At 41.7% G+C, this 72089-nt stretch overlaps 4 long non-coding RNA genes across 6 annotated transcripts; 2 read left to right on the top strand and 2 right to left on the bottom strand.

Annotated features, from left to right (window-relative positions):
* Positions 1-38443: 38443 nt before the first annotated feature.
* LOC144798491 (uncharacterized) lies at positions 38444-39742 on the bottom strand. The gene is made up of 4 exons (XR_013603551.1): positions 39649-39742; positions 39471-39560; positions 39242-39345; positions 38444-38556 (listed from the first exon to the last, which is right to left on the bottom strand). It is a non-coding gene; the product is annotated as an uncharacterized LOC144798491 (long non-coding RNA).
* Positions 39743-44508: 4766 nt separating this feature from the next.
* Positions 44509-46191, bottom strand: LOC144798743 (uncharacterized). Its single transcript, XR_013603636.1, has 3 exons — positions 45914-46191; positions 45275-45802; positions 44509-44589 (listed from the first exon to the last, which is right to left on the bottom strand). It is a non-coding gene; the product is annotated as an uncharacterized LOC144798743 (long non-coding RNA).
* Positions 46192-46722: 531 nt separating this feature from the next.
* Positions 46723-48520, top strand: LOC144798534 (uncharacterized). Its single transcript, XR_013603561.1, has 3 exons — positions 46723-46968; positions 47080-47607; positions 48293-48520. It is a non-coding gene; the product is annotated as an uncharacterized LOC144798534 (long non-coding RNA).
* Positions 48521-52366: 3846 nt separating this feature from the next.
* LOC144798828 (uncharacterized) lies at positions 52367-54528 on the top strand. 3 transcript variants are annotated; one of them, XR_013603669.1, is made up of 3 exons: positions 52367-52755; positions 52865-53639; positions 54325-54528. It is a non-coding gene; the product is annotated as an uncharacterized LOC144798828 (long non-coding RNA). The 3 variants fall into 3 exon arrangements; XR_013603668.1 differs by having other exon boundaries at positions 52367-53000; positions 53112-53639; XR_013603670.1 differs by having other exon boundaries at positions 52367-53411; positions 53536-53639.
* Positions 54529-72089: the final 17561 nt, after the last annotated feature.

Raw genomic sequence — 72089 nt, 5'->3', positions numbered from 1 at the left:
ATGGAGTTGTTTTTTGTTGGCACACTAGAAATGCCATTTTGTGCATGCAGGAGTGACTTGCCGAAGACTCGTGAGTACCCATGAGATTCCCTAGCCCATCAGGAGTGCCACAAGATTTGCTAACCGCCCACAAGCTCCAGTGAAATTTTGCAGTGGCTAACAAGGCATTAGGCCATGCTAGCGACTTCCGGAGAATGTGACGTGCTGTGTGCGATCTCGAACACACATGATCTACTGTGGTTGCAACCTGGGGAAGATTCTCTCCTCTAGAAGAATCTAAATCGTCCTGAAATGACGATTTGGAGTTAAAAACCTCCTCAAATGGACCATTCGCTTTGTTTTTTTGTGCAAGGAGTCCTTTTCATTTTCACTTTTTTTTCCAACAGGAAGAAAGTGCCCCAGAGTACCCAACTTCCTGTTCCTGTCCAGCAGGCTCCACCCTTTGTCTATCTCCTGGTCACTTTATATTTGGATTTGGAGCTGAAAGGATCACTCTTTTTGTCAGCTGCATATACCATTAGATTTAAGTACTTTTTTTATTTGATATTTTAGAAGTAAGCTAAAAAACTGTTGTATAAGGGTTTTGTTGGTGTCATAGAAGGCATGCAGCAGGATTTATTTCTATTTGTATTCATTTTTTTTTACATTTATTGTGGATGGGGTGGACTGCAGTTTCAGTAGGGGCCTAGTTATTTTTTGCATGTAATTTTTCTTATTTTGTCAAGGAAAAAAACGTACCACAGTTTAGTATATTTTCTCCATGTTTTTTAATACATGTGAAATATTCTTTTATTTCACTATGTGGCTTAGTCTGCGAATGGGCCTTCCAGCCAGCAGGCCCAGTACTAGTCATGGGTGCATGAAACAATTGTTTCTGTGGAGGTCTGTTGAATTGAAACATCATTTAGGCCATGAATGAAATTGGATTACATTTCAAAATGTTTTTTTGTGGTATTTCACATTGTTTTTCCCTGCAAATAAATAGTGTATAGGGTGGGGTAATGCCTTTGGAGGATATGCGTTGTTGTAAAAAATATTAGCTCAGTTAATTTTTGATTTTCGCATTGCTGAATTAATGCTGTGTTGTCTGTATTACTACCATGCCTCCTTTGTCTGGCCAGTGTATGAGTGTGTTTGTCGTAAGCCACCATTTGACTTTGTTGCCCATTCCATGTGGCCAGGTGCCATTTTGTATTGTCAGTGTCCCTAGGCCTGCATGTGTTCTTTTTGTCCAGGCATCCTGCTTGTGGTTGTGACCACATGTCTGATGGCCATTGTCTGTAGCCAGCCGGTGTGCTTTTGCCATAGGCCTGCATGTCTTCTCTGTTGTGTCCATGCCTTCTTGCTGGTTGTTTGACCATGTGGTCGGTGGCCATTTTGTGTATGCAGCCATTGTGCTTTTGCCATAGGCTTGCATGTGTTCTTTTTCCCTCATGCCTTCTTGCTTGTTGTGGCCACGTGGAAGGTGGGCATTTTGTATAGCCAGCCAGTGTGCTATTGCCATAGACTTGCATGCGACCTTTGATTGTGGCCATGCCTCCTTGCTGATTGTAGTTTTTTAGTATGTAATTTTTCTTATTTTGTAAAGGAAAAATTTTGCACAATTTAGTACATTTTGTCAGTGTTTTTTAATACATGTGCAATATTCTTTTAATTCAATATGTGGCCTAGTCTTCCAATGAGCCTTCAAGCCAGAAGTCTCAGTACTAGCCATGGGTGCATTAGGCCATGGATGGCACTGGATTAAATTACAAAATGTTTTTTTGTGGCATTTCACATTGTTTTCCCCCTACAAACTGTGTATAGGGTGGGATAATGCCTTTGGAGGATGTGTTTTCTTGTAAAAAATATTATCCCTGTTATTTTTATTTTTGGCATTGCTGAATTTGTGCTATGTTCTCTGTGTTACCACCATGCCTCCTTTGTCTGGCCAGTGTGTGAGTTTGTTTGCCATAGGCCACCTTTTGTCTTTGTTCCCCATGCCAAGGGGCTATGAGCCATTTTGTATAGTCAGTGTCCATAGCTTGCACGTGTCCTTTGTTTTTCAGGCCTCCTGCTTGTTGTTGTGACCTTGTGTCTGGCACCCATTATGCGTTCCCAGCCAGTGTGCTTTTGCCATTGACCAGCATGCCTTCTCTTTCTTCCCAATGCCTTCTTGCTCAGTGTTGTTTTTGTTGACCATGTGGCACTGCCTGGCAGCCATTTTGTGCACTCCAGCCAGAATGCCCCTTTTCCCTAGGCTTGCATGGATGGGTGAGATATCAGTTTAAGGAATGATGTGCTTGAGGATAATTTCACTTATTTTAAAAAAATATATATTTTTATTTTTTTATATTAGGTTTTTAATTGTAATTTTTTTTGTTAAAAATATAAATGTTACTTTTTCAGTGTAATTGTTTTATTTTAATTTTTTTCAAATTTTAATTGTTCATATTTTTTAATTGTTCTTTTTTGTAATTTATTTTTCATTTACATTTTATTAGATAGTTTTGATTTTTTTCAAATTGTCCCCCCCCAATTTTCCTAACATGCGGCATCAACCCCATGTCTGCTATAGGCGTACAATAGCATTCATTGTCTACGGATTATTCCATTATCATCTGCACCTTTCTGAGTGCCACATCCCTTTACCAACTTGATGCACGTAAGGGATACAGATACATCTGTATGTTGTTGTTGTTGTTGCACTTTCTTATCCTTGCACCACAAAAGTTTATGTTGGTGTGGTTTTACGAATGGATACACTGCATTGTTAATTATTTATAATAACTTAAGTAACCAGTGACCACACTAAATGATATTGTTTGCTTGTACTACTAATTGAATTGCAACAATGTGACGTTTCACTGATGTTCTTTTTGCTTGTTTGCTTTTAGGTGCACAAGAGACAACATCACCTACAATACCGCTAGACAGAAGGCCTGTGCACAATGTGACACTTGACCAGTGACCACACAACCTGGACATCTCTTCAGCTTGTGAAGCTAAGTGCCACTGCCAACTGATGGCTCCAAAGAAAGGTGCTGCCAAGAAATTGGCCAGTGGGGCGGGGAAAAAGAAGCTGATTTCCACCACTGGCAAACTTGTGCCTGTCGCACCGGCCTCTGGGGAGCAAGCTGGGAGCAGTACCACTCCTACCTAGACCCAAGCCCATGTGTGTCACGGAGGCTGCCAGTCTAATCACGGCAACGCTGACAAGCTTTGATGTTGAAACTGACTTATCACTTTCCCAAAGTAGTACCCAATCAGGAACTCAGATAAGTGGACAACAATTATGCCCATTTACTAATGAATGGTTTAGTTTTAGCTACAATAACGGTTCAGGTATGATCAGAAAACTTAAATTATCTTCTAGCATCTCTAGTCTGACCTTTTCATTTGCCTTTTCACAGATCAGTCCACTACAAACTGTTCAAGTGATTGTACCTTTGTCCCTGCAAGGTTTGGGAAGTCTATTGGTCTTGGGCCAAGGTTTTTTGATTTTCTTTTAAATTGCTGGTCATACAAGCTGCCAACAAGGGTTGCCAAACAAGAATCCTTTTTTTGCTATGTGCATGTTACTTTTGTTATCACCTCAGGCCTATTTAACCTTTGACACCCTCAGCTACAACCTACATCCTTTTGATAAAATGCGCAGTAGGATGTTGAATTAATATGTCTAGGCAATATTCTTTTCCTATGTTGTCTACAACAGAGGGTTCATGCTCTGCCTACGTGATGCACTTGTTGGACTCGTAGTCTCTGCAGTCTGCAGTTGTGGCAGCTGTAATGGACAATTATCTAATGGCCCTGCTCTTCTCCAAAAGACCTTTCAATTGTACCCTGACTACAAGGCAGATAAATAATATGATTGATACACGTCACATATAAAATAAATCAATCATGCAGACATCCTATCTGCTGCAAATATATGGTTGGAAAAGTGATGTTCTGCAGTACAGTCAGTGACAGGATTAAGGAACGGGATATAGATTTGACATGTTCGTCACAGACTATCCTGTCGGCAAAAGTCAAGCAAATTACATTATCCATTCATCTTTGCATTGTTCTTCTAGCAATCTTAATCTTCACCCTTGGCTTTGATACACACCATTTAAGGTTTACTTTATCTCATCCACTCTTTCACCATAGAAAAGCAGCCATCATTGTCCAATCAATTCATCCATCCAAACATAGCTCGAAACAAACCTTTCACCAATATCCATTTACCCATCCATGCATCCTTGCTTTCACCCATTCTATTTACACATCCTGCTTTGCCTTAACCCACCCAAGCATTCCTTTCACCCACCCAGGCAGGCATCCTTCCAGTTTCACACACACACATATATATATATTCACTGAAAAAACCATAGGTTTCACACCAGTTATAGTTAGCTGGAAATTTAACTCGCATAAAACCATTGAAATTCCCACGTTATAGTTAGTTGGACTCACTATAACTTGCGTGTGCAATGCACTGCTGATGACGTCACATATTACATCACTCATGACATGGTCAGTGACATCACTGATGACATCACTGATGACCCCATCCAGTGAATGTGTCTTTCCGAGAAATAAATATGTGTTATATATGTATATGTAAAAGTTGATGGAAGAATAAATGTTTAAATAAGTGTTTAGATGTTAAAAAAATGTTTAAAAAAAATTGATTGGTTAACTGGTGTGAAACCTATGTTTTTTTCAGTGAATTTAATAGGTTTTTTAAATGCTAATTCCTAACTATAACTGGTGTAAAACCTATGTTTTTTTCAGTGAATTTCAATGTTTTTTTAAGAGCAAATCTCTATAGGTATGAAAAGTAATATTTTTTATAACGAATTTTATATTGTATAATTATGTAATAGTATGTTTTTTATTTATTTATTTGCCCCGGAGCGCTCCCGGGAGCGTACCGATGCGCTCACCGGTAAGCGCAGTGCTTCGGCGCGCCCCGGGGCGCGTACCGGTGAGCGTCCCGTTAGCGATATTCCCGCGAACGAAAACAACATCGTGACTTATCACGTAGCCACGTGATGCGTCATATGACGCACTACGTAAGCGCACCCGGAAGCACCCGAGCGCATACGATTGCGCAACGTAAGCGCCGCCGGGCGCGCCCTGGGGCACGACTACGGGCGCGCCCCCGGGCATGCTACGGGGTGCGTAGCGTAAGCGTGTCGGGTTATGTGACGTGAAAATAACACTTTTGGTTTCCAAATGATGAGAAAGCCCAGGTCATGAGACCTGAAAATAACACTTTTGATTAGTTCCCAACAGTTTTGTTTTCCAAATGATGAAAGACCCCACCTTTTTTCCTCATTTTCACTTTGTTGTTTGAGTGAAGTAGACCTGCATTCATTCTGTGAGAAATAGCTTCACTAGTAGCAGCTGCAGGTGCATCTGCCCACCACCACCTCCACCACCACCACAAGGACCACCACAAGACCACATTGGTGGCCAAGAAGAAGAGGAGGACGAACAGGAGGAGGAGGAGAGGGACTTTCTGCCTGAGGACAATCCCCCATACAGACCCAAGGAACATTTTATTTGGAACTTTTACAAGATGCCAAGGGGTGCAAAAAAGGTGAATGCAGCTAAGGTGCCTTGCCTCATCTGTGGCCAACAACTGTCAAGAGGGTACCCAAAGAAGAAGTATTCTTTTGGGAACCACACTATGATTCAACATATGCAGAGGAAGCACCCGAACAATTATTCGGCAGCAGAGGTCAGGGAACTGACCAAGAACCCTCCCCATCCTTTTTCTTCAAGCGCCTCCAATCAACCCACTCCATCGGGTGCAGAGGCTAGGGAAATGGTCTCTAATGTACAAACCAGGTTTGCAAATTTTAAATTTGTTTGCAAATATTGCATCAAAACAATTTCATATGGTGAGAAAAGCATCACTTTACTCAATTGAGCTGCAGACAACCATCACTGCAGCAAGCAACTTTAATTTTGTTCTATTTTTTTTTTGCTCCAGTTGAGCTGTTTGCAATTCCCTGTGTTTTGTTTGACCCCAGAAAAACTACAAAAAAATATAAAATTGCTCAGAAAAGCCAAAAAAAGTTAAAAAGTTCAAAAAAACAATAAAAAAATATAAAACAACAATAAGAATAAAAAAACAGTTCTTTTCAGAACTACCTCCAATTTATATAAAAATGCTCCATTTTTTAAAAACTCTGTCTTTCTTTTTTCTCCAGGGTACGCGTACCGGTACGTGTACCGATACGTGTACCGGGACGCACACCCCCTCAAAAAAAGAAAAAAAAAATAATGAGTGTGTGTGTGTGTGTGGTGTGTGTGTGTGGGGGGGTGGGTGTGGGGGGTGTGTGTGGGGGGTATGTGTGTGGGGTGTGTGTGTGTAGGATGTGTGGGTGTGTGTGTGGGCTGTGTGTGTGGGTGTGTGTGTGTGGGGGTGTGTGTGGGTGTGTGTGTGGGAGGACTGTGTGTGTGGGTGGGTGTGTGTGTGTGTGAGGTGTGTGTGTGGTGTGTGTGTGTGTGGGGGTGTGTGTGTCAGAGGTGTGTGTGTGTGGGGGGGTGAGGTGTGTGTGGGGGATGTGTGGGATGTGTGAGGTATGTTTGGAGGGGTGTGGGGGGATGGGTGTGGGGTGTGTGTGTGGGGGGTATGTGTGTGGGGTGTGTGTGTGTGTATGAGTAAAATGTTCAGCTAAATATAACTGGTGTCAAACCTATGGTTTTTTCAGTGAATTTAATAGGTTTTTTAAATGCTAATTCCTAACTATAACTGGTGTGAAACCTATGGTTTTTTCAGTGAATTTCATAGGTTTTTTAAATGCTAATTCCTAACTATAACTGGTGTGAAACCTATGGTTTTTTCAGTGAATTTCAAAGGTTTTTTAAATGCTAATTCCTAACTATATAAGGCCTGAAACCTTTGGTTTTTTCAGTGAACTCGCAAGGTTTTTTAAATGCTAATTCTATTAGCGGATAACGTTTATATATGTTAATATCCGTATGGGACCACCTGAACAGCCCTAGGGGGGTCAGGGTGTTTCTACAAGGCCCCCAAATCTTTTTTTCTTCTTTTAAAAAAATGAGGTACGCGTACCGTATGCGTACGGGTACGTGTACCGTGCGCGTACCGTACGCGCACCGTAAGCGAACCCCGCGACTTTCCGTTTTTTTTTTTTTTTTTGGGCCTTGGGGGTCCTTGTGGGACCCCCTGACCAGGCCTAGGAGGTCAGGATGCTTCTACCCTGCCCCCTTTTTGAGTTCTACACGTTTGTTTTTCTGCTTTCCTGTGCCTCAGTCTACCGAGGCACAAGATGGCTGCCAACAGTTTCTGTTTTGGAGTGTTGACAGACATTGGCAGCCAATCAGAATGCAGCTTGCGCACTAGAGGTACGCGTACGTGCGCGTACGGTACGCGTACGGGTGAGCTTACGGGTAAGCTGCCATAGATATATATATTTATTTGAACCTAAATTACTCAAAATCCACTGGAGCACATATCTTGAGACATAGCAAAGGCACATTGGGCTACCAGTCCCTACAATTTTGCCAAGTTTGGTGGAAATCCATTCAGCCATTCGGGCTAAAAGTGAGTCCAACCGCCCTATGGAAATTAACATGGGGAAAACATGTTTTGGGACCCCCTTTTATCTCGGCCCCCGGTTGACGAATCCCCCCCAAACTTTCAGTGAAGGACCGGAGTGCCACGAGGCAAATTTGAGGTAAATGTCAGGCAAATTCCTCAACCGGCGCCAAAGTTATTCCCAATAGAATGTTGCGATTTCCCTATGGAAAACAATCCTAACTATAACTATATATATATATTACCTACTGGCGGTCGCCAGTAGGTATATATAGTTAGGATTTTTTCTCTATGGGATTTTTGAAAATTCTATGTCTAATAACTTTGGCGTTTGTAGACGGAATTGGCTGAAATTTTCAGGAAAATGGAACATTTTGTTTCTGAGCAGCCCCTGAAAATTTGGGGGGGGTCGTCAAGGGGGGGCCGAGAAAAAAGGGGGGTCCCAAAACGTGTTTTTGCCATGCAATATTCCATAGGGCGGTTGGCCTCACTTTTAGCTCGAACGGCTGAATGGATTTCCACGAAACTTGGCAAAATTGTAGATATTGTTTGCCCGATGTGCCTTTGCTAGGTCTCAAGATATGTGGTCCTGTGAATTTTGAGTAAATTAGGTTTAAAAAAAGATATATATCTAGAGCCGCGCCCGGTACGCGTACCGGGGAGCGCTTCGGGCGCGCCACGCGACTTGCGCACGGCAAGCTGATTGGTTCTCGGGTGTCTGTAAACATTCGAAACAGTCCGCAGCGGCCGCCATCTTGTGTCTCGGTAGGATTGAGACACAAGAGGTGGCAAAAATCAAAGGGGGGAAATGAGCAAAAGGGGGCAGGGTACACCCCCCTGACCCCCTCGTTTTGATGTGGGGGCCATAAAAGGCTCCCGCGGGTAAAAAAAATTTTTAAAAAAAATTCGATTTTCGCGGGGGGGAGCGCCCGGTATGCGCACCGGGGAGCTTACGGGGGAGCGTACCAGGAGATAAAAAATGACAGACTTTTAAAAAAAAAAAAAAAAGCTTCTTTTCATAAATTGGAGGTAGTTCTGAAAAGAACTTTTTTTTGATTTTGTTGTTTTATATATATTTTTTTGTTTTTGTTGTTTTATATTTTTTTTAGACTTTTTAAAACAATTTTATATTTTTTTTGGATTTTTGTCAAGGGAAAAACAAAAACAAGGATTCCAAAACTGCTCAACAGGAGCAAAAAAATTAGAAAATTTAGGGACTGGCAGAGCAGCGGTGTTGCTGTTTCTTTAGGGCAATGAGTTCAACACTCTGCTCCCCATAGCAGAGCAGTTTGTCACACTCCGTGCACAGAAATTTGATGCCTGCAAACACCGGCTGAATGTTAGGGACCATTCTTCCACGGGGTGGTCCCGAAGGTGTTGCTCCACCAGTGGAGGTGCTGCCGCCATCTGTGGGTAAATTCCGTGCCAGCTCTCTGACACTCTCCCTGGCAAAGTTGTTAGGGTGTCTTCTTTTCACATGCCTGATTAAATTAGCATTTCCAAAACTATATTTTTTCAGAGGATTGCCTCTGGATAAACTACTCCCACATATTTTGCAGGTTACTTTGGGAGCGTTGACTTTTTTTTGTCCTTCAGGGATGTCATAAAATTTCCAGGTGAAATGGTTTTTTTTCTTCTGCTGAGGAGGGTCCTCATCTAAAAATCCCTCTGAATCACTGCTGGATGACTCTCTTGCAGCCATTGCTGGAGATCAGAAAAGTAGGAGATAAACACAGAACACAGAACAGCTCTTGCTCTCTCCAAGTACAAAGCAATAGTGAGAGAAATGGGTGGGTTTCACACAATTTGGAAAAAATGAAAAGTGTTATTTTAAAGTCACATGGTTTGACGCGCTTACGCTACGCGCCCGGGGCGCGTCCCGGGGCGTGTATCGTAAGCGCATCGGGGCGCTTACGTTGCGCGATCGTATGCGCTTCCGGGTGCGCTTCCGCGGTGCGTCATAAGACGCATCTCGCGGCTACGCGATACGTGTCTTATGACGCAAGGCGTGGCGGCTACGCGATACGTCACGATGTTGTTTTCGTTCGCTGCAATAGCGCTATCGGGACGCTCATCAGTACGCGCCCCGGGGCGCGCCGCAAGATTGCGCTTACCCGTGCGTTCACCTGTCCTCGCCCCTTGGAGCGCACCAAAAAGAATTTAAAAAAAAAATGACAGAATTATAAAATATAAAATTCGATTTAAAATGTATTATTTTTATAAAGATTTGCTATTAAAAAACCTATGAAATTCACTGGAAAAACCATAGGTTATAGACCATATATAGTTAGGAATTAGCATTTACAAAACCTTGAAAATTCACTGAAAAAACCATAGGTTATAGACCATATATAGTTAGGAATTAGCATTTACAAAACCTTATTTTACTCACACAAAACCATTGAAATTCCATATATAGTTAGTTGCACTAACTATATATCGCGCACCCGCAATCCACTGCTGATGATGTCACATATTACATCATTCATGACATGGTCCGTGACATCACTGATGACATCACTGATGACATCTCAAATGACATCACTGATGACATCACTGATGACATCTCATTTGACATTACTGATCACATCACTGATGACATCATTCATGTGATGATACGATGAACCTCTTCAGACTCTAATATAACCTTAGATACACTCAGTGTAAACAGACACTCACAGACTGTCACTCATCCATGGAGTTACTCACACACCTAGTCAGTCTTGCAAAGAATCAATCATACCTCCATTTCCTCAACTATATAGTTATACACACCTTACTTATTGAAACATATAATAACACATATTTACTCTGTTATACAATCCCTGATACAAGTTCACAATAATCCATACAGCCACTCACACATTCACTGGCTCTTATGCACAGTTATTTATATATGTCAACTATCACATGTACTGTGTTTTACATATGTACTTACTTTGACATGTAGCACTGAGATATCCATTCACTCACCAATACACTCATGCACACAGTCAACCGCCCATACAGCTGTTTCCACATGCACTTTTGAACCCATACATCTAGTGAATCAACTGCTCACACATCTATGCACAGAGTCATACACCTCCCAGACATCCACACACACACTCAGTCTCCCATACAAATACTTGGCCAACTAATCAATAACCCATATAGTTAGTCATATAGCTAATAATCAACACATGCATCAGATTACAAAACAACAGACACAATGATGCACAATTTAAAACAGTTTAGTCACTAACCCATGCACTCAGTGAGACACATTTAATCACTCACTTATACAGTCAGTCATGCACCTACTAAATCCTTCATCCAGACACTTATACATCCACTCATTCTTCAATATGTAAGACATATTTTAACTTTACAGAAACATACAGTCACTGGATGTTGTCATCAGTGATGTCATCAGTGATGTCATTTGAGATGTCATCAGTGATGTCATCAGTGATGTCACTGACCATGTCATGAATGATGTAATATGTGACATCATCAGCAGTGGATTGCTGGTGCGCGATATATAGTTAGTGCAACTAACTATATATGGAATTTCAATGGTTTTGTGTGAGTAAAATAAGGTTCTGTAAATGCTAATTCCTAACTATATATGGTCTATAACCTATGGTTTTTTCAGTGAATATATATATATATATATATATATATATATTACTGCAAACAAATACACGTTTGAACACGCTCTCAGCAGCCGTCACCAAACACCAGACAGGAGATAGTCCAAGGGTGTTTATTCAGTTGCTACATGTTTCGGCTTCTCACAAGCCTTGATCACGCAAATGAGTGTGAATGTGCACAACGCATAAGTAGAGTGAATAGTGGTGAACATGAAAAGAGGACTGTAAACAAGGTAAGGCAGACATCTTAGCCTAGTCAAAAGTAAAATACACAAACATGAAAATAGGGTTAGTTGAAAAAGGAGCTAGTTAAGAAAATGCAAAACGTAAACACACAATGTGAGCTAATTCCATAGCATGTAAAACGTAAATAACATAATACCGCTGGTTGCCAATATAATCATAATGCAAATAATAACATAATACCGCTGGTTGCCATCATAATCATAATGCAAATAATGTCCGTACCCCCACAATCAGCCGGCATAATGGGAACAGGTAAATCAGATGCCAAGTGGCCAAATGACAAACATAAATATGTGTATGTACCCCAAATCAAAACTGCCGCGCTGCCACAAAGGGGGGGGGGGTCGGAGGGCCCAGGAAAGTTCCGGACACAATGCAAATGCTGAGCCTGTCACCGGGTAAGGGGACAGAAAACAAAATAACGAGTGAGACGGAAAAGTGTCCCGTCACTCCGAAGCAGCATACATATCTGCAAAAGGGGAATGCAGGTTACAAGGTCCATGTCAAGGCCCATACTTAGCTCCACAACTGCCCAAATTCAGAAATTGCGTCCAAATCATGTTCACAAAAGTTCAGTGATGCCCGAGTGGGCGTGCTCATAGATAGAACAGGAACAAATAATCCAAAAAAGTGGGAACAAGTCCTGTAAACTGAAAGAGAAAACAGGGTTAAAATCAACATGATACACTCATGTGCACATACAAGTAAACTAGCTCTGCAGAAGGAAGAGGGAATTACAGACTAAGGAACCAGGGAAAACATTTTATGTGTAATTATCTTTGAGGTGAACCGCAAGTTCTTCATCTTGGTTCAAACCTCCCGGGGCCTTGCTGCTGAAGGAAATGATGTATTTAGACTCTATTTGCCTCAGCTTCAATAGTCGATTGCCACCTCTCGGATTCCTGATTATTTGTTCAAGGATGAAAAATTTCATCAATGCAGGATTCGAGAAGTGGTGCTCACTGAAATGTCTGGCTACTGGATATTTGGGATCTTTATGTATGATGGCCCGATAATGTTCTAAGATCCGTTTCTTGGCAAATCCAGTGGTACTGCCAATGTACCATAGATTGCAGGGACATACGATGACGTATACCACAAATATGGTAGTACAGGTAAGGAACTGGTTGATGGCCTTGCTAACCCCATTATAGGTGACATTCTTAACTGAGGTGCTGGATTTACAGGCCTTGCAGTGGCTGCACGGAAAGAACCCCTTTAAACCCGACTCTAGGTTGCTGGGGTGCCTCGTGATGTCACTGCGAACAATCATGTCTCTTATGTTCCTTCCTTTTCTGTAGGTGATACTGGGCTTGTTATTGATGAGATGACCAATAGTGGCATCACTCGTGAGAATATTCCAGTTTCTCGAAACAATCTTATGTATGTCTTTAGATTCTCTACTAAATGTGAGGATGAGTCTGGTAGTATCCTCCTCACTGTTGATATCCTCAACCGGATTCTCACGCAAGGTTTCGCTGCGTGTGATAGAGTCTGCTCTTTGTTTGGCCTTCTTGAGAACCCAAGCCGGATAGTCCCTGAGTCTAAAGCGTTCCATCATATCCGATGCAACCAGTTGGTAATTGCTATCGGTACTACAGTTTCTTTTTGCCCTCAGCAGTTCACCAAAAGGAATACTCCATTTAAGGGGTTCCGGGTGACTGCTGAGGGCATGTAGAATACTGTTGCCGGCAGTAGATTTTCTAAAGAGGGAGGTAGTGATGGTATTATCCAGGATGTCAATTTTGACATCTAGATACTCCGCTGTCTTGCTGTCTATGTTGCTCGTGAGTTTGATATTCTGACTATTGTTGTTAAGAATCTCAATAAAGTCAGATGCCTCTTCTTTGGTGCCCTTCCAAACCATGAAGAGGTCATCGATGTACCTCCACCATGTAACCACCCGACTGGTATGTTCGACAAGCGATGGGTCCGTGAAGATGGTATTTTCCCACAGCCCCAGGAAGAGATTCGCGAAGCTGGGCGCAAAACACGAACCCATCGCTGTACCAATCTCTTGTTTGAAGATGGCACCATCAAATAGAAAAAAGTTGTTTTTTAGACAAAAGTCAATCATTTCAAGGAGCATTTTACTATGCTCCCGGAAATGTAAGGCACGTCCATCAAGAAAATGTTGGCATGCTGCCAAGCCTTGTTGGTGATCAATGATAGTATATAAGGCTTGGACATCCATGGTAATCAGTAGATAATCTGCATGCCATGTAAGTTCATTCAGTTTGGCAAGGAAATCCTTGGTATCCTTGACATAACTTTTGAGACTCTGTACCCAGTCCCTCAAATAGTGATCCACATATTTGGAAACGTGTTCCGCTACACTACCACGAGAGGAAACGATGGGTCTACCTGGCGGGTGATCTGTGCTCTTATGAATCTTAGGGAGCAAGTAGAGTACAGGCAGGGTGGGATTGTCATTTTTGAGAAATCTGTACTCTTCCCATTCGAGAATCCCTTTATCCTTCCACTCAACAAGTTTGTCCCACAATTCAACTATACTCTTATTGTACTTCTCAAAAGTGGTGGTGGAATAGTAGTTGCCTTCAAATAGCTGTCTATGGGCCTCTGCCACGTAAAGGTCCCTTTCCCTAATAACAATATTGCCACCCTTGTCTGCGGGACAGATGACAATAGTGTTATCTTCAGCCAAAGATTTTAAGGCTTTCCTCTGATCGGGGGAGAGGTCGTCCAGACTAGATCTAAAAAATCTTTTTTTGTTTTGTCTCAGACTATTGAGTTCTCTGTTCACACATTCATGGAATGTGTCTATGGCGTCATGGGCCATCTGGGGAACAAACGTAGATTTAGGTTTGAAACCCGATGCAGCACTTTTGTCAACAAGAAAATTGGCTTCCCTCAGAAGCTGGGTGTTACCTATGGTATCATTGGGGTCACCATGTGCAAAACCATTACATGTCAAAGGGTCAATTTCATTTTCTTTGTCAAGGTGTATAATGTCAATCAAGGACTCCACATCACCAATCCTAAACGGGTCCTCAGTAAGGGACGATGGTAGCTGCTGTTGTACATGTTGGTGTCCCATACTGCCCTTCAGTTTATGCCATTTCTTAAGTTTTAATTTACGAACTTTTGTGAACATGATTTGGACGCAATTTCTGAATTTGGGCAGTTGTGGAGCTAAGTATGGGCCTTGACATGGACCTTGTAACCTGCATTCCCCTTTTGCAGATATGTATGCTGCTTCGGAGTGACGGGACAATTTTCCGTCTCACTCGTTATTTTGTTTTCTGTCCCCTTACCCGGTGACAGGCTCAGCATTTGCATTGTGTCCGGAACTTTCCTGGGCCCTCCGACCCCCCCCCCCTTTGTGGCAGCGCGGCAGTTTTGATTTGGGGTACATACACATATTTATGTTTGTCATTTGGCCACTTGGCATCTGATTTACCTGTTCCCATTATGCCGGCTGATTGTGGGGGTACGGACATTATTTGCATTATGATTATGATGGCAACCAGCGGTATTATGTTATTATTTGCATTATGATTATATTGGCAACCAGCGGTATTATGTTATTTACGTTTTACATGCTATGGAATTAGCTCACATTGTGTGTTTACGTTTTGCATTTTCTTAACTAGCTCCTTTTTCAACTAGCCCTATTTTCATGTTTGTGTATTTTACTTTTGACTAGGCTAAGATGTCTGCCTTACCTTGTTTACAGTCCTCTTTTCATGTTCACCACTATTCACTCTACTTATGCGTTGTGCACATTCACACTCATTTGCGTGATCAAGGCTTGTGAGAAGCCGAAACATGTAGCAACTGAATAAACACCCTTGGACTATCTCCTGTCTGGTGTTTGGTGACGGCTGCTGAGAGCGTGTTCAAACGTGTATTTGTTTGCAGTAATTGGATTTCCGGGTTGCTCGTCCGGAGCACACGCCACCTCCCTCGGGGCCCCTCGCACGCCTGGAGCTTGTTTTTGGAACATATATATATATATATATATATATATATATATATATATATATATATATATATATATATATATATATATATATATATATATATATTCACTCAATAAACTATAAGTTTTAGTGTTGTATAGTTAGCTGGACATTTTACTCATACAAAACCAATGAAATTGCTCCTATATAGTTAGTTGTACTAACTATATTTCGCGCACCCGCAATCCACTGCTGATGATGTCACATATTAGATCATTCATGACATGGTCAGTGACATCACTGATGACATCTCAAATGACATCACTGATGACATCACTGATGACATCATCCAGTGAATGTGGTTTGCTTCATTATTTAAATATGCATTATATATATAGCAATTTACATTGAAGAATGAGTGGATATATATAAATAAATATTTGGATGGAGGATTTAGTAGCAGTGTAATTGACTGTTTACTTGACCAATTTATAATGTCTCACTAAATATAGTGGATAGTGACTAAACTGTGTGAATATCTGTATCACTTTGTCAGTTGTTGTGTAAACCAATTCTACAGTTGGTTACTAGCTATGTGAAAGTCTATATTAGTTATTGATCAGTTAACTGAGTATTTGTATGAGAGTGTGGAAGTGTGTGTGGTTCGGTGGGGGGTGTGTGACTGTCCAAAGATGTGTGAATAGTTGATTCAGTAAATATATGAAGTTAAAACTACATGTTCTAACAGTTTGGGTGAGGGAATCTCTTTATGGGTGTGGTGATGAGCAAATATATTTCTCAAAGGTACAGGTCCAACAAACTGGAAAAATAAAAGGCAGTGTATGTGTCAGTTGTTGTATATAAATAAGTATACATTAGACACAATGATTGTGTGAGTGACTGTATGGATAACTGTATACTTGTAATAATGATTTTATAATTCACTAAGTATGACTTACTATCTAAATGAATAGAAGAAGTGGTGTTTGTATAAGTGTTTTGCTAAGTAAATATGTAAGTATGATCCATTGTTTGCATAAGTGAGTAGGGTGACTTTATATGTGAATAGGATGCGTGCTGTTGTTTAATGTCGATATAGATGTATAAGTATTTTTGATAGTGTTCTATTGTTCATTGACAGCATGTATGAGTGAATCCATAGGTAAGTGATTAGATGTGTGTATACATCTATGAATCACTGAGTGGATTTTTAGATACTTGTATTGCTGTGACAATGGATTTAAATATGATACTCTGTATTTTACAAACAGTGATGAAAAATTGTAATAGTGTATGAAAAGGTGTATGTGATTGTCACATGGATGACGTCATCAGTGATGTCATCAGTGATGTCATTTGAGATGTCATCAGTGATGTCACTGACCATTTCATGAATGATCTAATATGTGACATCATCAGCAGTGGATTGTGGGTGCGCGAAATATAGTTAGTACAACTAACTATATAGGAGCAATTTCATTGGATTTGTATGAGTAAAATGTCCAGCTAACTATAACACCACTAAAACTTATAGTTTTTTGAGTGAATTTCAAATGTTTTTTAAAAACGAATTCCTAACTATATTACTCCTGAAACCTATGGTTTTTTCAGTGAATTTCAAAGGTTTTTTTAAATGCTAATTCCTAACTATATAAGGCCTGAAACCTATGGTTTTTTCAGTGAATTTCAAAGGTTTTTTAAATGCTAATTCCTAACTATATAAGGCCTGAAACCTATGATTTTTTCAGTGAATTTCAAAGGTTTTTTAAATGCTAATTCCTAACTATATAAGGTCTGAAACCTATGTTTTTTTCAGTGTTTAAAAAAAAAAAATTTGATTGGTTAACTGGCTTATTAAGTGTATCTTAGTGAATACATATATTGGCGAGTAATGTTTAAATATTTAAATATATGCATGAGTGATGTAATATGTGACGTCATCAGCAGTGCATTGCAGACGTGCAAGTTATAGTGAGTCCAACTAACTATAACGTGGGAATTTCAATGGTTTTATGCGAGTAAAATTTCCAGCTAACTATAACTGGTGTGAAACCTATGGTTTTTTCAGTGAATTTCAAAGGTTTTTTAAATGCTAATTCCTAACTATAACTGGTGTGTTACCTATGGTTTTTTCAGTGAATATATATATATATAAAATTTCTATGGCAAAATGAAACCCCTCATTTTGTTCCTTTTCAAATTAAATGTATTAAGTGTTACCACTTTATTCCAATCAAGATGACTTCAGGTGTGCCATACTTTTGTCATAAGTAAGACTGTTAGCGTTCTAGTTGTTCTTTAGAACACTCTGGGACATTCTGTCATTGGGCTATAGTTGGGCTACATCTGGCTGATATTTGGGCTACATTTGGGCTCTTTTGTCTCTGGTGGCCATCTTGGGAGACTGTATATCAGAATTTTTGTAATGAAATATAAGAGGATTTGAGAAGTCACTCAAAATGTGCCCTCATTTTTCTTTCTTCAGCACTAATCATAATTTCTATGGCAAAATGAACCCCCTCATTTTGTTCCTTTGCAAATTAAATGTTTTAAGGGTTAACACTTTATTCCAATCAAGATGACTTCAGGTGTGCCATACTTTTGTCATAAGTAAGACTGTTAGCGCTCTAGTTGTTCTTTAGAACACTCTGGGACATTCTGTCATTGGGCTATAGTTGGGCTACATCTGGCTGATATTTGGGCTACATTTGTTTTTTTTGTCTCTGGTGGCCATCTTTGGGCTACATTGGGCTACATTGGGCTACATTGGGCTACATTTGGGCTCTAACATATATATATAGCCCAATGTAGCCCAATATATATTTTCTCAAAGTTAATTTTCATAAAAACCACTGGAGCACATATCTTGAGACATAGCAAAGGCACATCGGGCTAGCAGTCCCTACAATTGTGCCAAGTTTGGTGGAAAACCATTCAGCCGTTCGGGCTAAAAGTGAGTCCAACCGCCCTATGGAAATTAACATGGGGAAAACACGTTTTGGGACCCCCCTTTTATCTCGGCCCCCGCTTAACGAATCCCCCCCAAACTTTCAGGGAAGAAGCGGAGCGTTGCGAGGCAAAGTTTAGGAGAATTTCAGGAAGATTCCTCAACCGGTGCCAAAGTTATTCCCAATAGAATGTTGCGATTTCCTTATGGAAAACAATCCTAATATATATATATATTCACTGAAAAAACCATAGGTTATAGACCATATATAGTTAGGAATTAGCATTTACAAAACCTTGAAAATTCACTGAAAAAACCATAGGTTATAGACCATATATAGTTAGGAATTAGCATTTAAAAAACCTTATTTTACTCACACAAAACCATTGAAATTCCATATATAGTTAGTTGCACTAACTATATATCGCGCACCCGCAATCCACTGCTGATGATGTCACATATTACATCATTCATGACATGGTCAGTGACATCACTGATGACATCACTGATGACATCTCAAATGACATCACTGATGACATCACTGATGACAACATCCAGTGACTGTATGTTTCTGTAAAGTTAAAATGTGTCTTACATATTGAAGAATGAGTGGAAGTATAAGTGTCTGGACAAAGGATTTAGTAGGTGCATGACTGAATGTATGAGTGAGTGATTAAATGTGTCTCACTGAGTGCATGGGTTAGTGACTAAAGTGTCTTAATTTGTGCATCATTATGTCTGTTGTTCTGTAAACTGCTGCATGTGTTGATCAGTAGCTATATGATTAACTATATGGGTTACTGATTGATTGTCCAAGTATTTGTATGGAAGACTGAGTGTGTGTGTGGCTGGATGGGAGGTGTGTGACTCTGTGCAGATCAATGTGTACTTATATCAATGATTGTATAACAAGGTAAGTATGTGTTAGTATATGTTTGAAAATGTAAGGTGCTCTATGTTTAACTGTATAGACAAGAAAATGGAAGTGTGATTGATTCTTTACAGGACTGACTAGGTGTGTGAGTAACTCCATGGATGAGTGGCAGAGTGTGAGTGTCTGTATAGGTGTATGAGTGCATATGATAGTGTTGTAAAGATGAGTGATTGTATGTATGAATGATTGTATGGGTGAATGAGTGAATGTGTGTGTAGACGTAGGAATCAGTGAGTACATATGTAGTAACTAGTATTGGTGTGTCAATGGTTTCAAAAATTATACTCTGTATTTAACACTGGGTGAAACAGAGGTTATATTAAAATGTGAGGAGATGCATTGTATTGTCACATGAATGATATCATCAGTGATGTGGTCATTGATGTCAAATGAGATGTCATCAGTGATGTCATCAGTGATGTCATTTGAGATGTCATCAGTGATGTCATCAGTGATGTCACTGACCATGTCATGAATGATGTAATATGTGACATCATCAGCAGTGGATTGCGGGTGCGCGATATATAGTAAGTGCAACTAACTATATATGGAATTTCAATGGTTTTGTGTGAGTAAAATAAGGTTTTTTAAATGCTAATTCCTAACTATATATGGTCTATAACCTATGGTTTTTTCAGTGAATTTTCAAGGTTTTGTAAATGCTAATTCCTAACTATATATGGTCTATAACCTATGGTTTTTTCAGTGAATTTCAATGGTTTTTTAATAGCAAATATCATAAGCTGTCGAATGTCAAGTACGTGGTAAGTGAAAACATTTTCGTGTTTATGCACACTGATCTGCTTTGAATGGTGCCCCCTCCCCTCATTTCTATTAGGAGTACTCTCTCTTTGCACATAGTGAAGGGTAGTTAACGCAGGCCTTTGCCCCCATTGTAATACGTCGTGCCTGCTTCTCTCTCCATTTGATTGATTGTTATCCAAGTATTTACTGTTTTAGAATTGGTTCTCTTTGGTTCATTCTCTATTTACAAACAAACACAGAGTCGCAATACTCTGTTTAGTCTTTGCAGATAACGAAAAATCGTGTAAAAAAAAAAGAAAAGGAATCGAGCAAAATCAGTAGGCCACTAATGGGATCTCTTTTTGACCTCGCTAAAATAGAAACATTAGGAACAACCCCTCATGACAAATACAAAACTAGTGAAATGAACTGAACTCCACACAATGATGGCTGCAAAACAGCTCGGCTCCGCCACCCACCCCGCCCAAAATAACGATAAAGAGCGGCTGCCATGATTGGTTGCGGAATGGCCACGACGGAGCTACGAAATGGTGCTGCTCTCATGCTAACCCCAGCTTCAGTCTGAAACATCCAGAAACACTGTAGACTACCAATTCAATCAGTTCCGGTAGCGCCCCAATGTAACCCGGTAGAGAAGAACTAGCCCTCCCCTCTTTGACTAATGGTTCTTGTTGCCTGTCCCTTCTGTTGTCATTTAACAGAACTATTTAGCCTGCTGAAAGGGGTTGTGTTCCGACCGCTGGTTGGTGGAGACATTTTGACTATATTCTGGACCTGCGTTGTCGCGTAATGCGTCATATGACGCGCCGCGTTAGCGCATCCGGAAGTCATACGGGGCGCGCAGTGCGTAACGTAAGCATAACAAGTCATGTGACTTGTTAATAAAACTTTTCATTGGTTCATTTTACTTTTCTTATTCTAATGATGAAAGGCTTGGTCATATGACCTAAAAATTACGCTTTTTATTACTTCCGAACATTATTTTTTCTTAAATATATGTTATAATGTTCCAGGCTAATGTACTTTCCCGGAAAATTTACAACTGTCCTGCAAGTAAAATATATTCTTTTTTCGAGAAAAAGAGCGTTTCTTCGTCCCATGACGGAGCCGTTGAGCAAAAGAGGGTCGACCTGCTGTCTTAGTCGCCGATACGCCTGAATATGAGATTCTTATCGATCACTTTATGTTGCAGGAATAGAAAACACAACAGCCCTTGACCATTTATCTTTACTGCGTTCCTTCGTATTATACCTTTTACCCTTCATGTAATTGGTCTGCTTTATTTCACTTGCCTTTTAATGATTCTAAAACAGTGACTATTATTAAAAACTTTACCAATGTATATACTACTACCATGTTTTCTTTTAAAAACCTTTATTGTGAAAATTTCATTATACAAATACGAGCCTATAACCACGTGGGCCGGCCACGGAGCAAACTGTAATCGTATATGATGAGTAGACATTTACACTGTAGAGGAACGTAACGGGCGGGCCCTTAGGTTGCAAGAACTAAGGTGTCTAACAGTTACGGAATCGGTGGACGTACATTTTATAATTAAAATACGACAGGGCCAGTTACAATAAAATTATCTAGATATACATTTGCGGGCAAGTACCATGGGTGACGTTAATTCGAACTTTCAATAGTACAGTAATCAATAACACATCAGAACTTAATATCAATAGGGATGTCGAAATATTCAATCAATTCTCGTCCCCGCCCGCCATGTGCTTCAAAACTGCATACGTATCTCGTGATTTCAAGGTTCTGCAACCAGTACACAACAAGGAGTTACGAGTCCCATTTATTCCGGCGCCATTTTGGGCGAGGACGGGCAGGTCCAGGATATAGTCAAAATGTCTCTACCAACCATCGACTATGATGATGTTCATATGCTGTATTTATTAGAGTAACACTCATCTGTCCACATGAAATTAATTTGCCACAATCTAAACATGTCATTTTAATCTTTCCAAAGTTCTTCTAAATATTTGGGACCGTTTCCCTTGCCTCTGATGCTGTCAGTGCCACTTCTTTGATGAATGTACTAGCAGGTCAGGGGTTCTCCTCCAAATCTCTCTTTTATGCAGCACTATAATTAATTGGTGCCACCTCTCCATATGACGATGCATGGTATAGTTACCATAACTATATTTTTTTTCGGTTCCTCTGGAGAGTTCATCGTGGCAGATGAAGCGTGTAACGTACCGGGCATTTACCTTTTTTTGCATGTACAGGAAAGGAAAAAAAAATCGAGCGTCCGAGTTCTAAGGTGTCCCAGGGCCATTTTAGTGGACCAGGCCCAAATCCAAAGATCAGGCCGCCATTTTGAGAGTCCTGTTGCAGCCGCCTGTCGCTGTAGCATCAAGAGCAGCCGAAACTCAGCTGAATGGCAACTGAAACGGTAAAGGGGCGCCCCACTACAGCAGACGAGCCTCCACCTAGGAAGGCCCGTTCACGCCGCCCCCCCCCCCCCTTCGGGCACCCCACGCCGTTATTCGGAGCAGTATTGTAGGATGGCCACACCAGTGCGGCAACTTGCTACACATCACCTCGGTGGTAACCGAATCTCAGCGCCTTGTGGTGTCTTCTCTTCAGAAAATATTGTTGCGCTGCCTTTGGCCCCATTCGCACATCGGTCCGCTACTGACGCCATCTCACAGGCTAATGGGGCCCCCCACGCCGAGTTTCAGCATTGTAGGATGACCACACCAGTACAGCAACTTGCTAGACATCACCTCGGTGCCATCCGGATCTCGGCGCCCCACTGCAGATGAAGTGCCTCTCAACTATGAAACCACCACGGTGACATCCGGATCTTGGCGCGTTGTGCTGCCTTCGGCCTATTCGCACATCGGTCCGCTACTGACGCCATCTCACAGGCTAATGGGGCGCCCCACGCCGAGTTTCAGCATTGTAGGATGACCACACCAGTACAGCAACTTGCTAGACATCACCTCGGTGCCATCCGGATCTCGGCGCCCCTCTGCAGATGAAGTGCCTCTCAACTATGAAACCACCACGGTGACATCCGGATCTTGGCGCGTTGTGCTGCCTTCGGCCTATTCGCACATCGGTCCGCTACTGACGCCATCTCACAGACTAATGGGGCTCCCCACGCCGAGTTTCAGCATTGTAGGATGACCACACCAGTGCAGCAACTTGCTAGACATCACCTCGGTGCCATCCGGATCTCGGCGCCCCACTGCAGATGAAGTGCCTCTCAACTATGAAACCACCACGGTGACATCCGGATCTTGGCGCCTTGTGCTGGTTCCGGCCTATTCACACATCGGTCCGCTACTGACGCCATCTCACAGGCTAATGGGGCGCCCCACGCCGAGTTTCAGCATTGTAGGATGACCACACCAGTACAGCAACTTGCTAGACATCACCTCGGTGCCATCCGGATCTTGGCATCTCAACGCCCAGTGGTATCTTCCATACAGAAAATATTGTTGCGCTGCCTTTGGCCCCATTCGCACATCGGTCCGCAACTGACACCATCTCACAGGCCAACAGGGCGCCCCACGCCGAATTTTACCATTGTAGGATGGCCACACCAGTACAGCAACTTCCTAAACATCACCTCGGTGCCATCCGGATCTTGGCATCTCAGCGCCTTGTGGTGTCAGTCAGAAAATATTGTTGCGCTGCCTTTGGCCCCATTCGCACATCAGTCCGCTACTGACACCATCTCACAGGCCAACAGGGCGCCCCACGCCGACTTTTACCATTGAAGGATGGCCACACCAGTGCCACAACTTGCTAGACACCACCTCGGTGCCATCCGGATCTTGGCATCTCAGCGCCTTGTGGTGTCTTCTATTCCGAAAATATTGTTGCGCTGCCTTTGGCCCCATTCGCACATCGGTCCGCTACTGACGCCATCTCACAGGCCAACGGGGTGCCCCACGCCGACTTTCAACATATTAGGATGGCCACACCAGTGCGGCAACTTACTAGACACCACCTCGGTGCCATCCGGATCTTGGCGCGTTGTGCTGCCTTCGGCCTATTCGCACATCGGTCCGCTACTGACGCAAACTCACAGGCCAACGGGGCGCCCCACGCCGACTTTCAGCATTGTAGGATGGCCACACCAGTGCTGCAACTTGCTGGACACCACCTCGGTGCCATCCGGATCTTGGCGCGTTGTGTTGCCTTCGGCCTATTCGCACATCGGTCCGCTACTGACGCCGCCTCACGTGCCAACGTATTTTCTCCGCATTTTATACCCTATGCCGCATAACAGGTCATGTGACTTGTTTATAAAACTTTTCATTGGTTCATTTTACTTTTGGTTTCCTAATGATGGAAGGCTTGATCATATGACCTAAAAACAACACTTTTCATTGGATGAAAACTTTTTTTTTTTCCCAAACGATGAAAGCCCCACCTTGTTTCTGGATGTTTCAGACTGAAGCTGGCGTCAGCATGAGAGCACCACCATCTCGTAGCTCCGTCGTGGTCATTCCGCGAGCAATCATGGCAGCCGCTCCCCACCAGAAGCCTACAGGAGTCGGGGGCCCCCAAAACTTTTGATGAATCCTCAAGGCGGAGGGGACGCTTTCGAGAATGGGGTCCAAGACCTAGCAGACAAGCGTCCGATTTCCAAGGTGTCCCAGGGCCATTTCAGTGGACCAGGCCCAAAAAGGAAACAGCCTGCCGCCATTTTGAGAGTCCTGTGACAGCCGCCTATCGCTGCACCGCAAGAGTGGGCGCAACTCAGCTGAATTGCGGCTTTTGACACAGTGGACCAAAAACGGACGGAATGGCAACTGAAACGGTAAAGGGGCGCCCCACTACAACAGATGACACTCCACCTGGAGAGGCCCGTTCACGCCGCCTCCCCCGGGGCGCCCCACGCCGTTATTCGGAGCAGCATTGTAGGATACCAAAACCAGTGCGGCAACTTACTGGACATCACCTTGGTGCCATCGTTCTGCTGCCTTGGAACTATTCGCACAACAGTTTGCTACTGATGACCCACCCCCCGCGACGCCCCACGCCAGAAATCTGGACGTTGTGCTGCGTTGGGACTATTCGCACAGCCGACCGCTACTTCGTTGTTTTTCCCTAAAAATGTTTATATGTTATTACTGTTTTTGTTTTCTTGTATATATTTATAAGTTATTAAAGTTTTATAATCTTACTACTTTGTCGGAGTGCTATATATTTTTAATGTGACACATAATTGTAAAAACTTTGATGTACAAAGAGTCATCCCTGGAATCTTCCGCTTCAGGCTCGGTCCCCTCCCCAAACACAATACAGGATGGTTTTCAGATAATAGGAACGCGTCTGCTGTGACGGATCTCATCGAGTGTGGGCCTTGATCTACTATAACTCCTTTGAAGAGGGGTGATTCTTTAAAGCTGGGGCCATAAACTACATCTGCAGGGCTAGCTGATACCCTAGGACCGGCCTGGACAATCGGACACAGAGGAAAAGGAGTGTCAGAGGGTGCGGTAGTGAATAGGGCGAAAGGGAGGTGTCGGGCGGGCACAGGGTGTGATTCTCAGGGAAGAGCAGCGCAGATGGGGGGAGGTTTATTACCCATGCATAAGACAGAGAGCAGGGGTGACCACTGCCTGGGGGAGATGCTTGCGAGGGTGGGGAGCCATGCTAAGGATCGACAGCGTGCACAGAGTGGGTCTGGTCAAGGCATCTAAAATGACTGCCGTGCACGACAAAAGTGTGGCATTTGAAAAAAGACAAGATGGCGCAGACAATGTTTTTCAACACTTCCTGATTTCCTTCGAATCGAACGTTAACAGACGTTGGGGCATATTACCAAAGTTAAGCGATATTTATCCCTAACGATGCTTAGCAACGATTTTTTTACCGCTAAGCATCGTCAGAAATTATCGCAGATAAACCTTGCTATTATCAAGGTTTATCGCAAATACGATAAAAAACGACCGCAATGCATTAATATCGCTGAAAACTCAGCGATATTCATGCATTACCGAGCTAATGCTCTTAGCCATGTTATCCACCTCCCATTGGATAACATGGCTAAGAACTGCTCAGGGCAGGTGCTAGCTTTTGGAGATATTCGCGCTTATCGCGAATACTTCCAAAAGTTGATAATAGGAGATAGCGATGTTAGCGACTGTTTCCAGTCGCTAACATCTTGGCATGCCCACTTTGCATGTCATTAGTGATAAATATCACTCACATGCAAAGTGGGGCCCAAGATGGTCGCTATCTCCTACTAGCCGTCGCTAACTGGTGTTAGCAACAGCTAGGTAATACAGATATAATTTTATCTCCGCGAAGCGGAGCGCTGTTACAGATATATATCTTGTTTTTGAACGTTAATTTGTCAAAATCCACTGAAGCACATATATTGAGACCTAGCAAAGGCACATCGAGCTACCAGTCCCTACAATTTTGCCAAGTTTCGTGCAAATCCATTCAGCCGTTCGATTATTATTATTATTTTATTTTTTGCCCCGCGGGGCCCTTTTAAAACCTCCACATCAAACCTAAGAGGTCAAGGAGGATCTACTATGCCCCCTTATGGTCATTTGCCCCTTCGCTTTGGCCTCCTCTTGTCTCTCGATCCTACCGAGAGACAAGATGGCGGCCGCTACGGACTGTTTGCAATGTTTACAGACGCCGGAGAACCAATCAGCTTCGCAAACCTCCGTTACGCGAAGCGGAGCGCTGTTACAGATATATATCTTTTTTTGAACGTTAATTTCTCAAAATCCACTGGAGCACATATATTGAGACCTAGCAAAGGCACATCGGGCTACCAGTCCCTAATATTTTACCAAGTTTCGTGCAAATCCATTCAGCCGTTCGATTATTATTATTATTTTTTTTTTTTGCCCCGCGGGACCCTTTTAAAACCTCCACATCAAACCTAGGGGGTCAGCGAGGATCTACTATGCCCCCTTATGGTCATTTGCCCCTTCGCTTTGGCCTCCTCTTGTCTCTCGATCCTACCGAGAGACAAGATGGCGGCCGCTACGGACTGTTTGGAATGTTCACAGACGCCGGAGAACCAATCAGCTTCGCTTCACAAAGCTCCGTACCGCGAAAAGTCCGCGAACCGGAGCACTGCCCGGTCCGCTGTTACAGATATATATCTTTTTGTGAACGTTAATTTCTCAAAATCCACTGGAGCACATATATTGAGACCTAGCAAAGGCACATCGGGCTACCAGTCCCTACAATTTTGCCAAGTTTCGTGCAAATCCATTCAGCCGTTCGGGCTAAAAGTGAGACCAACCGCCCTATGGAAAACTCAATGTTAAAAACACGTTTTGGGACCCCCCTTTTTTCTAGGCCCCCCCTTCACGAACCCCCCCCAAATTTTCAAGGGCTGCTCAGAAACAAAATGTGCCATTTTCCTGAAACTTTCAGCCAATTCCGTCCACAAACGCCAAAGTTATTAGACATAGAATTTTCAAAAATCCCATAGAGAAAAAATCCTAACTATATATACCTACTGGCGACCTCCAGTAGGTAATATATATATATATATATCTCCACAGGAATCCGTCACCAGAGCCGTAACTTGGACAAAATAGCAGACCCAGAATTTAGTGCAAAAATGTTTATTTAGGTAACCCCCCGCACCTCCGCCATGACGCGTTTCTGCCTCCCACGAGGCCTTGATCACATGACGCAAAATTTAGTAATTTTTTCATTTTTAAAGTGCCAGTGCCCAGTAAAACACTCGTGAATATCGTCATCATGGAAATGGAAAAAACACAATCTTGTAGTTTCCCAATGCTTAACACGGTTACACATTTAAATAATTTCTAAAATAGAAATACATATGTGCACAATGTGCTTGACAATAAATACATGAATAAATAAATGCTTAAATGCTTATTCTCCGTGCAATGTAGATATTAAGCATATTTAACACACAGTTTAAAACTCAATTAAAAACCATGTGTAAAACAAGCTCAATATTTCATTTTAAATGTGCAAATTCTGCGGCTGACGGGACAAGCTTTTCAGTTTAAACTTGATGAGCCATCTGGGCCATGCATACAATATACAAATTGCCTCCAAACCCCTTCTCATCATCCCCGATGTGTACACAGCTATTTGACCGCTGTGACAGATCCTCAGAGCAAATGTTGTATAGCCATATCCTTGCTTCTACTCTATTCAAGTCAATTTATGCACATGATTGAAAAGTGTCTTGCATTGTATTTTGAAACAAATACTGCCCAAGTGGGCTAAAATCCATGATTTGTATTTAAAGTGCTAGTGCGTCTAAAATTATAAAGTGCCCTCACCCTACTAAATTGCAGCTGCAATGAAGTTTAAAATGTGTAAAAATTATTATAACTGAATTACCCTAAAATTCATATTCCTGATAAAAAAAGCTATTATACAACTGTTTCAGCTAAACGGAGAGTGCGAATGACCAATCATGAGACTGAGAATTCCTATAGGCAAGAGAAAAAATCCTCAATTGCATTCAGGCCCTGCGGTACTTTGCAATCTAATTCTAAGATTATCTTGTCTGTGTTCCCAATTTTAATTTCAATTATATTTTAGATATGTTTTTATGTAAATGAATAAACTGTGCTAGTTGAAGTTATTTGGTTTTTTATTATTGTTCATATGCATTGCTTCAATAGATAGATTTTTGTGTGGTTCAATTTATGTTTATATGTTAGTCAAAACTACTGTCTTGGAATTAAGTTGCCCAAAGGGAATATATTTGACATAAAGTCAGTTTTGGTACCCTATCCCTTTGGAGTTGGGGTCCCTCTCTCTTTTATTAGGGAATTACAATGTTCACAGCACAGCCATATGAAATCAGTTATCTCCAAAGAGGAAATCAAATCTATTGTCTAATCCTTTGATTTGTTCAGTCTTTTTTATGGCTATTAACAGTTTACGCGTTTCGAACTCGCGTTTCTTTACGGAGTTCTCATCAGGATCATAGTCTGTAAAAGAGAAAAAAACCTTGCTTTAGAATGAAGCTCTTTCTTAATATATGCATGCTGAGACCTCCATCACTACAAGCCTCCTTATCTTACCTCTTCTATATCAGAGCATAGAAAATATGAGATTGTCCCCGACGTGTGGTCAATTTTAAAGCAGAAGAATGAAAAAAAGAGAAGAAATGCAAAGCGTCACGATCAGCATTCAACAATCGGCAACTAGATTCATTCATGACATCACAGTATTGTCCCACTTACTTTTGGAAGAAAGACGGGGGTCTGGGGCTTGATTATTTCAACTGCCTGGCTCTCTGACAAAGGAAAAGGAACCAATGAATGTTGGTTTCTCATATAGCTATGTTGCCACGTTTATAGGAAAATCAACTGAGTGTACCTGATTTATGGCTTCAGGCTTCGGTGTGCAGGGATCGGGTGCTCACGCCTAAAAAGAAGAACCAGACGGGATGCCGTTAATACTCGGGGCATGAACAGATCGTTTTTGGCCGAAAATACAGTCTTGGTGAGCAGGATTATTTACCTTAAAGGGTCGGGGCGCCGAGCATGTAATGCTTTCCTTCCTCGATTCACACTCCGCGTCCAACCAAAGTGGCGTTGACTTCCGGTTTTGCTAAGGATCACGGGAGATGTAGTTCCGAGCTTGTTGTGTCCATTAAATAGACCGGCTCGATTCTATTGGTGTTCCTAATTGTGGGTTAAGTTATGGCATTTTTGCTATTTTGCTTTAAGATAGACTTAGCGTTCCAAAGTTTATAATGTGGCTAATTTCATAGGTACATGTTTTTTCCTTTTTCCACAGACTTGCCGCTCTCAGGTAGAACAAGTCTGGAGTGTGATCTTAGAATATTTAACGCATTGGTCATACAAGCTTCCTGGTCCTGTATCATGTCAAATCGATCATGTTCCGGTGGAGAAGAGGTGCATCATGGAACTTGTGGTTCAAATCTCTTACGTTTTTGTCACCGAGTGGTCCTGATGTCTGTCATCATATATGGAGTTTGTTTATTAGTTGTCTGATCATGAGTTGGCACTGGTGTCAGTCATCTCTGGAGATATGGTGGCAAATTTAAGCGACCTACTGCAGCATGGTTCACGAACATTGTCATATTGCAGTCTCAAAATTGAAGGTTGGGACACGCGTTTATCCTAGTTTGAACAACTCAGTTAGTTCATTCAAGCCCTGTGTAGCAGAGTTGAATTTTACTATCAGCATTGCTTCCCTTCTCGAGAGCTTGGCTTCCAGGTCGCCACCTCTTGCATCGTTATCCACTTTTGAAATCACTGTCCAGGTTAGGTCTGTTTCTTTGTGATTCTTTTCACGCCAGTGATTGACAAGGGGTGCTGTTGCCACGTTATTTTTTATTCTCGATTTGTGCTGTTGGATCCTGGTTCGCACCTCTTGATTGGTTTTCCCGAAATACAATTGGTTGCAGGGACATATGATTCTGTATATGACAAACCGAGATTTGCAGTTCGTGAATGTGTCATGTTTCCACTTTCAATCAATCAATCATAGCATTTGTATAGCGCGCTACTCACCCGGAGGGGTCTCAAGGCGCTGGGGGGGGGTCTGCTACTGCTCGAAGAGCCAGGTCTTGAGTTGCTTCCTGAAGGCTAGATGGTCCTGGGTCAGCCGGAGGTGGATGGGGAGGGAGTTCCATGTCTTGGCTGCCAGGTAGGAGAAGGATCTTCCTCCGGTGGTGGCTCTGAAGATGCGTGGAACGGCGGCGAGGGCGAGGCTGGTGGATCGTAGCTGGCGGGTGGGAGTGTAGAAGGTCAGGCGGTTGTTGAGGTACCTGGGGCTCAGGTCGTGGAGAGCCTTGTGTGCGTGGGTGAGGAGTCTGAACGTGATCCTCTTGCTGATGGGGAGCAGGTGCAGGTCTCTCAGGTGTCCGGAGATGTGGCGGTGTATGGGGATGTCCAGGATGAGTCGTGCGGAGGTGTTCTGGATGCGTTGGAGTCTTTTCTGAAGTTTGGCTGTGGTTCCGGCGTAGAGGGTGTTTCCGTAGTCCAGTCGGCTGGTGACGAGTGCCTGGGTGACCGTCGTCCTGGTTTCGGTGGGGATCCACCGGAAGATCTTTCGGAGCATACGCAGGGTGTTGAAGCACGATGACGAGACGGCGTTGACTTGTCTGGTCATCGAGAGGGAGGAGTCCAGGATGAAGCCCAGGTCGCGTGCGTGGTCCGTTGGCTTGGGAGCGGTGCCCAGGGCAGGGGGCCACCAGGAGTCGTCCCAGGCGGAGGGCGATGATCCCAGGATGAGGACTTCCGTCTTGTCTGAGTTCAATCTCAGGCGGCTGCTCTTCATCCACTCGGCGACATCTTTCATCCCTTCGTGTAGGCTGGTTCTGGCGGTGGCGGGGTCGTTGGTGAGGGAGAGGGATCAGCTGGGTGTCGTCGGCGTAGGAGATGATGTTGAGGTTGTGTTGGCGTGCGATGGCTGCGAGGGGGCTCATGTAGACATTGAAGAGGGTGGGGCTGAGTGATGATCCTTGTGGTACGCCGCAGATGACTTCGGTGGCCTCGGATCTGAATGGGGGGAGGCGGACCCTCTGGGTTTTTCCGGTGAGGAACGAGATGATGCACTCCAGTTCCTTCTCTTGGATTCCGATGTTGTTGAGGCGCTGCACTAGGGTGCGGTGGCAGACCGTGTCGAATGCTGCGGAGAGGTCCAGGAGGATGAGGGCCGCTGTTTCCCCGTTGTCGAGCAGGGATCTGATGTCATCTGTGACTGCGATGAGGGCGGTCTCGGTGCTGTGGTTGGCTCGGAAGCCGGACTGCGAGTCGTCGAGGGATCCGTTCATCTCGAGGAAGGCGGAAAGCTGTCTGTTGACGGTCTTCTCGATGACCTTGGCAGGAAAAGGGAGTAGCGAGATGGGACGGTAGTTCTTGAGGTTGGTGGGGTCCGCTGTAGGTTTCTTCAGGAGGGCGCTGAGCTCGGCGTGCTTCAAGCTCTCCGGGAAGGTGGCGGTGTTGAAGGAGGAGTTGATGATGTCCCGGAGTTGGGGTGCGATGATGGAGTCGGCTTTGTTGAAGACGTGGTGGGGGTAGGGGTCGGTTGGTGATCCGGAGTGGATGGTGTTCATCATGCGGGTGGTGTCTTCGGTGCTGACCGGGGTCCAGGTGCGGAGGATGGTGGTGGGTGGCGTTGGCTCGGTGGTTGGGTGCGTGGTCTGTGCGCCGAAGCTGTTGTGTATGTCGGCGATCTTGCTGTGAAAGAACGAGGCGAGTGAGTCGCAGAGGTCTTGCGAGGGAGTGATGTCGTAGTTTCCAGCACTGGGGTTGGAGAGCTCTTTGACGATGCTGAAGAGTTCCTTGCTGTTGTGGGCGTTGTTATCCAGTCGTTTCTTGAATGCTGTCTTTTTGGTGGTGCGGATCAGCTGGTGGTGTTTTTGTGTTCGAATAAACTTCCTTCTTTTGTTGTATCACAACATGAACACATCCCACATTTGTGGTGTCCTTGAATAGGCGGTAAACCTAACATTATTCTTAGGTCTGGGTTTTTTTCTTGTGGCAGCACGGCTCTTACTAATTGTTTGGCGATGCTGGAGTTCTTTTTAAATGCAAATAATGGCTCTTTATTGAATGCTTCATCCAAGTTTGTCAGTAGGTGCCAGTTTTTTTTACTAACTTTTTAAATGCATTGGAATTCGGACAGAAAGTGGAAACAAAAACCATTCTGTCAGTTTCTTTTTTTGTCTTTCTTTCTAGTAAGCTTTCACGCGGTGTCCACCATGCTCTTTTAAGGGACTTTTTCAATAGTTTTTTGGGGTAACCACGTTGTAGCAGATTGTTTGTCAGATTCTCCGCATGTCTCAAATACTCATCCTTGTATTGGCAATTCCTTCGAATTCTTAAATATTGCCCATAAGGGAGGTTATCTTTGAGGCTCCGACTGTGATTACTTTTAAAATGAAGGGCCTTATTGCGGTTTGTGTTTTTTTTGTAAAGTGTTGTCACTAATCCGCATTCTGAAGGATAAACCTCGACATCCGAAAATTGCATCTTTTTCTGAGAATGATCCATGCTGAATTTAATCGTTGGCGCTTTATTATTTATCCAATCATGGAATTTCTTCGGGAAACAACCTTTACAACACAACTTTTACAACGAACTACCATTACAACGAAAGTTTTACAACGCAAAAACTATTACAACGCATGTATTTACAACACATGTTTTTACAATGCAGGTACCTTTACAACGCATACCATTACAACGTAAGTATTGGTAAGTATATAATTATATTTAAAATGTTATATTTTTGGTTTTTTTTAAGGGGTCTTTTTAGGGTTCAGGGTCAGTTTTCAGTTTTTGGGTAAAGGGGTATTTTTAGGGTTCAGGGTCAGTTTTTAGTTTTTGGGTGAAGGGGTATTTTTAGGGTTCAGGGTCAGTTTTCAGTTTTTGGGTAAAGGGGTATTTTTAGGGTTCAGGGTCAGTTTTCAGTTTTTGGGTAAAGGGGTATTTTTAGGGTTCAGGGTCAGTTTTCAGTTTTTGGGTAAAGGGGTATTTTTAGGGTTCAGGGTTAGTTTTCAGTTTTTGGGTAAAAGGGTATTTTTAGGGTTCAGGGTCAGTTTTCAGTTTTTGGGTAAAGGGGTATTTTTAGGGTTCAGGGTCAGTTTTCAGTTTTTGGGTAAAGGGGTATTTTTAGGGTTCAGGGTCAGTTTTCAGTTTTTGGGTAAAGGGGTATTTTTAGGGTTCAGGGTTAGTTTTCAGTTTTTGGGTAAAGGGGTATTTTTAGGGTTCAGGGTCAGTTTTGGGTTTTTGGGTAAAGGGGTATTTTTAGGGTTCAGGGTCAGTTTGGGGTTTTTTGGGTAAAGGGGTACAGGATAAATTAAATTAAATTAAATAATTAAATTAAATTAAATAAAAAAAAAATTAAATTAAATTAAATAATTAAATTTAATTAAATTAAATTAAAATAAATGAAATTAATTTAATTAAAATAAATTAAATTAAATTAAATTATTTAAATTAAAATAAATTAAATTACATTAATTAAATTAAATTAGAATAAATTAAATAAAATAAAATAAATTAATTAAAATAAATTAAATTAAATTAAATTAAATTAATTAAATTACATTAAATTACATTAAATTAATTACATTTAATTAAAATAAATTAATTATATTAAATTACATTAAATAAATTAAATTAATTAAATTAAATTATTTAAATTAAATAAATTACATTAAATTACATTAAATTACATTAAATTAATTAAATTAAATTAAAATTAATTAATTATATTAGATTACATTAAATTAAATTAAATTAATTAAAGTAAATTATTTACATTAAATAAATTACATTAAATTACATTAAATTAATTAAATTAAATTAAAATTAATTAATTATATTAAATTACATTAAATTAAATTAAATAAATTAAAATAAATTAAATTAAATTAAATTAAATTAATTAAATTAATTAAATTAAATTAAATTGATTTTAATTAATTTACATTTCAAAAAATATTATATACTTACTAATACTTACGTTGTAATGGTATGCGTTGTAAAGGTATCTGCGTTGTAAATACATGCGTTGTAATGGTACTTCGTTGTAATGGATCCTGCGTTGTAAAAATTGCGTGGTAATGGTAGTCGTTGTAAAAGTATGCGTTGTAACGTCATACATCCAATTTCTTCAAGTCATCCTCTGTCCCTGTCCAGACGAAAAAGATATCGTCTATATATCGATACCAATTGTTGATCCATTGAGAAAATGGATTATCCCGGTAGATAAAGGTCTCCTCATATTTCGACATGAATAGAATTGCTAATTCTGGGGCGAAGGGGCAACCCATTGCCATCCACCTGTTTGGAAGAAAAAATCTCCATTGAAATTAAAATAGTTCTTTTTGAGTGCAAATTCTGCTAGCTTTAAAATAAAAGATGTCGGTATTTGATGAGGTCTTTCTCTCTCTTCTAGAAATGCTTCTTGCGGGATCTGTGTGTGTAAGGACGTACTGTCCATTGTCACCATCCAGTGAATGTCATCATTAAATTCAATTGTCATCAGTTTATTTATAAAATCTGTTGTGTCCTGTATAAATGACTTAACTTGTGGTAGGAAGGGTTTGAGGAAGAAATCAACGAACTTGGAAATAGGTTCTAGTAATGATTGGCAACCTGAAACAATTGGTCGTACCGGGGGTGTTTTTTCATTTTTATGTATCTTTGGTAAGACATAAAATATTGGGGTTCTCGGATGTTTAATTTTAAGGTACTCCATCTCTTTTTTACCCAGGAAACCCAATGCGAAGCCGTCATCAATGATTTTATTTAGTTCATGTTTTAAGTCTGATGTCGGGTCCTTGTTTATTTTACGGTAACATGCCATATCATTGAGTTGTCTTTCCACCTCGAGAATATACAAGGCCTTGTCCCAGACCACAAGAGCGCCCCCTTTATCGGCCTGTTTTATTACGACCGAAGTATCTTTTTTCAAATTCATAAGTGCTTGTGACTCCACTTTGGATAGATTATGTTTAATTCATTTTCTTTTTGTTTCCATTTCAGTCACTGCAGATAAGATCGTTCTTTCGAAAGTGATTACTTCTTTGGGCACCTTGCTGCTAGGGGGACAGAAGACAGATTTGTTTCTCAATCCAGTAGTGTCTGATGGTGATTGGTATATCTTTTCTGCAAAAAAGGATTTTAATCTTACTTTTCGACAGAATTCGATCACTTCTGTTTTTAATTTGACAAAGTCCGTCTGTCTAGTTGGAACGAATGTTAATCCCTTTTTCAATACCTTCTCTTCGTCACTTGTTAGGATTCTATTGGACAAATTGAATATGGGTGATAGAGCTAGTTCTTGTAGTTCTGTCGTCTTGTGGACATCTCCCATGGTTGTTGATTGAATCTTGTTTTTCCACGAGATTTTGTTTGGCCCCTGGCTAAAAAAGATGCTCCTTGATGTTGCTGTTGGAATCCTCCACGTCTGTTGTTGTTTCTCCGTGGGGTTGAGTTCTCTCCCTCCTTACTACTCCCAGAAGAGGATGTGCCCGAGAATGTAATGAAGTTGTTCTGTGATCTTCCCTGGTATTCCTGAAGGTGTTTCCTTGCTTCTGGTCTAGTGTAAAAGTATGGCTGTAGGAAGGGGTATACTTTCTCTAGGTTAAAGTTCTTTTTATCCTTTTTAAATTGTGCTGTTTTTTGGTTTATTGTATAGTCCTTAAACTCTCAAATATCTTTTTAGACTTTTTCAAGTAGAGTTTTTGCATCAGTTATTAGTTGGTTTGTCAAAATTGCGGATTCTAATGCTTCAATTTCCTCCAACTGATCTTTCGACAGTCTTTGTGCTGTTTCAATGGTGAGCACCATTAGGTCACGGCTACATTTTGTCTCTATGTAGCTGTAACCTTTTTTATATAGGGGATCTTCTGTAAAAATTACAGGGACGTTTTTAATCTGTAAGCCGCCTGGGATTGTTCCACTTCTTAGGTGTTGGAGTAAGAAGTGACCATGCAGGTCAGTGCGAATTTGTTTTTTCTTTAATCTGGTTATCTTATCAATTTTGTTTTGATTCTGAGCAGAGGTGCTTAGTGATGCGGAAGCGAATAATGGAGGCGCAGCAAGTAGTTTCTTTATATGTTCCTCGCTATAAGCAAATGTTTCATTTTCAGACATACTATCACAAATTCTCAACTCACTCTCACCAAAAGGTCCACTCAAATTCACTCATAGCTCGGACGCAGAACCCTAATTTCTGCTACAGTTAACAAACTAACTTCAATTCTATCTCAGCTTCCTTCAACTGAGAAAAGAACCACACAGGCTGTTGCCTGCAAATACTACAAAAACAACACCACTGGGTCTGGGCTCCGAACAGCACAGCTTAGCCACAAGCTACTAATAAACAACAGGAGATGCTAGTGCCGCTATTCAATTAGACAACAAAACCTTTTTTATACAAAAGCATTGGAATCAAACCATATGCTTTCTATTTTTATTTTATTTCAGTTGATTTATTTTACTCAATGTTTCTTTTTACACGCTGCTGCAAGAACACTTAGCGGCATGCAAAGGAACAGCGTGACCGTTCTCTGGGAGTATACTGGCTGGGACACGGTGGTCAACAGTGTCAGCAAACCTACGATAGGTTTTAATATTAAGAGGAGGTATGGAGGCACGCTACTATAGCTATGAACTACCATGACCAGAGTGCAATGTAGCCACGCCCACTACTGTGATAATTGATTACAAGCGCTGCGTATACGGCCCGAAACGAAGCAGCTTTTCTCCTGATGAACCCAGTGACCAAAGGCTGAGGAAGCCTGAAAAACGTATGGACTTTGAGAAATTGCTGCCTGGAGATGCCGTTTTCCCTGTCACAGCAAAACCAAAGGTGGTGATGGACGGACCGTTGACAATACAAGCACTCACCCCCAGTCAACTGATCTGGGTTTAATCCATCACCGTTCTTTAGCCCACTCTGCCACCCCAGTTCAGACATGGCCATATGCAAATCAGTCTGTCCCTGTGCCTCATGGGAACAGTCCAGCCCGAACTGCCAAGCCATGCCTTCCCTGGACCGGAAACAAGCTTCCGAGGACCGGTTTCTGGCATTACAGCCGTCTTCAGCCCGGCTTGCTTGAATCCAGTGGCAAAGTGAGCAAGGGACTCACGTCTGAGCATACCCTGCCAACTTATGGCGAACAAAGCAAAACCAAAGGTGGTGATGGACGGAGCGTTGACAATACGAGCACTCACCCCCAGTCAACTGATCTGGGTCTAATCCATCACCGTTCTTTAGCCCACTCTGCCACCCCAGTTCAGACATGGCCATATGCAAATCAGTCTGACCCTGTGTCTCATGGGAACAGTCCAGCCGAACTGCCAAGCCATGCCTTCCCTGGACCGGAAACAAGCTTCCGAGGACCGGTTTCTAGCATTACAGCCGTCTTCAGCCCGGCTTGCTTGAATCCAGTGGCAAAGTGAGCAAGGGACTCATGTCTGAGCATACCCTGCCAACTTATGGCGAACAAAGCAAAACCAAAGGTGGTGATGGACGGAGCGTTGACAATACAAGCACTCACCCCCCGTCAACTGATCTGGGTTTAATCCATCACCGTTCTTTAGCCCACTCTGCCACCCAGCAGAGGGTGTTTTCCCTGTCACCCCAATGAATAAGAGGTGACCAACGATGCTGTGTGGTCCCTCAATTGCAGGGTAGCTTCAAATGGAATTTTGTGAAGTAACAAGGGCCCCCTGGTACGGATAAAAATCCTGGGTCAGGGAAAACATACAATGTGAAGGTAAACACCCAGGCTATCAGTTAAACAAAAACCAGCTATGTATTCGACTGAAGTATTCCCAAAAGTTAGAAACTTAAACCATAACACAAACAAATATAATGATATCAAAAATAGTATTTTTTAATAAAAACAAAGATAAATTTATACAATGTAAACATATACTTATAATAGATTATCGATGCAAAAATGATGAGTTTTCTAATGGAAGAAAACATAAATTTAAAACATATTAAGATAGACACTGATACATATTCTTTCTAAAGTTTTTTGTGGCTGTTGAGTTTGAGTCAACGCGTTTCGACACGTCGTGGTGTCTTCCTCAGGACAGTTATACGTTCAGCCAATATGTCTATAAAGAACAGAGTATTATTAGTTCTTGTATATTTGTTTGAAAATTCAATGTCATGGTTTACAGTTTCATATTAGAACATTGAAATTGATGATCGATGGCAGTGAACCAAAAAGTCATTATCCATTTCATTTTGTGATATCTGGTTCATTTTAGTTCAACATGGGAATATCGATTGTATTCATTGTTTAACTTTGAGTACTTTTTAATACATAGCATAGTACAGTGCACTTGATATAAATTCATACATTAAAGGTAACGTTGGGAGAAGAGGCTTAGACAGTTGCAATTTACATGATATCAATTGTTTTGTCTAATATTTACAATTATTCTGTTGTTAATATTCATTGGAGAGCTGATTCACATTTTGATTTGATGACAGTAATTTTTTAATATTTCACCTTCTATCTCAGGTAGCAAATAGAACCAAGATTAAAGTTTAGGAAAGAAAAGATAAGTAAAGGAAACCAACAGAAAAAGGGTGACAACTAGGATTAATCGTTTATTTCTTGTGAGGGTTTTAGTATTAATTTGAACCATACCTAAAAACTGGTATCCTAGTTTCTATAAGCTCATGCATCTGGTACTGCATACCTATCTACAACAGTATCTCTTTATATCTGAAATACTCAGTAGTGAGTACCTCTTTTCTTTCACTTAGATGATAGGTATCATATAACTTTACCTGACTGCGATCTCTCTTCAAGATTTACCAGCCAAAACCTTCATTAAAAACCAGACTGATTGAGGCACCGTTATTTTCATTTCCTAAGATTCGGCATGTGTAACCTGCAAGAAAGATAATTCCATATTTCTTAAACGCCCTTCCATTTGGTATTTTATGTATAGGGCGTGCTAGAGAGCAACATGTGCTCATCCACATAGTCTTTTTTTTGGGGGGGTATATAGTCTACCTTCATTTTAATGGTACACTGCTCCCATCTCAATCAGGCTGTATTTCTACCACACTGTGGTTGTCTTCATAAAAACGAGTTCCCTCCAAACTATAAATAAAACCAATTGGTCGTCATAATAGGTAATAGAGGTTTTCTAGTGGTGCAAAGCTCAGCTACCAATCGTATCTTTTCTCACCTTATTAGTAAAAAAGAAGCATTGAAAGTGTAATTAAAAATCCCTCTCGCAGTCGCTATGTCATTTACAGCCCAAATCCGTCACGTTTTCAGGGAATTCGAGCTTTCAGCATAGAGCGGTAACTATTTAAAGAGAGTGAGAAACCGCACATGTTTGCATATTAGAACAGCTATTTTTGTGGCCCTCTTTTAACAAAGTCTGCTTAGGTAAGTAAACACGGCCTATCTTCATACCTTAAGAGGCTCTTGTTCCTTACATGCGGACCGTTAGTGGTTCCCGCTGTTAGGGATAGCGCTGCATAGAAGACGGGTTTCCTCGTTCTTTCCCTTCTTTAAACGATTCAAGCTTCCAGCGCGGAGCGGCAATTCTCTAAAAGAGGTGAAGTGCCGCACATATTTAAATGTTTTAGGAAAAGTATTATTGCAACCCGCCTTTAATAAAATCTCCTCGGGTCAGAAAAAATGGCATGTATTTATACCTTAAAGGAATCTTGTTTCCTTTACGCGGGCCGTCAGGGATTCCCGCTGTTGACAATAGTGTTGCATAAAAGGCGGGTTTCCTCGTCCGATACCCTTTCGCTGCGGGGACCAATTAAGTATGATGATGTGCGCTTACTCGTGGACGGACTCTATACTTTAAGCAGAGTACCTAAAACGTTCAAAATTAAACTTATATTAGTTTGTGGGTTTATCTTATTGCTATAGATTAAAGCCATTATGGGCGAGGGGAAACATTTCTTATCTCACTCACCTTACTCGCGCTCTTTCTCCCTATGGGGATGGTCCAATCGGCGGGCGGCTTGTAACGGCAGGAATTCAAAGGATTCACAAGCCGTAGTTTTATTGGTATTTATACTCTAACCTGTTTATCTCATTGAACTAGTGCTCCTCCCATGTTTAAAGCTGTAACTACCGTTTTTTTCTTTGGGACTCATTTCAAACATAGACAAAGGGAAAGCAACCGATTCTTTTCATTCACCGATTTGTTTCCTTTTGCTCTTATGTGTCACTATGTGATTTATTTGTTATAAACTAGGAATCTTTATTTTATCATAGACAGAAGTTTAGATATTTAAAGGTTGCTTAATTAGTAAAAATAGGTGAAAGCGACCTCTACATTGAATTCGAGTTCCCTCTAGTTCAGAGTGAATGGTAACTTTACAATTTATTTGAGATATTGTTCCATATCCCTATGGTCTAGTGATTTCATTATATTATCGCATTTGACCACGGGCATTCCGAATTCAGGCCTTGTTTATATGTGTCAAGAGTAAAGATCCAATAAAGTTCTCGCTTTTTCCTGATTTGTTCCCCTCCTGTGTTATTTGGCAGTTTTATTTTCTCCAGAATGCGCCACTTCATTTCTTCGGAAGAATGTCCGAAGTCCATAAAGTGGCTGACTAAAGGCGCAGACAATTTTTTAGTTTTTATTGCTGACCGATGCTCGGTCAGCCTTGTTTTTATGGCCCTTCCTGTCTCGCCAACGTATCCTAAGTGGCATGGACATGTGATGAGATACACCACATTCTGTGTGTTGCATGTCCATAAATCTTTTGCTTTTATTTCTACATTATTTAGGGTCATTGTTTCACCGAGAAGAATGTTATTGCAGGATTTACAAGAGCCACAACTCGATGTTCTTTTTACTGGGTTGTTATTCTGGAAAGACCTTTGTACAAATGGTGGATTTTCCGCAGTTTTGCTAAATCTGGATCGAACAATTTGGTCTTTTAAATTCTTGTTGCGCCTATGCGCATACATGGGTTTGGGTATTTTTTGTTGGGTGTTATTCAAGTTCAATAAATGCCAATTGGAATTTATAATCTGCCTAATGCTTCCATCTATGGTTGAGTGTTTCGTTATACAAACCAAGGACGGGGCATTTTTAGTTCGATTTGAGTTTAGGAGTGCATCCCTGTCGTAGAATCTAGCTCTTTTGTAGGCCTCTCGTATTAGGCGGCGTGGGTAGCCTCTTTGTAAGAATTTGATTTTCATGTTCTCAGATTGTAAATCATAGTCTCTTAATTCTGTACAATTACGTCGTACTCTCAGAAATTGGGAAAACGGAATACTATCCTTTTGGCACTTCGGGTGGAAACTTTTGAAGTGCAGCATTGTATTCCTGGCAGTGGGTTTGGTAAATAAATCAACCTGCAATCTGCCATCACCATTTTTGATAAAAATGTCCAGGAACTCTACCCTGTCTTTGTTAGTATGTGCACTGAATTTTAAGTTTACATCTGCCTCGTTCAGCCAAACGAGGAATTCCCTCAGAGTCTGTTCCCCATTGGTCCACACAAAGAAAATGTCATCTATGTAGCGGTACCAATGGGAAACAGACTCAAAGAAAGGGGCCATTTCATTAAAAATATTTTTTGTTTCGAAGGCGATCATGTAGATGTTAGCTATGGATGGAGCCATCGAGGCTCCCATGCTGACTCCCTTCGTTTGTAGGAACAATTGTTCACCAAATTCAAAACAGTTTTCTGTAAGTACAAGAGTAAGGCATTCCCTAATAAAATTGCTACAACAAGGAATTTGATATTCCTCAATGAACCATAGCGTTGTCTCTATTGCTCCAATCTGTGGTATATTACTATATAGTGACTCGATGTCAAGAGTCACTAAAATATCTTTCTGAGGATTAAATTGGAGATTCTCCACTTTTTTTATAATGTCACCTGTATCCTTAATGTAGGAGGGCGATAGCGGGATATATGGACGCAAAATGTTGTCTAGATATTTCGAGACGGCCTCCAAAGGCGTTCCTATTGTTGATACTATTGGACGATATGGAGGATCTTCTTGGTTCTTGTGGACCTTAGGTAGTCCATAAATGCACGACATTTTTCCTTCAGATTTATTTAGATATTCAAATTCCTTTTTATTTATAATTCCCGTTCCTAAGGCTTTAGTTGTTATCTTGTTAATAGATTTCACTATCTTATTTATGGGGTTCAGCTTAATTTTCTTATAAAATGTCGGGTCATTAAGCATCTCCAACATTTTGCTTTCATATTTTAAGGTGTCTATTAAAACTATTCCTCCACCTTTGTCGCTACTCTTCACAGTGACTGTTTTGTTTGTTTTAAATTTTTCTATTGAGTCATGTTCGTCTTTTGAGATGTTATAAATTGGTTTAGGGATAAACTTTAAAGTTTGATCTAATTTACTTAAAACTGCTTTCTCAAAGATAGCAATCTCTGGGCCTACCTGGTCTAAGGTTGGTGTGAAGGTGGATGGTAGGGCAACTATATTAGGGGATATATTATCCAATGTTAAAGGGTCATTCTCTGCAAAGTATCTTTTTAACCTAATTTTTCTGAAAAATGCATGAATATCCCTATACAACTCAAAGATATTCACCTGAGTGTGGGGGACAAAGGATAATCCTTTTGATAGAAGAGAGAGGTCGGAGGGTGCTAGATTATGAGAAGAGAGGTTAAATATCGGGATTACATCCCGTTCCTCCAGTATTGCTTGCTTCTGGTTTCCAGGTACTGTTGAGGTTCCTGGGCATACTGGTGATTCTGATAGTTCCCTCTCTGTGGATTTTGGAATCTCACTCTTCTCCGTCCCCCTCTCCCCCCTCTGTTCCCTAAAAAAGATCGACGGTTGCCTCTGTGGTTATTTCTTGGGTCAAAAGGCATATCATTGTGGAATCCCATCCCCCCTTCTTCTTCCGACTTAGGGTCTGAAGAATCGGAGAAGGTGTTGATTCTTTGCTGGGTTTCGTATCTTGGTGCCCCATGTTGATAATCTGACTTAAAATAATTTTCCACAAGATATGGATAGGTCCGTTCTATGGTGTAGAACCTTTTATCCTTAGCAAATTTTTCCTCTTTTCTTTTTCTTAGATAGTCAGAAAAAGAAGCAATATCCTGCTTTACGATGTCAAATTGTTTATTGGCATCTTCAACCGTTGTTGATTTTTTGAGTTTGTCTTCAAGTTCCTCTATTTCTTTTCGTATATCTGCAGCAAGATCTTTTGCTGTAGATATTATCAGGATCATTAAATCTCTGGAGCAGCGAGTAGCAATCATGCTCCATTTGTTGAGAAAGGTCTTAATATCAACAAAGAGTCCAGGGATGTTCCTGACCCTCAGTCCCAGGGGGATAATACCATGCTTGAGATAGTTCAGCATGAATTCCCCATGGGCTTCGATCCTTATAAGTTTTTTTTGAAGATCTAACAGTTTGTTCGTGTCACTATTATTAAGGGAATTACTTGAAGAGCTGTTTCCAAATGAGGCACTAGTGCCTACAAGAGTGGCAAAGTCCTCATCCGAAAACCCAAAGGTTTGAAAATGGGCCATTGGTTATTGGAGGTGCTAGATCGTAAAGCTACAATTAATAGATGGCAGGATGTAGAAGAATGAGAAAAATAGGAGAAGAATAGACGACAGTCGAGGATTCCACAAAGATGTATTCACTGAGATAGAAGGAATGAACCCCACGTTTCCTCTAGACTAGTACGACTCAAAAAACGAAAAGCCCCACACGGATGAACCGTGGGTATAATATTTTGTGAAGTAACAAGGGCCCCCTGGTACGGATAAAAATCCTGGGTCAGGGAAAACATACAATGTGAAGGTAAACACCCAGGCTATCAGTTAAACAAAAACCAGCTATGTATTCGACTGAAGTATTCCCAAAAGTTAGAAACTTAAACCATAACACAAACAAATATAATGATATCAAAAATAGTATTTTTTAATAAAAACAAAGATAAATTTATACAATGTAAACATATACTTATAATAGATTATCGATGCAAAAATGATGAGTTTTCTAATGGAAGAAAACATAAATTTAAAACATATTAAGATAGACACTGATACATGTTCTTTCTAAAGTTTTTTGTGGCTGTTGAGTTTGAGTCAACGCGTTTCGACACGTCGTGGTGTCTTCCTCAGGACAGTTATACGTTCAGCCAATATGTCTATAAAGAACAGAGTATTATTAGTTCTTGTATATTTGTTTGAAAATTCAATGTCATGGTTTACAGTTTCATATTAGAACATTGAAATTGATGATCGATGGCAGTGAACCAAAAAGTCATTATCCATTTCATTTTGTGATATCTGGTTCATTTTAGTTCAACATGGGAATATCGATTGTATTCATTGTTTAACTTTGAGTACTTTTTAATACATAGCATAGTACAGTGCACTTGATATAAATTCATACATTAAAGGTAACGTTGGGAGAAGAGGCTTAGAAAGTTGCAATTTACATGATATCAATTGTTTTGTCTAATATTTACAATTATTCTGTTGTTAATATTCATTGGAGAGCTGATTCGCATTTTGATTTGATGACAGTAATTTTTTAATATTTCACCTTCTATCTCAGGTAGCAAATAGAACCAAGATTAAAGTTTAGGAAAGAAAAGATAAGTAAAGGAAACCAACAGAAAAAGGGTGACAACTAGGATTAATCGTTTATTTCTTGTGAGGGTTTTAGTATTAATTTGAACCATACCTAAAAACTGGTATCCTAGTTTCTATAAGCTCATGCATCTGGTACTGCATACCTATCTACAACAGTATCTCTTTATATCTGAAATACTCAGTAGTGAGTACCTCTTTTCTTTCACTTAGATGATAGGTATCATATAACTTTACCTGACTGCGATCTCTCTTCAAGATTTACCAGCCAAAACCTTCATTAAAAACCAGACTGATTGAGGCACCGTTATTTTCATTTCCTAAGATTCGGCATGTGTAACCTGCAAGAAAGATAATTCCATATTTCTTAAACGCCCTTCCATTTGGTATTTTATGTATAGGGCGTGCTAGAGAGCAACATGTGCTCATCCACATAGTCTTTTTTTTGGGGGGTATATAGTCTACCTTCATTTTAATGGTACACTGCTCCCATCTCAATCAGGCTGTATTTCTACCACACTGTGGTTGTCTTCATAAAAACGAGTTCCCTCCAAACTATAAATAAAACCAATTGGTCGTCATAATAGGTAATAGAGGTTTTCTAGTGGTGCAAAGCTCAGCTAACAATCGTATCTTTTCTCACCTTATTAGTAAAAAAGAAGCATTGAAAGTGTAATTAAAAATCCCTCTCGCAGTCGCTATGTCATTTACAGCCCAAATCCGTCACGTTTTCAGGGAATTCGAGCTTTCAGCGTAGAGCGGTAACTATTTAAAGAGAGTGAGAAACCGCACATGTTTGCATATTAGAACAGCTATTTTTGTGGCCCTCTTTTAACAAAGTCTGCTTAGGTAAGTAAACACGGCCTATCTTCATACCTTAAGAGGCTCTTGTTCCTTACATGCGGACCGTTAGTGGTTCCCGCTGTTAGGGATAGCGCTGCATAGAAGACGGGTTTCCTCGTTCTTTCCCTTCTTTAAACGATTCAAGCTTCCAGCGCGGAGCGGCAATTCTCTAAAAGAGGTGAAGTGCCGCACATATTTAAATGTTTTAGGAAAAGTATTATTGCAACCCGCCTTTAATAAAATCTCCTCGGGTCAGAAAAAATGGCATGTATTTATACCTTAAAGGAATCTTGTTTCCTTTACGCGGGCCGTCAGGGATTCCCGCTGTTGACAATAGCGTTGCATAAAAGGCGGGTTTCCTCGTCCGATACCCTTTCGCTGCGGGGACCAATTAAGTATGATGATGTGCGCTTACTCGTGGACGGACTCTATACTTTAAGTAGTTCAATGAGATAAACAGGTTAGAGTATAAATACCAATAAAACTACGGCTTGTGAATCCTTTGAATTCCTGCCGTTACAAGCCGCCCGCCGATTGGACCATCCCCATAGGGAGAAAGAGCGCGAGTAAGGTGAGTGAGATAAGAAATGTTTCCCCTCGCCCATAATGGCTTTAATCTATAGCAATAAGATAAACCCACAAACTAATATAAGTTTAATTTTGAACGTTTTAGGTACTCTGCTTAAAGTATAGAGTCCGTCCACGAGTAAGCGCACATCATCATACTTAATTGGTCCCCGCAGCGAAAGGGTATCGGACGAGGAAACCCGCCTTTTATGCAACGCTATTGTCAACAGCGGGAATCCCTGATGGCCCGCGTAAAGGAAACAAGATTCCTTTAAGGTATAAATACATGCCATTTTTTCTGACCCGAGGAGATTTTATTAAAGGCGGGTTGCAATAATACTTTTCCTAAAACATTTAAATATGTGCGGCACTTCACCTCTTTTAGAGAATTGCCGCTCCGCGCTGGAAGCTTGAATCGTTTAAAGAAGGGAAAGAACGAGGAAACCCGTCTTCTATGCAGCGCTATCCCTAACAGCGGGAACCACTAACGGTCCGCATGTAAGGAACAAGAGCCTCTTAAGGTATGAAGATAGGCCGTGTTTACTTACCTAAGCAGACTTTGTTAAAAGAGGGCCACAAAAATAGCTGTTCTAATATGCAAACATGTGCGGTTTCTCACTCTCTTTAAATAGTTACCGCTCTACGCTGAAAGCTCGAATTCCCTGAAAACGTGACGGATTTGGGCTGTAAATGACATAGCGACTGCGAGAGGGATTTTTAATTACACTTTCAATGCTTCTTTTTTACTAATAAGGTGAGAAAAGATACGATTGTTAGCTGAGCTTTGCACCACTAGAAAACCTCTATTACCTATTATGACGACCAATTGGTTTTATTTATAGTTTGGAGGGAACTCGTTTTTATGAAGACAACCACAGTGTGGTAGAAATACAGCCTGATTGAGATGGGAGCAGTGTACCATTAAAATGAAGGTAGACTATATACCCCCCAAAAAAAAGACTATGTGGATGAGCACATGTTGCTCTCTAGCACGCCCTATACATAAAATACCAAATGGAAGGGCGTTTAAGAAATATGGAATTATCTTTCTTGCAGGTTACACATGCCGAATCTTAGGAAATGAAAATAACGGTGCCTCAATCAGTCTGGTTTTTAATGAAGGTTTTGGCTGGTAAATCTTGAAGAGAGATCGCAGTCAGGTAAAGTTATATGATACCTATCATCTAAGTGAAAGAAAAGAGGTACTCACTACTGAGTATTTCAGATATAAAGAGATACTGTTGTAGATAGGTATGCAGTACTAGATGCATGAGCTTATAGAAACTAGGATACCAGTTTTTAGGTATGGTTCAAATTAATACTAAAACCCTCACAAGAAATAAACGATTAATCCTAGTTGTCACCCTTTTTCTGTTGGTTTCCTTTACTTATCTTTTCTTTCCTAAACTTTAATCTTGGTTCTATTTGCTACCTGAGATAGAAGGTGAAATATTAAAAAATTACTGTCATCAAATCAAAATGTGAATCAGCTCTCCAATGAATATTAACAACAGAATAATTGTAAATATTAGACAAAACAATTGATATCATGTAAATTGCAACTGTCTAAGCCTCTTCTCCCAACGTTACCTTTAATGTATGAATTTATATCAAGTGCACTGTACTATGCTATGTATTAAAAAGTACTCAAAGTTAAACAATGAATACAATCGATATTCCCATGTTGAACTAAAATGAACCAGATATCACAAAATGAAATGGATAATGACTTTTTGGTTCACTGCCATCGATCATCAATTTCAATGTTCTAATATGAAACTGTAAACCATGACATTGAATTTTCAAACAAATATACAAGAACTAATAATACTCTGTTCTTTATAGACATATTGGCTGAACGTATAACTGTCCTGAGGAAGACACCACGACGTGTCGAAACGCGTTGACTCAAACTCAACAGCCACAAAAAACTTTAGAAAGAATATGTATCAGTGTCTATCTTAATATGTTTTAAATTTATGTTTTCTTCCATTAGAAAACTCATCATTTTTGCATCGATAATCTATTATAAGTATATGTTTACATTGTATAAATTTATCTTTGTTTTTATTAAAAAATACTATTTTTGTTATCATTATATTTGTTTGTGTTATGGTTTAAGTTTCTAACTTTTGGGAATACTTCAGTCGAATACATAGCTGGTTTTTGTTTAACTGATAGCCTGGGTGTTTACCTTCACATTGTATGTTTTCCCTGACCCAGGATTTTTATCCGTACCAGGGGGCCCTTGTTACTTCACAAAATATTATACCCACGGTTCATCCGTGTGGGGCTTTTCATTTTTTGAGTCGTACTAGTCTAGAGGAAATGTGGGGTTCATTCCTTCTATCTCAGTGAATACATCTTTGTGGAATCCTCGACTGTCGTCTATTCTTCTCCTATTTTTCTCATTCTTCTACATCCTGCCATCTATTAATTGTAGCTTTACGATCTAGCACCTCCAATAACCAATGGCCCATTTTCAAACCTTTGGGTTTTCGGATGAGGACTTTGCCACTCTTGTAGGCACTAGTGCCTCATTTGGAAACAGCTCTTCAAGTAATTCCCTTAATAATAGTGACACGAACAAACTGTTAGATCTTCAAAAAAAACTTATAAGGATCGAAGCCCATGGGGAATTCATGCTGAACTATCTCAAGCATGGTATTATCCCCCTGGGACTGAGGGTCAGGAACATCCCTGGACTCTTTGTTGATATTAAGACCTTTCTCAACAAATGGAGCATGATTGCTACTCGCTGCTCCAGAGATTTAATGATCCTGATAATATCTACAGCAAAAGATCTTGCTGCAGATATACGAAAAGAAATAGAGGAACTTGAAGACAAACTCAAAAAATCAACAACGGTTGAAGATGCCAATAAACAATTTGACATCGTAAAGCAGGATATTGCTTCTTTTTCTGACTATCTAAGAAAAAGAAAAGAGGAAAAATTTGCTAAGGATAAAAGGTTCTACACCATAGAACGGACCTATCCATATCTTGTGGAAAATTATTTTAAGTCAGATTATCAACATGGGGCACCAAGATACGAAACCCAGCAAAGAATCAACACCTTCTCCGATTCTTCAGACCCTGAGTCGGAAGAAGAAGGGGGGATGGGATTCCACAATGATATGCCTTTTGACCCAAGAAATAACCACAGAGGCAACCGTCGATCTTTTTTAGGGAACAGAGGGGGGAGAGGGGGACGGAGAAGAGTGAGATTCCAAAATCCACAGAGAGGGAACTATCAGAATCACCAGTATGCCCAGGAACCTCAACAGTACCTGGAAACCAGAAGCAAGCAATACTGGAGGAACGGGATGTAATCCCGATATTTAACCTCTCTTCTCATAATCTAGCACCCTCCGACCTCTCTCTTCTATCAAAAGGATTATCCTTTGTCCCCCACACTCAGGTGAATATCTTTGAGTTGTATAGGGATATTCATGCATTTTTCAGAAAAATTAGGTTAAAAAGATACTTTGCAGAGAATGACCCTTTAACATTGGATAATATATCCCCTAATATAGTTGCCCTACCATCCACCTTCACACCAACCTTAGACCAGGTAGGCCCAGAGATCGCTATCTTTGAGAAAGCAGTTTTAAGTAAATTAGATCAAACTTTAAAGTTTATCCCTAAACCAATTTATAACATCTCAAAAGACGAACATGACTCAATAGAAAAATTTAAAACAAACAAAACAGTCACTGTGAAGAGTAGCGACAAAGGTGGAGGAATAGTTTTAATAGACACCTTAAAATATGAAAGCAAAATGTTGGAGATGCTTAATGACCCGACATTTTATAAGAAAATTAAGCTGAACCCCATAAATAAGATAGTGAAATCTATTAACAAGATAACAACTAAAGCCTTAGGAACGGGAATTATAAATAAAAAGGAATTTGAATATCTAAATAAATCTGAAGGAAAAATGTCGTGCATTTATGGACTACCTAAGGTCCACAAGAACCAAGAAGATCCTCCATATCGTCCAATAGTATCAACAATAGGAACGCCTTTGGAGGCCGTCTCGAAATATCTAGACAACATTTTGCGTCCATATATCCCGCTATCGCCCTCCTACATTAAGGATACAGGTGACATTATAAAAAAAGTGGAGAATCTCCAATTTAATCCTCAGAAAGATATTTTAGTGACTCTTGACATCGAGTCACTATATAGTAATATACCACAGATTGGAGCAATAGAGACAACGCTATGGTTCATTGAGGAATATCAAATTCCTTGTTGTAGCAATTTTATTAGGGAATGCCTTACTCTTGTACTTACAGAAAACTGTTTTGAATTTGGTGAACAATTGTTCCTACAAACGAAGGGAGTCAGCATGGGAGCCTCGATGGCTCCATCCATAGCTAACATCTACATGATCGCCTTCGAAACAAAAAATATTTTTCATGAAATGGCCCCTTTCTTTGAGTCTGTTTCCCATTGGTACCGCTACATAGATGACATTTTCTTTGTGTGGACCAATGGGGAACAGACTCTGAGGGAATTCCTCCTTTGGCTGAACGAGGCAGATGTAAACTTAAAATTCAGTGCACATACTAACAAAGACAGGGTAGAGTTCCTGGACATTTTTATCAAAAATGGTGATGGCAGATTGCAGGTTGATTTATTTACCAAACCCACTGCCAGGAATACAATGCTGCACTTCAAACGTTTCCACCCGAAGTGCCAAAAGGATAGTATTCCGTTTTCCCAATTTCTGAGAGTACGACGTAATTGTACAGAATTAAGAGACTATGATTTACAATCTGAGAACATGAAAATCAAATTCTTACAAAGAGGCTACCCACGCCGCCTAATACGAGAGGCCTACAAAAGAGCTAGATTCTACGACAGGGATGCACTCCTAAACTCAAATCGAACTAAAAATGCCCCGTCCTTGGTTTGTATAACGAAACACTCAACCATAGATGGAAGCATTAGGCAGATTATAAATTCCAATTGGCATTTATTGAACTTGAATAACACCCAACAAAAAATACCCAAACCCATGTATGCGCATAGGCGCAACAAGAATTTAAAAGACCAAATTGTTCGATCCAGATTTAGCAAAACTGCGGAAAATCCACCATTTGTACAAAGGTCTTTCCAGAATAACAACCCAGTAAAAGGCACATCGAGTTGTGGCTCTTGTAAATCCTGCAATAACATTCTTCTCGGTGAAACAATGACCCTAAATAATGTAGAAATAAAAGCAAAAGATTTATGGACATGCAACACACAGAATGTGGTGTATCTCATCACATGTCCATGCCACTTAGGATACGTTGGCGAGACAGGAAGGGCCATAAAAACAAGGCTGACCGAGCATCGGTCAGCAATAAAAACTAAAAAATTGTCTGCGCCTTTAGTCAGCCACTTTATGGACTTCGGACATTCTTCCGAAGAAATGAAGTGGCGCATTCTGGAGAAAATAAAACTGCCAAATAACACAGGAGGGGAACAAATCAGGAAAAAGCGAGAACTTTATTGGATCTTTACTCTTGACACATATAAACAAGGCCTGAATTCGGAATGCCCGTGGTCAAATGCGATAATATAATGAAATCACTAGACCATAGGGATATGGAACAATATCTCAAATAAATTGTAAAGTTACCATTCACTCTGAACTAGAGGGAACTCGAATTCAATGTAGAGGTCGCTTTCACCTATTTTTACTAATTAAGCAACCTTTAAATATCTAAACTTCTGTCTATGATAAAATAAAGATTCCTAGTTTATAACAAATAAATCACATAGTGACACATAAGAGCAAAAGGAAACAAATCGGTGAATGAAAAGAATCGGTTGCTTTCCCTTTGTCTATGTTTGAAATGAGTCCCAAAGAAAAAAACGGTAGTTACAGCTTTAAACATGGGAGGAGCACTAGTTCAATGAGATAAACAGGTTAGAGTATAAATACCAATAAAACTACGGCTTGTGAATCCTTTGAATTCCTGCCGTTACAAGCCGCCCGCCGATTGGACCATCCCCATAGGGAGAAAGAGCGCGAGTAAGGTGAGTGAGATAAGAAATGTTTCCCCTCGCCCATAATGGCTTTAATCTATAGCAATAAGATAAACCCACAAACTAATATAAGTTTAATTTTGAACGTTTTAGGTACTCTGCTTAAAGTATAGAGTCCGTCCACGAGTAAGCGCACATCATCATACTTAATTGGTCCCCGCAGCGAAAGGGTATCGGACGAGGAAACCCGCCTTTTATGCAACGCTATTGTCAACAGCGGGAATCCCTGACGGCCCGCGTAAAGGAAACAAGATTCCTTTAAGGTATAAATACATGCCATTTTTTCTGACCCGAGGAGATTTTATTAAAGGCGGGTTGCAATAATACTTTTCCTAAAACATTTAAATATGTGCGGCACTTCACCTCTTTTAGAGAATTGCCGCTCCGCGCTGGAAGCTTGAATCGTTTAAAGAAGGGAAAGAACGAGGAAACCCGTCTTCTATGCAGCGCTATCCCTAACAGCGGGAACCACTAACGGTCCGCATGTAAGGAACAAGAGCCTCTTAAGGTATGAAGATAGGCCGTGTTTACTTACCTAAGCAGACTTTGTTAAAAGAGGGCCACAAAAATAGCTGTTCTAATATGCAAACATGTGCGGTTTCTCACTCTCTTTAAATAGTTACCGCTCTACGCTGAAAGCTCGAATTCCCTGAAAACGTGACGGATTTGGGCTGTAAATGACATAGCGACTGCGAGAGGGATTTTTAATTACACTTTCAATGCTTCTTTTTTACTAATAAGGTGAGAAAAGATACGATTGTTAGCTGAGCTTTGCACCACTAGAAAACCTCTATTACCTATTATGACGACCAATTGGTTTTATTTATAGTTTGGAGGGAACTCGTTTTTATGAAGACAACCACAGTGTGGTAGAAATACAGCCTGATTGAGATGGGAGCAGTGTACCATTAAAATGAAGGTAGACTATATACCCCCCAAAAAAAAGACTATGTGGATGAGCACATGTTGCTCTCTAGCACGCCCTATACATAAAATACCAAATGGAAGGGCGTTTAAGAAATATGGAATTATCTTTCTTGCAGGTTACACATGCCGAATCTTAGGAAATGAAAATAACGGTGCCTCAATCAGTCTGGTTTTTAATGAAGGTTTTGGCTGGTAAATCTTGAAGAGAGATCGCAGTCAGGTAAAGTTATATGATACCTATCATCTAAGTGAAAGAAAAGAGGTACTCACTACTGAGTATTTCAGATATAAAGAGATACTGTTGTAGATAGGTATGCAGTACCAGATGCATGAGCTTATAGAAACTAGGATACCAGTTTTTAGGTATGGTTCAAATTAATACTAAAACCCTCACAAGAAATAAACGATTAATCCTAGTTGTCACCCTTTTTCTGTTGGTTTCCTTTACTTATCTTTTCTTTCCTAAACTTTAATCTTGGTTCTATTTGCTACCTGAGATAGAAGGTGAAATATTAAAAAATTACTGTCATCAAATCAAAATGTGAATCAGCTCTCCAATGAATATTAACAACAGAATAATTGTAAATATTAGACAAAACAATTGATATCATGTAAATTGCAACTGTCTAAGCCTCTTCTCCCAACGTTACCTTTAATGTATGAATTTATATCAAGTGCACTGTACTATGCTATGTATTAAAAAGTACTCAAAGTTAAACAATGAATACAATCGATATTCCCATGTTGAACTAAAATGAACCAGATATCACAAAATGAAATGGATAATGACTTTTTGGTTCACTGCCATCGATCATCAATTTCAATGTTCTAATATGAAACTGTAAACCATGACATTGAATTTTCAAACAAATATACAAGAAATAATAATACTCTGTTCTTTATAGACATATTGGCTGAACGTATAACTGTCCTGAGGAAGACACCACGACGTGTCGAAACGCGTTGACTCAAACTCAACAGCCACAAAAAACTTTAGAAAGAATATGTATCAGTGTCTATCTTAATATGTTTTAAATTTATGTTTTCTTCCATTAGAAAACTCATCATTTTTGCATCAATAATCTATTATAAGTATATGTTTACATTGTATAAATTTATCTTTGTTTTTATTAAAAAATACTATTTTTGATATCATTATATTTGTTTGTGTTATGGTTTAAGTTTCTAACTTTTGGGAATACTTCAGTCGAATACATAGCTGGTTTTTGTTTAACTGATAGCCTGGGTGTTTACCTTCATATTGTAGCTTCAAATGGAATACATATATACTCTTTCATCCATCTTTCACCGAGCTATGCAGATTCCTATCATCTTCATCATCCACCTATATGCATCCTTTCATCCACGCAGCCGTACACTCATATATTACATACATTCAACCCATCCTTTCTCCTTCTATTCTGTTCTGCCTTTCTCATCAAACTACCATTCTCAAAGTTCTTTTTTTGAACCTTAGTCTGCTGAGTTGCAGATAGGAGAGGACATAACTACACAACTCCCACTGTATCTGCTGAATTGGGATGTTCACAAGTCTGTCAACACCCTTGCAGTGAGTATATTACCATTTGTCAATAAATAAACAATGTGAGTTAACTGTGCCTGCCCCTGCTGCAGCTGGGACTTCCCCCTCGGCTGGCGCCGGCACTGGTGGTCTGCGCCGCTAGAAAAAACATTAGACATTTATAATTCTGGATGCCAGACAGACCTCCCCATACAACCACAAAACAAAACATCACTACAGTTCGGTTACAGAATCTTATTCTTCTATCAAAAATCAAAAACAACATGTTCTGCATTTTATTGGTTGTCAATCTTTAAAAATCCAGGTAGTCAAGCCAAACAAAAAATGTTGTAATGAAGGGGCACAGCTATATTGAGTCTGAGTTATTGAAGAGCAATGAAGTAGTGCAATAATTGTTCAATGAAGGACATAAGGTCTTAGTTGGCAAATGCAATGTGGCTGTCCTCCTCATACTTCCAGCCATACTGCACAGTCATTAACTGCTGGTATACTATGATAATAATACATACACATCACTGGGGTTCCACCATGACCATGGCCACTCTCTCGTTTTACTGTTAGAGCATGAGCAAGAAAAAGAAAGCCTTCTCAATAAACATGCGTAGAATACCTTAATTTGGTATGCAATCTTCACAATAGAGTACCTTACCCAAAGTGGGTTATCTGAGTCTTACTGTACCAGCAGTCTATAAGGGGAGAGGGAAAGATTACTGACACAGAAGAATAATAATAAAGCTACAGACAGGTACAGATAGTTTGAAATCAAGTACAGAAACTTTAAATATAGTAAAGGAGTAATACATAGGATAATGCAGTGATAAGAATAATTTAGGCAAAAAGATGAAAAAAATTAGGAGACAGGCAGAGTAAAAAGGAAAAAAAAGAATTTTAAATGTGGAGTGATAAAAAAATTAATATATGGAAATAATACCAATATTAACAGTAGGACTTACTGGGCCCAGCAGAGCCATCAGCACTAGTGGAGCCACCTTCATCTCCCTCACCTGCTGGCGCCTCGGGGGTGGTATCATCCCTCTTGTCCCTGGATGCTGATGGAAGAAATAAACAATATAACATTAAACAAAAGATTAGTGGTACAGTTAATCTCCCCAAAAATATTTTGACAGGGAGAGGCAAATGCAATAACATTGGATTTACCTTTTATAAATCAGCTCTCCTATCCTATTCGTATCGAGGGCCTATTTCTTAATTTCCTAACTCAACTCCAAATGTCCTAAACTTCATTTTGGAACTACTAATACATTGCAAGGAATGATCTTTGCTTCTCATCTCATTCTCAATCCCTCACCCTTTGACGGGTGAACTCAGTCTGCATTTTTTTAGTGCATTGATGCTGATGCATGCAGTTACTAGTTACTTACGACACATCACTGGAAAATCACTTGGGGTTGGGAGTTGCGACTGTACGACCTACAAATAGTAAGACACAGAGAAGAGAAAGAACAAGCTAGCTCACTAATACTAAGAACTACCACTATCTGAGTGAGACACTTCTTCCATAAACAGGCCAAGCAAGCGCCAGCAAGTAGGATTAGGTTGTGCCACCAATCACCTGTCTACTCTAGGATTATCACATAATATTTGTAACATAAACTTAACTTACCTGAGTGTGAGCTGCATGCTTTCTATTTGGGAAAATAATATTAGCATAGATAAAGCATAACAAATATTTATTATTCACCAAGCCCCCAACCTCCATGCCTAGCAGGTCCTCGTTGCTATCCGGGATGTCAGCCCACCGGTGCATAAACCGTTGTTGGGTGTGCCGCACCACAGAGCAGTGGCACACGCCCCAGGGCACCCTCTCCCAACCTCTTTCCTGGAGGGCATAGATACTGCCAGGCCTGCCGCCAGCTGCCAGGGTGGAGGGCAGGTGGCGCTGCACATAAAAAACTAGTGCAGCCACCTCCACCTCTGAGAATATCGCACAGAGCTGCACCCCTTTGTAGGGCAGCCGACCGCAAGGTGCAGCTGCGCATGGTACTGGTTTGGGGGGCCTGCTGCTGCCACTACCCTGCTCTACCATGGCATTGGGTGCTGGGTAGAGAAGAAAGTAGAAACAGGAGGGAAAGAGATGGAAGTAAGAAAGGAAATAGGAAAGTAAAGTGAACATTTTAAAAATTACAAAAAGGAAACAAAATTAAAAAACATAAAATACAAACAAACAAAGACACAGGGTAAGACAATAAATAACAAGCATTTACAATGCAACGGTTTCGCCTTTGGAAAGTTGGAGCTATTGGTTTTTGTAAATGACATTTTATATTTATATATCGTTATTGGCATTGTCAATAACAATATATAAATATAAAATGTCATTTACAAAACCAATAGCTCCAACTTTCCAAATGCGAAACCTATTGGCAACGCCAGTGCTTGTTTTTTTTGTGTTGTGCATGCATGCTACGCTAGCCTATAAATTGATGCTGCATTATGCATAAACGTTTTTTTAAATGTTTACTTTAGCCATGCTGTGCACCATTGGGAATACTTTGCAGCATGGCTAAAAACCATTGGCAAATTCAATTGGTCACAAAGGTGAGAACTATTGGTTTTGCTAATGCTTGTTTGGAGTTAGGCGTCGCTGAATAGTCATGAAACTAGCTTAAGTGAATGCAAAGGTTATGTCCACTGAAATGCACACCTCAAGCCTTCAAATACTGTGTAGTGGTTCAAACCATGTGTGTGGAGGGAGACAGTGGACCGAGTTTTTTACAGGAAAATCAAAGTGTAATGATCTAAATAAAGAAGCAGGGGATAATGTATCTGTAGAGTAATGAATCTATTTGGTCCTAAAAAACAGTGAACAGTTCACTTACACTGACGACACATTAAGGCCCCACCCTGACAGGACTTCCGGCTGGTCACGACGTCTCCTAATTGCCCCAATGCCCCCTGCCTCTGGCCATACTTTATCAAGGACGCCTAGGGCCCGGATGTTAGCAAGGAAAATTACCCTTTAAATGTTGTCAGGTTAGGAATTACAGCGATTATCAGGGTTCCACGGCCCCTCTGAGCCCCGGTGCCACTGCACCTGCTGCACCAGTGATAGCTACGCCCCTGGCCACAGAATGCAGATCGCCTATAAAGAAAATCAGTGGGGCTCTGAAGAGGGTGAGTAGGAGAACGACGACAAGGCTTTTAGCGTCCAAATGGAGCACCTTCACGGTCGAGAGATGGTCATGGGGGTGAAATGAAGCAAATCAAAACAGGCCGTGCAACGGCCCCATATCCCACATGCGCCGGACATCTCGCGGGCAACTGCCCATAAAATTGGCCGCACTGTTGGAGTATTCAAGTGGTATGGTCGTAATGGACCCTCATGCACTACCGTAATTACCCAACACACAGGATACCTAAGCCCAGCACGGTGATAATTGCAGTACCCCGACCAGCTCCGCGTCTTCCCGGGCAAAACCCAAGTGCACCGATGCCCTCGCGCACGAACGCGATCCCCGGAAGAGCCTCAGCCCGCAGGAAAATCCACCAGAAGGTGCGCTGCCCCGGAGCCGCGGGGGCCAAAGCTGGAGCTACTCGTGAGCTCCGACATGGAGGGCCGGCACTGTCCATACCAGAGCGTAGGACACCCAGAACCATGTGCCAACCCGCGAAGCCGATGTGAACGGGAGAACGGGACAGGCTGCAGCGCGACACACGCGCAAGGGCTAACAGTGGCAGTGTCTCCGACCCGTTCTGTGACTAACCTGAGCAGTAAGGAGCAATTGCGCTGTGCGCGGTGATTTGTAATCATTTTAAAGTATTGTGTGTTTAAAATTTGCACTTTGATATTGTGGGTAAAACTGTGCTTTTAAAAATCACAATCCCCCCTGCACCACACGCCATGACTGACTGTTAGCCTTCTCCCTGCATTTCTTCGGTGGGGCCGGCAGGCACTTCCGGTGAACTTGCACGCAGAGCGGTTAGCGCTCTAGTGCACAACTTCCTTGAGGCTATTAAGGCTGAGCAGGACCACGAGCGCGCTGCGGGAAGGAGACAGTGGCAGTGTCTCCGACCCGTTCTGTGACTAACCTGAGCAGTAAGGAGCAATTGCGCTGTGCGCGGTGATTTGTAATCATTTTAAAGTATTGTGTGTTTAAAATTTGCACTTTGAAATTGTGGGTAAAACTGTGCTTTTAAAAATCAAAATCCCCCCTGCACCACACGCCATGACTGACTGTTAGCCTTCTCCCTGCATTTCTTCGGTGGGGCCGGCAGGCACTTCCGGTGAACTTGCACGCAGAGCGGTTAGCGCTCTAGTGCACAACTTCCTTGAGGCTATTTAGCCCTCGCAGGACCACGAGCGCGCAGCGATCGCGCGCAGCCCGGCCGAAGACCGACCAAAGAGCTGCCCGTCTGCGCCCGTCCGCGCCAGAACGGGCCAGGGGCTATGGCTGATCCTGGTTTATCATTACATAATCTTCCAAGATATATAACATACTCCCCCAAGACGCTGCGCTGCCTAAAGAACTTACCACCATTAGGCGCTGCCTGCATGTGTCAGATACAGGTAGAAGGTCCGTTTTCATGTCGGATTTGTCAATCCCAATTTACTACTGAAGGGTCTAGGCCTACCAATATGTACAACCCTTGTATCAGGGCAACTATGCCTATGCCAGTTATTAATACCCCTTCACCGGGGAGGAAAAATATCCTGTGTAATGTCAGATCCCTTTCTAAGCATACCACTGAAGTTTGGGATATGATATCCTCTTACCAACCGGAAGTGTGTTATCTGACAGAAACATGGCTTAAACCACACTGTACCCCGGATATAACTCTCGCTATCCCTTGCAGCTATAAAATACTGAGACTGGACCGCCCGATCAAAATTGGTGGGGGGATCGCGGTGGTTTATAAAGAAGATCTGAGAGTCACTATCTTAGAGGAACTTAGCTCCACGGAAATCGAAATAATGATTTTTAAAGTTCAGGTATCTCCTAAAAGACACTATAGAGGCGCCTTAGTTTATAGGCCCCCAGGTCCTTACAGGAATTTTACTAATATTTTACTCGAATTACTGGCTCCTTACATCATTAATGACAGGGAGTTCTTTTTAGTTGGTGATTTTAACGTTCACGCTGAAAGTCCAGATTGTAATGAGGCGCAAACACTATTAACAGATCTATCCTCTCTGGGTCTATTATTGAGAAATAGTGGACCTACTCATCGAGCAGGCCACACTTTGGATTTAGTGTTCGCTAATGTCCAGCTTACATCATGCCCACCCGCTACTCAGGTGATTTGGACTGACCACTTCATTGTGGAATTTACCACCCCTCTTCAGGCACCCAATCTGTCCCACTCTAACACCCTGCCCGGTACCCGGAGACAGTGGCATAAAGTCACCCCTTCTATTTTTAGAGAGAATTTCATCCCTCCTAGTTTTCTACCTTCGGACAATATTGATACTGCCCTTGCTAAATTCGAAGGAGAAACTAGGAAAGTCATCGATAAAATTGCTCCCGTAAAGACTTTTAAATCTAGGCCTGGGAAAAAACATGAAGTTTGGTTTTCCGATCATTTGAGAACCTTGAAACAAGGGGCTAGAAAATTGGAAAAGAGATGGAGAACCTCGCATCTTGTGGAGGATAAGGAAAAATATTGGTGTGCTCTATCTTCATATCACAAAGAAATCCGTGGTGCTAGGAAATCTCACATTGCATCCCAAATACAAGAGGCCGGAAATTCTCCAAGAGTCCTCTTTCAGATTTTACAGACTTTTGTCAAACCTCAAGCCTGTGAAGCCCCGGATATGACTTCTCAACAACTGTGTGAAGACACTTCATGTTTCTTCACTAATAAAATCAACACAATTTATGAAAAAATTATCTTGACCAACCAAGCCTCATTGACCACTACAGAATCTTCCCTTGATCCTGTAGAATGCACACCTGCTACACATTCCTTGGATGTCTTTCCCCCGATATCCTTGAAAGGAACATCGGATCTTTTAAAACAAATTAAAAGCGGCAGTCCTGAGGATACTATACCTGCCAAACTAATGCCCACACTTAATGAACTTCTATGTCCAATGATTTGTGAACTGGTAAACATTTCACTCATCTCAGGTGCTGTTCCCAAAAATTGGAAAAGGGCGCTTGTCAGACCCATAAGGAAGAATACTGCCCTATTGTGGTCTGACCTGACTAATCTTAGGCCCATTTCCCTGCTACCTTTTGTGGGAAAAATCATAGAGAAACATGTTAACCACCACCTATCAGCACATGTGGAACTGGTAAAAGCCCTGGATGAATCCCAATCGGGTTTCCGCCCCAAGTACAGTACAGAATCTACTCTCTTGTCTGTTACTGATGATCTCCATGCCTACCAGGACAAGGGCCTTTCAGTCATCCTAGTGCTATTAGACCTATCAGCAGCGTTCGACACCGTGTCTCATACCATCTTGACGCAACGGTTGTCGAACGCTGGCATTCAGAACAAGGCTCTTGACTGGCTAAAGAGTTTTCTGACCGGCCGCACCCAGAGAGTCACCATGGGTGCATACCGCTCAGTGGAAACAGAGATATCTAAAGGGGTGCCACAGGGCTCATGTTTGAGCCCTACTCTCTTTAATATCTATGTGGCACCCCTGGCAGGAGTCTTGCATAGATATGGCTTTATTCCCATATCTTACGCTGATGACACACAGCTCCTGTTCCCTTTTAAAACTTTCACCACTGAGGTCAGAAACTCCTTTTTGACAGGCATGAAAGAGGTGGCAAAATGGATGGCTACCAACTACCTCCAATGCAATGTCACCAAGACTGAGATCATGTTATTTGGAGACGCGAAAATACTCTGGACTCCCGAATGGTGGCCGTCGGAGCTTGGAGCAGTCCCTGAACCTAAACAGGTTGTGAAGAATCTGGGAGTCAGACTCGATCATGACCTGTCATTTAAACAGCACATCAATTACATATCTGGGATCTGCTTCCACACTATTGGACTTCTCCGTAAGGTCTTCCCGCTTTTACCCGACGCAGTAAGAAAAACGCTGGTTCAAGCGTTGATCCTCAGCCGGATTGGTTACTGTAACGGTTTACTATTATCAGCCAATGAGGGTGTGTTGGATAAGCTGCAGGTGATCCAGAACACGGCGGCTCGCCTAGTTCTGAATGCCCCTCCGAGAACTGCTTCTAAACCTCTCCTGAACCGCCTACACTGGCTCCCAATACGACAGAGGGTCAAATTTAAAATATGTTGTTTGATCCACAAATGTCTAAACTCAGAGGGACCCATTTATCTGGAACGGAAATGTATTCCTTATGCTCCAGTACGGTCTCTTAGATCTAGTAGTAATCTGCTTTTGGTGGTTCCCCACATAAAAAAAGTAAGACATGGAGGCAGAGCCCTGTCTGTTACTGGCCCTAAGTTGTGGAACAAGTTACCTTTGGCCTTAAGACAATGTAAAGAACTTCTGACTTTCCGCAAACTTTTAAAAACAATTCTTTTTAAAAATGAAGTCTAACTCATCCTCTCACTGTCAATATGCTACTGATCCCTGGTCAAAAGCGCAGAGATACTCCTGTAGGAGTGATTCTAGCGCTATACAAATCTATAAATAAATAAATAAATAAACAGCAGGACAAGTGCATCAGTATGCCTCGTGACTGCCCGGCCATAAGGGGAACGAGACAACACTGTTCCGAGTCTATCTACCTGCGCACCACTGCCTTAACTGAAGGAAAGCAATCAACCAAAGAAGGAATGCTAATGTTTACGTTCCATATGTAATTGTCGGAATCCTGTGGAAGGGGACAAGACGCTTAACTGCTGAAAAGCTATTATAGCGTGAGCGCTACTGGTCCGAAATCCGACATCGATAAGCTAAATAAGACTCGACCTACACCGCTGTCGAGCAAGCCGCCACGCCCCTGCAGTTGGAAAGCCAGAGGTGGAGGTGTCCAAAATGGCCGCTCCCACCGCCCCTCCCCCTTGTCCGAGCAGGTCGAGACCCCCAAAAATGGCCGCACCACCAATGACCCTCGTGGCCAGCAATGGCGGCCCCACACAATGGCCCCTATCCCCTGATAAAGGACCGGGGCACCCCACGCGGACCACTCGAGCAGCCTGAGAAGCACAGGGTCCCCGGCAAGGACCGGCAGGCGCCTACCTGGCACAACTGTCCATTCCCTGAAAGGGTAGAGGAGGGGGAAGGGGGACCGCCCTCTGAAACGGGTGCCGGTCGAGCAACATGAAAGTCCCCGCAGAAATCTCATCCACCAGGACTTGCCAGCCAGCCTACTTGCCCCCCGCAATCTGTAGGGTTTGCAGCGCGGCAGCCCTCACTACACCGGAGCCCGAAATGTCCGTTAGCAAAAAACATGGTTGGCGAGAATGCCGAGAATTTTTAACAGGATAGTTGAAGTACTTTTTTCTCCACAGGACTGACTACCTACTGTCATAATAATTGCACTCCTTAACAAAGAAGCACTTTGCAGCGTCGAGCCAGGAAACTCGAACCTGCAATCTTCTGGTCTGTGGGCAGCGCGTTTTTCTCTGCGCCACTGGGCCGATGATATGACACTGAACGGCAAATCGAGATAACACATACAGTAAACCGCAGGAGCGCCCGCGCCCCCTCCCCAACTCAGGGCCAACTACCGATAAAGCAGAAGAACTTCCGCGGTAAAGGATTAATAAAAAATAAAAAAAACACAACACAACCACAATGGAGTTGAATAAACATTCCTACTATCCCCTGAGAGACCCGCCAGGAGCAGTAGCGACGGTGCTATCATACTCGGGCCTAAAGCGCATAGAGATGCTTCCATCCGTCGCCTGCTCACTCGAGAGGGAAGCGAACTGCCCGCAATCAGAGAAAACAAAACTGCCTTAAAATTATAGAAATACCGCACTGCCGATCCCGAAGGGGAGATAAAAGCGCGAAATGCTAAAGCAGAAGACTACACAAGTATACTGCGTGACACATCGCCCGATCTACACCTTAATTTCCATCCTAACACGCTAAAAACCGCATGGAGATGAAACAATGCCCAAGCGTTACAAGCCAGGCAGCCTCCCCGAGACCGCCCGGACTTCGAACCGAGGATGCATAACAGACCCCCAGAGGGTGAAATGCATTACCTTATGATTAGTGAGAAGCAAGCCTGCAAGAGAACACACCAACCGCAAACCAATAACAAGTCAAGTCCCGGGCCGTGCTGTGATTGGCTGACGTCACGGGGGTGTCCCGGGCCGGCAGCCAATCACAGCGCGGCCCGGGAATGACGTCACAGGGGTGTCCCGGGCCGGCAGCCAATCGCAGCGCGGGCCGGGACAAAGGGGCGGGGCTTAAAAAAAGCACCAGAAACGCCCCCGAATCGCGTTTTCAAGAGAAAGCGCGATTGACAGCCTCTGTCTCCCAATGGCTAGCCTCCATTTATGGAGCTAGCCAATGAGAGGCAGAGGCGGTGCCGACATCCATACTGAAGACAAAAGTTTTCGATCTGGGAGGGGCACTTCCTGCCCTCACTAGGTCGAAACCTAAAAATGAGGGGTAGATAAGTTTCAGAAAAGTAGGATTAGATAGATTAAAAAGAGACTCAAAAAGTAGGCCTCAGTAGGCCCCAGCACCAAAAACAGAGCAAAAACAAGATGGCCGCACCCATGCATACTGCGTGTTGACCTTGCGTGATTTCCGTTACACGAATTCAGCATGTATTGTGCAAACAGGCGCAGCATGCAACTCCGCCTGCTTGTGAAACTCCGCCTAGCACTGCAAAGTTTTTTTATCATCTTACAGAGTTCCGCGACTACGTGAATTCCTCTCTGGCCTAGGTAAATCAGTGCTTTTTATGTGGACATGACACTACTTATTGAAGAGTATGTGTCAATCCCTCCCGTTTCTTCCTGACCAGGAAGAACCATCAGAATGCAGACGAATGCAGATGGGTGCTCAGAATGCAGATGAGTCTCACCTTCCTGTGATTGTGGCTGTTTAGAGGGAATGCACAAAGTATAGCTGTCACCCAAACCACACATGTATTGGAGAAAGGCTGTCAGTCACATCAAGCAGTAAGTGGAGAGAAAAGTCCACATTCTAAAAGTGGCATTTCCTAAACAGTAGTGTTAAATCCAACGTCACCATTAAGGAGGATTTCTCAAAGATATGACACATGAAAAAGCTTCTCCTCTCTGATCAGGAAGTACATCATAAAAGTGTATGAAGGAATTCTCACAGATGGTCTATGAGAGTGGAAGGCCGCACATAAGTGAAAAACTAAATAGGCTGTTTGTCACTGCCAGGACATGCCAAACATAAATGTACATGTCTTACTTTTTATTTACATGGCACCCTGCCCTTACGGTTACTTTGGGCCTAGCTTAGGTGTGACTTATATGCAATAAAAGGAGAGTTTAAGGTTTGGCAAGTAGTTTTAAATGCCAAGTTGAAGTGGCAGAAAACTGCACACACAGGGACTGCAGTGGCAGGCCTGACACAGATTTGAAAGGATACTTCTGTTGGTGGCACAATCAGTGCTGCAGCCCATTAGTAGCACTTGAAGTACAGGTCATGGGTATATGGTATACTACTTTAAAAGGGACATAACAGAACAACAAATACGCCAATCAGATGTACACCCATGTCATCAAGTTTAAGGAAGAAGCACATGCACTTTAGCACTGGTTAGCAGTGGTAAAGCGAGCAGTCCTAAGGTCAACAAAAAGAGTGCAGCAAAAAGAGGAGGAAGGCAAAACGTTTGGGGTGACCCTTCAGTGAGGGTCTTTTTCCAACACCTGGTTTCTGTAGGGTCTTCCCGTCCATCCATCTGGACACCCACTGAAGTTGAGGCCACATAGTTAAGTTAAAAATCCCATACTCCCATCCATCACAGGCTGTCAGAGAGTTCATAATGCAACCCTGCAGTGACCCATGCTCCTTATCAATTTGGACATTAGGGCACCCAAGTCTCTAAATATGGAGAGTTTCGATGTGATGGTCCTGTACACAGAATTATACGGTACAAGATGTCAATCTTACTTTGCAAGATATGCCATTACCCTTCAGATGGTATATTTGCACACGTAGCTAGCAGAATGTGATAGACTTCCATTTTCTGCTCATGTCTAGTGTGGGTGGGGGGAAAACCTCGGGATCCAGTACCATTCTCACAGGGAAACGACAGGACTCATTTTAGTTTGCTTTGAGGACTGATATGTCACCAAACATGCATGATATCATCACTGTTAGGTCCAAACCTCCAGTGAGATCATCCAAGTATAGAAGCATGTCATCTGCATAAAATGATTTCACGTCTTTCCCAGGAGTGTCATAGATCTGCCTTGAATTCTATATTAAATTATATTTTTGTTATCAAAAACAAGTCGCAAACTATCTAAATTTGACAGTGATGCAAAATATAGTACTGATGAAAACAATTGTGTCATGCAGGTTTCAAAATCACACAGCAGCAAGTCACCACTAAAACATGCCCAAATGTCTCGTACTAGGAATTTAAAAATATCTCCTTTACTATGAAGCATCTATTTTGAACCACTGCAACATTACACATCATAAAATAATCATGACTGAGGCAATGGAAAGCGATACAAAAGGGGATGATGGACGGAGCGCTTGAGCAAATCAAACACTCACCCCCAGTCAACTGATCTGGGTTTAATCCATCACCATTCTTTAGCCCACTCAGCCACCCCAGTTCAGACATGGCTATATGCAAATCAGTCTGACCCTGTGCCTCATGGGAACAGTCCAGCCCGAACTGCCAAGCCATGTCTTCCATGGACCGGAAACAAGCATCCTGGGACTGGTTTCGGATTCATAATCCTCATCAGCCAGGCTATCTTGAATCCAGTGGCCAAGTGAGCAAGGGACTCACGTCTGAGCATACCCTGCCACACTTAGGGCGAACAAAGTGATACAAAAGGGGATGATGGACGGAGTGCTTGAGCAAATCAAACACTCACCCCAGTCAACTGATCTGGGTTTAATCCATCACCATTCTTTAGCCCACTCAGCACAATGCAATGAGAAATGCCAAAGCATGTTCGAAAAGTAATACAAAACAAAAATCAATTGGGAAAAAAAATCCCCAAAATTAGGCCATAAAATGTAAGCCATAAGACCACGAGGGAGGAAAACAGCGTAACAAAAGCTGTGCGTGTCCCTTCGTAAATCTGGTATGTCCGTCAGAGTTGTCTTAAGGATTGAGGGTGCTCCAGGCCAGAAATATTTTGGGTGGCTAGCAGCTTCGATACTTGTCAACAGGTTCTTTGCAGTCCCCACTAGTTAGTTAAAAGAAATTAATGTACAAATTAAGCAACCATTTAAAATTATAAATTTCATTTTGCCTTTGGTGACATCTCATTATACTCTCAATGAATTTATGCTTATTGAAGCTAACAGAGAAGTATAATGTGGTATGCATTAAAACTAGCATTAACAAAACGACTTTTAGAAGGGTTGCCGGTTAGATACGTGTCCTTGAGTTTGTGGCAGTTTCCAGTAGCCAGCTATCAAGGTGCACCTGGGCAGTAATAATGTATAATTCAAGTAGTCAGCCAGAGTGACATTAAAAGGTTGGTCGCTTCTATTCTTATCAACCTGTGTATGAGATGCCCCAATGGTCAAAAGACCAACGATTCATGTACAGGAGAGACAAAAGTGTGGAACTATGAGTGCCCATTGCCAATAACAAGTTTGAATCGTTTCCACTGGGAAATGATGGTTATTATAAAAAAAAGTGCTGTTCTCGAACAATAAACCATTTTTTAATAGCTAGCCACATGGATGACTCTTGACACCAAGGGGAAGATTAGTAGGGTGCACAAAGTAGTGAAGCGCTATTGGAAGGTTGTTAAACTGCATTCTTGGCTACCTCCAGTTGTCTGCATTGCCTTTCAAGTATATTCTTGCTGTTTAGTCTCCTTTCAATGATAGTCAAGAATCTTACAAGGTGGCAGTTTAGCTCTACATCCTCACCAGCAAAACACGTTTTTACCACCTGACTATATGTACATATTCCTCAAAGGATGAAGGGGGGCCTTAGTAGTGCTATGTGTTCACTCATCACTTCTTTGCCTATAAATAACAGATGGAAAATGTCTTCCCTCTCCTTCCCACACAGACGGCAGCGGAATGATGACAAATGCCACTTCCATGGTGGTGGATGGAATACGGAGGGTAGGATGCCGTGCCAGGACCATAGGTATTCCTCCTTGGTGGTTTAGTAAAACCAGTGCCTAGGTAATGCTGAGGAGCTGCCTTGGTGTAGCTAGGTAGGTTAAACCATCCATGCGCTCTATCCGTCAGTTTTGCTTTATCCTGTACCAAAAAGACTCTTCTGGCAGTTTTGTTACCTAGCTTTTCAAAGCTGTGATGTGACCCTGAGGTCTCCCATAGTCCCCGCAGGCTAATTGATCTATTGAGTCTTGCAAAATAGGCTCACGCAGCGATTTTCTCCTTAGTCAACAGTCCAACCCATAAGTAAGTGTCCCTGGCTCTGCTTTCTTGATGTTATGCCCGCATTTGATATAAGCTCCTCAGTGGGCCATGTATTCATGGACGGTTTCCAACTGTTGTTTTGTAAGGTCCTTCTCTGTTTTTGTTGTTGCTTTGAGTCGAGAGGGACAGTTGACTGGGCATCTTCCTTCTTGTTCTGAGACATACTCTGAATCTGGCCCTGCTGAGGGAAAGGTCAGCTTCCCTTGGTGCTCTTGAACCTTACTTTTTATCATCCATCTATAACTTCTTATCTTGTATTTGTTAATTTGCTTATTAAATCCACTCTCTTGAGTACCTGCAACTGCTTGGTCAATTGTTGTCATTGGTGGTGGAGGGGTAGCCTAGTGTGCAGTCATTGTGATTTTAGTTGCTTCCATTATGTCCGACAGAAGGTCTTCCATCACAGATGGTAATGTTAATAACTTCTCTACAATTACAACTCAGGTGCAGCTTGCTTGGGTAAGCTATGTCTCTGCTTGGGCCCACCTAATCAGATTGTTTAGGTCAGCCAATTTGGAATCGATATTTGAGACATAAATGGCCAGTGAGTTTAGGAGAGATAGTTGAATATCCCTTTTGTCAGATTGATATTGCATCGCATTGACTGACAAGAGCATGGTACTCAGTAATGAGGCTCATAATATTTGAGACATAAGTGGCCAGTGAGTTTAGGAGAGATAGTTGAATATCCATTTTGTCAGATTGATATTGCATTGCATTGACTGACAATTGTATGGTACTCAGTAACGAGGCTCATATGCCACCACATCGGAATTGGGCCCTAAGTGTGAGAAGGCAATGATTGCCAGTGATGTCCCTGAGAAAGAAGTCTCTGTGGTGATTTGTTCATTTGTAGGTGAGATTGGCTCAGTCTTCACTGTAAGTGTTGGGGTTGCACAGGGCACACGGGGCGCTGACGGCAGTTGCTTATTTATTTTTGTACTCGTGTGCTGGTGTCTATTGGTGCTTGAGGAGCTGTTGTGAGCGCCTCTTTCACTATGGATGGAGCACTTTTGAGGTGGATTCCCTCAAATGCCCCGAATACACTAAACTTACTTTCTAGTTTGGGTTTCTGCCATTACTTATTGAAAACTTCTCCTCCTCGCCAATTGCCTCCTCCTCAGTTATTGCATTGGCAACGGGCGCACTTGTGACCTCAGAGTCTGCTTTGTTCTCTTGCCCAATGGGCACTGCTGAACCAAGTTGGCCAGCATCATCCATCGCTTCTCTTGCTGAACTTGCGCCCTTCTTATTCATATTCATGAGCCTTTCACATGCAGAATTATGCTGATCCACAATCTCTGGATTTAATGGAGAAGGGAGGCCGTTTAGCCCATCGTTGCTTGGGCAAAGCACTACCCCAGCATATTTTATGAAGGAAATCATTGTGCATTTCTATTTGGCGGTTTATGCAGCCACTGGGCTTGAATGAAGGGATGAGGTTAGAAGGCCTTCCTCTGCCTGTGCCCTTTTGTTTGCTGCTTCACTCGCCTCTTTACAGTTCCTTTTTCTTTTGTACATTTTCGTTGAGGTCCGTTGCCTCTCTCTCTCCCGTATTCTCATGTTGGTCAGTTTAGCTTATGTTTGATCATCATCATCATCATCATCAAAGCTTTATTTCGATATACAGAATATCATAAAAGCACATAGGAGTATAAAAACCACAATTCATGAGCACTACATTTTTTAAAAATATGTTGCAATATAAAACCATTCATATTTCAATAAATACATTTAAAAAACATATTAAACATTAGCAGCTTTGTGAATAATTAAAAAAAATTCAGCTAAAACTATAGTCATCTGATGGCCTTCAATCTAATCAGCCAAGCCCAGCTCAGAAATGTGGCCACCCCACACACTAAGGTTGTACTAGTATCAGCCTTAAGTATTCTGAGTGCAGAGTAGTGGTCCCTAGTTCCAAGCAATAAACACACACTGGGCATACGAAGAAGACATGAGGGGTATTTTCAGTGACCCCTTCACAGAATGGACAGACAGGAGAGGTTTGGTACGGGGGCTTCCACTTGCAGGTGTAGTCACGGAGGGGGAGAACTCCCAACCTAAACTGAATAAAGAGTGATCTATCACTTGGTTTCTTGATAAAATCCAAGTAGGGCTCCAAGCGTGGCTTTAGTTTGTGCTGTCTAAACGCCTCAGTCAGCCTACCTTGGTTTGGGTCCCTTGATTCTTGATCATCAACCCAAGTCCAGTAGGCTCGCTTAGTTTCAGCCTTGAAGAGAGGGACCTCAGACTCCCAGTCAGGCGGCAAGCCGGATTCGAGCAGGAGCTTCTTTATATTACGAATCCAGCTGATTTTGTGAGCACCATAGAGATTCATGACTTCTCTCAAACCATCTAAATACCTTGAGAGCTCCGGAGTCCGCCATAACCGAGCCCAATATAAAAGAGGGCGTAATATGGCAAGATCCTTAATGGAAGGGCGACCCAGATCGCTCAATAATGGTTTGATAGGAGTGCCCCTCGGAAGCGATACCAACTCCCTGAAGAACTTATTCTCTGAGGTGACTAGGGCGTCGACACAATCAAAGCCCCACAGCTCTGCGCCATAAAAAGCGCAGCCTACAGCTTTTGCAGCGTAAATATCCAAAGCAGGTGCAATATTCTTGGAAATGGATGTGCGGTGTTCTCGCCCTAATACTCCGACTACCCTTTTATGATTTAGTGTCATCTTATCAATGTGAGGCTGCCACTTTAAGTTATGCGAAAGTCTAATTCCCAGGTAGTCAAATTCTTTTATATGTTCCAGTGACACCCCATCAAGGGAAAGGGTAGATCTGGAAGACTTACTTGGGTTAAGTTAAAGGAGTTTAGTTTTCATGGTATTTATGGTAAGGCCCCTATGATTGCAAAACAGACAGAAATGGTCCAACAACTTTTGCAGACCTACGGGAGTTTTTGATACCAACAAGGTATCGTCCGCAAAAAGGAGGGCGGGCACTTTATCACCCGCCAAGACCGGGGTATCGGCGTTTATTTCGAGCAAAAAAGAAACTACACCATTCACAAATAACGTGAAGAGTGCCGGGGCTAACACGCAACCCTGGCGTACCCCTCGATTCACAGGAATTCTGTCGGTTTTTTGCTCTTGTGATCCCCATCTAATGCGGGCGTAAGTACCATCATGCATACGTGCCAGAAGATTCAAAATTGGTAAAGGAATTCCCATTGTAGTGTGTTTTATCTAGGTACCTGAATCAATATCCTATTCTTTGCCCTTGTCTGGTTATAAATCAATAATATCCCTGCAACTGCACAGAAACCCTTTTCATAATTTGGTCATAGCGCATGCTGTCACATTAAGCAAGCCTATTTCTCCAGCCCCCTAGAAAGCACACCGAGTTCTGGGAAATCCCCGCTGCTATTATTTTGATTTCCTCCGAGAACTACTGTAAAACACTGTAAGAACGACCAGTTCTTAGTGACATCTTTATTGACGTCTTATGTCCATCCTTACGTCAACCCCGGCACCTTTCAGGTATAAATATACCAACGTTGCCTTAAGCAAACACACGGTGGTGGTGAATCTGGAGCAGCGACTACTTGCCCGAGAGCCCAGCTGATGCGAGAGCCCACGGACGCTGCCCCTCCCTTTTGACGCGCTGAGAAAGACGCTGTCT

Source organism: Lissotriton helveticus, chromosome 12 (genome assembly GCF_964261635.1).
Source record: "Lissotriton helveticus chromosome 12, aLisHel1.1, whole genome shotgun sequence".
Lineage (NCBI taxonomy): Eukaryota > Metazoa > Chordata > Amphibia > Caudata > Salamandridae > Lissotriton > Lissotriton helveticus.
The sequence above is the reverse complement of the archived record's forward strand: the minus strand, read 5'-3'. Positions and strand labels throughout refer to the sequence as shown.